This window comes from Triticum urartu, chromosome 7A (genome assembly GCF_056163025.1).
Source record: "Triticum urartu cultivar PI428250 chromosome 7A, HENAU_Tu73, whole genome shotgun sequence".
In the NCBI taxonomy this organism is placed as follows: domain Eukaryota; kingdom Viridiplantae; phylum Streptophyta; class Magnoliopsida; order Poales; family Poaceae; genus Triticum; species Triticum urartu.
The window spans coordinates 463,904,478-463,975,951 of record NC_141879.1 but is presented as its reverse complement, the minus strand read 5'-3'; the positions used below and the strand labels follow the sequence as shown (position 1 = coordinate 463,975,951).

General features: G+C 46.1%; 3 protein-coding genes across 23 annotated transcripts; all 3 read left to right on the top strand.

Moving 5' to 3' along the window:
- The first annotated feature begins 39,415 nt into the window (after window positions 1–39,415).
- Window positions 39,416–49,439, top strand: LOC147959963 (uncharacterized). Its single transcript, XM_087533064.1, has 3 exons — window positions 39,416–39,561; window positions 39,722–40,276; window positions 49,100–49,439. Exons 1-3 carry the CDS (start codon window positions 39,416–39,418, stop codon window positions 49,437–49,439), a joined length of 1,041 nt encoding a protein of 346 aa, XP_087389190.1.
- A 4,972-nt stretch (window positions 49,440–54,411) lies between these two features.
- LOC147959962 (uncharacterized) lies at window positions 54,412–55,634 on the top strand. Its single transcript, XM_087533063.1, has 3 exons — window positions 54,412–54,948; window positions 55,052–55,255; window positions 55,335–55,634. Exons 1-3 carry the CDS (start codon window positions 54,412–54,414, stop codon window positions 55,632–55,634), a joined length of 1,041 nt encoding a protein of 346 aa, XP_087389189.1.
- A 601-nt stretch (window positions 55,635–56,235) lies between these two features.
- On the top strand, window positions 56,236–68,861 carry LOC125522916 (uncharacterized). 21 transcript variants are annotated; one of them, XM_087536806.1, is made up of 13 exons: window positions 56,236–56,746; window positions 57,314–57,574; window positions 57,657–58,532; window positions 58,740–60,958; window positions 61,056–61,135; window positions 61,697–61,898; window positions 62,335–62,404; window positions 62,952–65,092; window positions 66,008–66,660; window positions 66,792–66,931; window positions 67,009–67,161; window positions 67,637–68,173; window positions 68,300–68,861. In XM_087536806.1, the coding sequence occupies exons 1-4, from the start codon at window positions 56,290–56,292 to the stop codon at window positions 59,231–59,233; spliced, it is 2,088 nt and encodes a 695-aa protein (XP_087392932.1). In that variant the 5' UTR covers window positions 56,236–56,289; the 3' UTR covers window positions 59,234–60,958; window positions 61,056–61,135; window positions 61,697–61,898; window positions 62,335–62,404; window positions 62,952–65,092; window positions 66,008–66,660; window positions 66,792–66,931; window positions 67,009–67,161; window positions 67,637–68,173; window positions 68,300–68,861. The 21 variants fall into 21 exon arrangements, with proteins under 21 accessions (XP_087392932.1, XP_087392931.1, XP_087392929.1 ...); XM_087536805.1 differs by having other exon boundaries at window positions 62,105–62,404; XM_087536803.1 differs by having other exon boundaries at window positions 62,008–62,404.
- Window positions 68,862–71,474: the final 2,613 nt, after the last annotated feature.

The following is a 71,474-nucleotide window of genomic DNA, read 5'->3' as shown; positions in this document are numbered from 1 at the left end:
CATGAACAGGAAAAGATCCTACGCAAGTGTCACTCCGAAGCTTATGGAGGACACCACGCTGGAGATAGAACTGCATATAATGTATTGCAATCCGGTTTTTATTGGCCTACTCTCTTTAAGGATGGTCGTAAGTTTGTCTTATCTTGTCATGAATGTCAAAGAATTGGTAATATTAGTAGACGTCAAGAAATGCCTATGAATTATACACTTGTTATTGAATCGTTTCATGTTAGGGGCTTTGATTATATGAGACCTTTTCCTGCCTCTAATGGGTATACACATATTTTAGTTGTTGTTGATTACGTTACTAAGTGGGTAGAAGCTATTCCAACTAGTAGTGCTGATCATAACACCTCTATTAAGATGCTTAAAGAAGTTATTTTTCTGAGGTTTGGAGTCCCTAGATATTTAATGACTAATGGTGGTTCACATTTTATTCATGGTGCTTTCCGTAAAATGCTTGCTAAGTATGATGTTAACCATAGAATTGCATCTCCTTATCACCCACAGTCTAGTGGTCAAGTAGAATTGAGTAATAGAGAACTCAAATTAATTTTGTAAAAGACTGTTAATAGATCTAGAAAGAATTGGTCCAAGAAACTTGATGATGCATTATGGGCCTATAGAACTGCATATAAAAATCCTATGGGCATGTCTCCGTTTAAAATGGTTTATGGAAAAGCATGTCACTTACCTCTCGAACTATAACATAAGGCTTATTGGGCTATTAAAGAGCTCAATTATGATTTCAAACTTGCCGGTGAGAAAAGGTTATTTGACATTAGCTCACTTGATGAATGGAGAACCCAAGCCTATGAGAATGCCAAATTGTTTAAAGAAAAAGTTAAAAGATGGCATGACAAAAGGATACAAAAGCGTGAGTTTAATGTAGGTGATTTTGTATTGCTATACAACTCTCGTTTAAGATTTTTTGCAGGAAAACTTCTCTCTAAATGGGAAGGTCCTTACGTTATCGAGGAGGTCTATCGTTCTGGTGCCATAAAAATCAACAACTACGAAGGCACAAATCCGAAGGTGGTGAACGGTCAAAGAATCAAACATTATATCTCAGGTAATCCTATAAATGTTGAAACCAATGTTATTGAAACCGTAACCCCGGAGGAATACATAAGGGACACTTTCCGGAACGTTTTAGACTCCGAAAAGGAATAGGTATGTGGTATGGTAAGTAAACCGACTCCAAAACAGTTCTAATGGCAATTTTTCTCCGTTTTGGAATATTTAGGAAAATAGAAAAATTAGAAGCAGTCCGGGAAGGACACGAGGGCTCCACGAGGGTGGAGGGCACGCCCTACCCCTTGGGCGCGCCCCCTACCTCATGGGCACCTCGTGTGCTCTCCGGACTCCGTTTTCTTGCACGTGACGTATTTTGGTCGGTAAAAATTCAATATATAATCTCCCGAAGGTTTTGACTCATGTATCATGCAATTGTCCTCTATTCTTGTTTTGAGCTGTTTTTTGTCAGGGTTGTCAAGGCCAGGCATCATGCCGTCCCCTTCCTCCAACAATGGTGACAACGATGCTTGGTTAATGAAGATAGAGCTGAAGAGGGAAGAACCCGTGGAGATTAACAAGGATGAAAGGATCAAGAAGGCCACGGAGGACCAAGTTCGGGCAACAGAAGACATCCTTAAACTTGATCACAATCTTCTTACCCCAACTGAGATCGAAGCTTTCAAGATGATTGAGTTAGCTCGTATACAAAACAAGTATCTCACACGTGAAAATATTTTGTTGAAGGAGCATATAGTTGCACTCAAGGGCATTATATGCAAGTTGGAGGATCTCTTACACTCGATGTGCGACTACCCATCACCACCACCATCTGCTTCACCAGCAAAGGAGGCATAATCACATGGGTATGGGCACTCCCCTTGGCAACTGCCAAGCTTGGGGGAGGTGCCGCGGTATCGTATCACCATCACATCTCTATCTTTATCGTTTTTCTTAGTTCAATACTTTTAGTAATATCTTGATCTAGTAGAATAAAGTTTTAGTATGATCTAGTTGTGAGTTTTTCTTTATGATCCCTCTATGTAATCGAGTCTGTGAGCTATATAATAAAGATTAGTGTTGAGTCAAGGGCTTGATGATTTTTCTATGATCTTGAGGGAATAAAATAAAAGAGAAGAAATAAAAAGAGACAAAGAGATCATATGGATCTTATGGAGATTAATGAGCTCACATATAAAGAGTATGATGAATAAAAATTGTTGAGAGTTGACAAACATAGCTTTGGTCATCGTTGCAATTAATAGGAAGTAATAAAGAAAGAGAGGTCTTCACATATAAATACACTATCTTGGACATCTTTTATGATTGTGAGCACTCATTAAAATATGACATGCTAAAGAGTTGATGTTGGACAAGGAAGACAACGTAATGGGTTATGTTTTCTTACATCTGAGATAAATTATATTGTCTTGGATCTTCCAACATGATGAGCTTGCCTTTCCCCCTCATGCTAGCCAAATTCATTGCACCAGTAGAGATACTACTTGTGCTTCCAAATACCCTTAAACTAGTCTTGCCATAAGAGTCCACCATATCTACCTATGGATTGAGTAAGATCCATCAAGTAAGTTGTCATCGGTGCAAGCAATAAAAATTGCTCTCTAAATATGTATGATTGATTGGTGTGGAGGAAATAAGCTTTATACGATCATGTGATATGGAAGTAATAAAAGCGACAGACTACATATTAAAGGTCCATATCACAAGTGGCAATATAAAGTGACGTTCTTTCGCATTAAGATTTTGTGCATCCAACCATAAAAGCGCATGACAACCTCTGCTTCCCTCTGCGGTGGGTTTACTTTTATGTTTTCTTACATCTGAGATAAATTATATTGTCATGGATCATCCAACATGATTGAGCTTGCCTTTCCCCTCATGCTAGCCAAATTCTTTGCACCAAGTAGAAATACTACTTGTGCTTCCAAATATCCCTAAACCCAGTTTTGCCATGAGAGTCCACTATATCTACCTATGGATTGAGTAAGATCCTTCAAGTAAGTTGTCATTGGTGCAAGCATAAAAATTGCTCTCTAAATATGTATGACTTATTAGTGTGGGAGAAAATAAGCTTTATACGATCTTGTGATATGGAAGAAATAAAAGCGACGGACTGCATAATAAAGGCCCATATCACAAGTGGCAATATAAAGTGATGTTCTTTCGCATTTAGATTTTGTGCATCCAACCATAAAAGCGCCTGACAACCTCTGCTTCCCTCTGCGAAGGGCCTATCTTTTACTTTTATCTCCCACCTTAATTACATAAGAGTCATGGTGATCTTCACCTTTCCTTTTTACATGTTATCTTTTGGAAAGCACAATATGTTGGAAGGATCCTGGTATATATGGCTAATTGGATGTGAGTTTTCATGAACTATATTGTTGACATTACCCTTGAGGTAAAACGTTGGGAGGCAAAACTATAAGCCCCTATCTTTCTCTGTGTCCGATTAAAACTCCATACCCATAAGTATTGTGTGAGTGTTAGCAATTGTGAAAGACTATATGATGGTTGAGTATGTGGACTTGCTGAAAAGCTCTTATATTAACTCTTCCTTATGTTATGATAAATTGCAATTGCCTCAGTGACTGAGATTAGAGTTTGTTGGTTCTCAATGAAGTTTATGATTCATACTTGAAATTGTGATTGAATTGTTACTTTAGCGTAAGAGATCATATGACAATAAATATATAAGCTGCTGTTCTAAGAATGATCATGATGCCCTCATGTCCGTATTTTATTTTTATCGACACCTCTATCTCTAAACATGTGGACATATTTTTCGATTTCGGCTTTTTCTTGAGGACAAGAGAGGTCTAAGCTTGGGGGAGTTGATACGTCCATTTTGCATCATACTTTTATATTGATATTTATTGCATTATGGGTTGTTATTACACATTATGTCACAACACTTATGCCTATTCTCTCTTATTTTAAAAGGTTTACATAAAGAGGGAGAATGCCGGCAGCTGGGATTCTGGGCTGGAAAAGGAGCAAATATTGAGACCTATTCTGCACAGCTCCAAAAGTCATGAAACTTCACGGAAGCTATTTTCAGAATATATAAAAAATACTGAGCGTAAGAAGTTCCAGAGGGAGCCCACACCCTGGCCATGAGGGTGGGGGTGCGCCCTACCCCCTAGGCGCGCCCCCCTGCCTCGTGGGCCCCTTGGTGGTCCTCCGATGCCCATCTTCTTCTATATGGAGTCTTTCGTTGAGGAAAAAAATCATAAGCAAGCTTTCGGGACGAGACTCCGCCGCCACGAGGCGGAACCTTGGCGGAACCAATCTAGGGCTCTGGCGGAGCTGTTCTCCGGGGAAACTTTCCTCCGGGAGGGGGAAATCATCACCATCGTCATCACCAATGCTCCTCTCATCGGGAGGGGGTCAATCTCCATCAACATCTTCACAAGCACCATGTCCTCTCAAACCCTAGTTCATCTCTTGTATCCAATTCTGTCGGATGTGGGGTTCCAGCAAACCCTTAAGGTTTGAACACTGGGGTGCGCGAAAAGTCTTTTCCTCCCACTGATCTACGCCCTAGCTCGCTAAGATCTCACGGACGAACTCGCAACACAGAAAGATAGAAGATTTATCCTGGTTCGGGCCACCGTTGTGGTGTAATACCCTACTCCAGTGTGGTGGTGGTGGATTGCCTCTTGGACTGATGATGAATAATACAAGGGGAAGAATAGCCTCCTCAGGTTGAGGTGTTCTTGTGCTTGGCTAACTTGTGTGGGTGAGTTCTGGATGAACTGCTCGATGCCCCTACTGTGGTGGCTAGCTCTACTTATATAGGCCCTGGTCCTCTCCCCAAATATTGAGCGGGAAGGGATCCAACAACGGCGGGCAAATTTGAAGGGGGGCAACTAGTACAAGCCATCCTGACAAAGGTGGTCTCCGCCTGCGAAAGGCTCTGGTGGTGACGCCGTCTTGGGCTCCACGATGACCTCCGTCTTTTCGTCCTTCTGGTCTTGGTCTTGTTGCACCGATATGTCAACCTTTGCCTGATGCCTCGGTACTCCTCGCCTGCGCTGGCCTCCTTAGCACCAAAGAGGAAACAAGGACGCTGCGCGCGCTGGCGCCCGCCTGGTGTCGACCGTCACGGCTCACGTCACGAGAGCCTCGTGAGGTTCGCCTCGCCTTGATATCTCCGCTCCTCGTGAGCCTGCCCGACTAGGCCACTCCAGAGGAGGTCTCGTGTCGTCCGCCTCGCGAGGCTTGGCCCCTCGCGAGGGTCTTGGATGCCTTGTTGATGAAGATGGGCCGTACGGCCTACTGGCTTAGCCACGCCGCGGGCCGCAGGCAGGCAACTGTGGGGACCCCCGTTCCCAGAACACCGACAGTAGCCCCCGGGCCCAAGGTGTTCTCGGGCTTGGCTTCACGGCAAACCAAGGGTCAAGTACGGAGCAGCGCGGGGCCTAAAAGCCTGCAGCCTCGGTTGACGCATGGTAGTTGATTGGACGTGGGCGTCTCCACTTCCCCATGCTACCTCGGCAACTGCACGACTTGACAAGTCCCTGCGATATGCAAGGAAAACCATCATTACCTGTGATCGTGGGAGGTGCCGGTTGGCCTTCTCTTGCTATAAATGGGGAGGGGGGCAGAGCCCCCATCGCCCATCTGTTCCTCGCTTGCTTGCTTCTTCTTCGCCCCATTGCTTGCAGTGCCACCAATGGCGCCATGAAGGAAGTTCTCCGCTGCCGAGGAGGGAAAGGCCCCTCGCGAGGGACCCGGCTCCCCGGCGCCCAAGCGCGGACACGGCCGTCCATGCAAGCACACCGCGTCCCCTGCCGCGGCCCACCGTCGGAGCGGCGCCGCGGCACGCAGAGGGGGTCGTCCCAGCCATGGCGATCCAGTTGATGAGGGGAGGCGTGCTTTGGTAGTGCGCCCCCCCATCCGCGCTTCCACACGGTGGAAGTGTCACTGGAGTTTGTCGTCCGGTCAGAGAATCCGGTCGGCAACTGGCTCCAACTTCCGCGCTTCTTCGCCGACGAGCTACCGGCCTCTGGTCCAGGTGGACTCTGGCTGCAGGCGGATGGTTGATGTAGCAAGGCCTCTTGGGTTGTAGTCGCGACTTCCGCCGTAGGCAACATAGCCCTGGCCCGCGGCTGGCAGACGTTCGCCCGCGCGCGCGGCTTGGGCAGGCGGTGCACCCTCCACTTCAAGTACGATGGTGGATCGACCATCTATGTGAGGGTGTTTGGGGAAGATGGACGCCGCGTCGGGTGCGTCCCCGAGGCGAACGATGGTGAGGAGGTGCTCGGTCTTGGGGATGGTCGCGACGAGGATGAGGGCGAGCCATGTCTTGTCCAGCTACGGCGGCTCTTCCTCCGGCGACAGCTCCAGTAGTGGTGGCGACGACTAGCCGCCCGCACCGCCGCACCCGCTTTGAAGGTGGCAGTGGGTCATCCCGTTGCCGCGCCTTCGTGAAGCGTGAAGAAGGATCTGGCTAGGCTCGGGGTGCCGCTAGGGGTATGCCTCCGCGGATTGCTGCAACGCTACTTTTGTTTTACTCTTTCTCCTGCATCAAGAATGAAACTAGTATTGGCCCGAGGGGGCGTGTATCAAACTATAGTTCCTCGGTTGTTGCACTATGCGTGTTGTTCCCGTGTTGTGTCGTTATTTCATGCAAAGATAACTTAACCTGGTATATTCGGGACACCCTCTTCCTCACAAGGCACTCATTTCCTCGTGTCCATCTTGCCTTGGTGGCCTGCATTCGCTCGGGAACTGCAAAAACTCATCAAGAAGTGCGTTAAAAGATCCGTCGTTCACCCTGGCCCTGACCTAGCGCTTTGTATCACGGTACCCGAGGGGCACGGACTAGGAGAAGCACGCCAGCTTTTGGGCTCGAACGAGGGTGGCTCGCGAGAAGACAGAGAAGGGAGAAAAATGCTCGCGAGGGCACCTGCCTAGCCCCCTCGCGAGGCATGCGAGAGAGAGAGAACACGAGCAAATCCGAGCCGGAAAATGCAGTGAGAGGTGAGGGGGTCAGATCTGGAAGGAATGCCAAAAGCAAACTTCGATTAAGGAAAAGCGAGCCAATTGTGGAAAGAAAACGAAAAGCCGCGTCCGGCACCTAATCTAGTCTTCAAGTCTTCTTACCAGCGCAGAGCTAAGTGCTGCCACTAGGCATGGGCGGGAGCCCCAGGGCCTGAGGCCGCCACTCCTGAGACTCCGGGGCGTGTACAGCCCCAATTCATTATTACGTGAGAGTGTCACGGGCGGCGATTCTTCACAAGCACTGGGACTTCTTCACTGGCTCTGGGCCTTTCTTCACAGGCTCTGGGCCTTGCTTCAAGGGTAGAACTTCCTGGGGTGCTGGATGTTCCAGGCGTTTTGGATTGGTACCCCGTCTTGTGTCTCCAGGCGCACGGTGCTAGGCCTGGAGATGTGAACGACCTTAAACGGGCCCTCCCACATTGTTGAAAGCTTATGCAGCCCTTCCGTGGAGAGGACCCACCTCAGGACTAGGTCGCCCATCTCGAGTGTCCTGGAGCGGATGTTGCGGCAGTGGTATCGCCGCAGTGCTTGCTGGTACCTCGCCGCCCGTAGCGCAGCTTCGCGGCGACGTTCCTCCCCCAGTACGAGGTCCATCCCCCGTGTGGCGTCCTGCTGCGTTTCGTCGAACGCCAGGACCCGTGCGGAGTGATACTTGACCTCGTGAGGAAGGACCGCTTCAGCTCCATAGACGAGGAAGAATGGAGTCTCTCTCGTTGGCTTGGTGGTGGTGGTTCGAATGGACCACAGTACGGACTGGAGCTCGTCGTGCCAGCCCCTGCCACAGGCCTCCAGCTTCTTCTTGAAGGTCCTGGTCTTGAGGCCCCTCAGGACCTCCGCGTTAGCACGTTCGGCCTGACCATTACTCCTGGGGTGGGCCACCGAAGCGTAGCAGATCTGCGTTCCAAGATTAGCACAATAGGTTTTGAAGAGGTTGCTAGTAAACTGCGAATCGTTATCTGTGATGATGCGGTTGGGGACCCCAAAGCGGCTTACGAGGCCCTTGATGAACTTGACAGCAGAGCCGGATGGGATGGTATGGACGGCTTCCACTTCCGCCCACTTGGTGAACTTGTCAACGGCGACGTAGAGGTAGTGGTAGCCCCCTGGACCCCGAGGGAACGGGCCTAGGATATCCAGCCCCCATACCGCGAATGGCCATGTGAGTGGGATAGTTTGAAGGCCCTGAGCTGGCTGATGGATTTTCTTGGCGTGGAATTGGCAAGCTTCGCAGGATTTCACCAGCTCGGCCGCGTCGTTGAGTGTTGTAGGCTAGTAGAATCCACTGCGAAACACCTTGCCGACGAGGGTCCGTGACGACGAGTGGTGTCCCCAGTCCCCGCCATGTACGTCAATCAGCAACTCCCTTCCTTGATCGCTGGATATGCAGCATAGCGTGACATCGTTCGGTCATTTCCTGTATAACTCGTCGTCTTGGATACAGTATGCCGTGGCTTGCTGGGCCACGCGCTCCGCCTCCTCTTTCTTCTCCGACAGCGTCCCGTGTGTTAAGTACTCCTTGAATTCCTTGGTCCAGCATTCCTCCTGGGGCTCGAGCACCAAGAGCAGCCGAGCTCCTGAGGTCGGGCCACAGGCTGGGGCTCCCGTGGCCGGAGGCTGGGGGAGCTCCTCCCGAGGTTGAGTCATGCTTGAAAGAGGTGGCGCAGCTGATGGCTTGAAGAGTCGTTCCTCAAAGACGCCTGGCTCCTACGGTTGCCGCTTGGATGCTCTCCTGGCGATGTCATCGGCTTCCTTGTTGGTGCCTCGGGGCACGTGTTGTAGCTCCAGGCCCGAGAACTGCTTCTCCATCTTACGCACCTCCGCAAGGTAGGCCTCCATATGCTCGTCCTTCGGCTCGTACACCTTGTTGGAGAAGTTGACGAGGAGTTGTGAGTCGCCTCTGACGGTGAGGCGCTTCACCCCTAGAGCCGCCGCAGCCTTCAGGCCAGCTATGAGCCTTCGTATTCTGTGATATTGTTGGAGACCTTCTTGCCGTGCTGAAAGCAGAGTTGCACAGCGTAGTAGAGCTTGTCCTGGGTGGGCGAGATGAGCACTGCTCCAGCCCCCGCGCCCTAGTGCATGAAGGCGCCATCGAAATACATGACCTAGCAGTCCGGAGCCTCACTTCCTGGGGAGGTGGACCGGTCTTCTCCTTCCTCAAGTGTTGGGGCATCCGTCCATTTTGCCACAAAGTCAGTGAGTGCGGCCCCCTTGATGACCCTGGTAGTGCTGAACTCCAACTGGAATGCTTGCAACTCGATGCTCCACTCAGCGACCCTTTCGGCTGAGTTAGGGCTCCTAAGTACCCTCTTCAATGGGTAGGCTGAGACGACCTTGATGGGGTGGCCCTGGAAGTAGTGTCGCAGCTTGCGCGAGGCCACTAGGAGTGCGAACAGGAGTTTCTGGGGCATGGGGTAGCGTGCTCTTGCGTCCCATAGTACGATGCTGACAAAGTACACCGGGAGTTCGACGAGGGCTGATGCACTGTCAAGGCTCAGGTCCTACAGAAATCGGGGCATATCCTGAGGTGGAAGGATCCCTGAGACCCGATTGTCCTCAGGGGCTTCTGCGATGCCACCCTGCTGAGCTTGGCCTTCCACCGCTGATGCCTTTGTTGCACCTTCCTGACCCCGTGCCACTTCAGCCCTGGCTTGGCGCGGCGCGCCCTTGGCTTGGCGCTCCTCCCAAACCACCACCAACGCCGCGCTGGCGGAGTACGGGGTGGCAGCAAGGTAGAGTGCCAGAGGCTCGAGGGGTCGTGGTGCTACCATCACTGGGGGCTAGTAAAGTATTTCTTGAGGTCTTGGAAGGCCCAGTCGGCCTCCGGGTTCCACTCGAATGGGCCCTTCTTCTTCATGAGCTTGAAGAAAGGTAAGGCGCGGTCTCCCAGTTTGGAGATGAAACGCCCTAACGCGGTCACCCGCCCCGCTAGCTTCTGCATCTCTTTGAGGGTCTGTGGTGGGCTCATGTCTTCGATGGCCTTGATCTTCTATGGGTTAGCCTATATCCCTCTGTGGGATACGAGGAATCCCAACAGCTTGCCGGAGGGGACGCTGAACACGCACATCTCCGGGTTGAGCCTCAAGTTCACCTGGCGCAGGCTCTCGAAGGTCTCCTCCAAGTCTTGAATCAATGTCCTCGCCCCGGGAGACTTGACCACTATGTCATCGACGTAGGCCTCTGTGTTTTTCCCGAGTTGCCGCCCCAGAGCGATGTGCATCAACCGCTGAAAGGTCGCGCCCACGTTGCGCAGCCCGAAGGGCATGCAGGTGTAGTAGTACACCCCACATGGCGTCAGTAAGGCCGTCTTCTCCACATCTTCTACCGCCATTTTGATTTGATGATACCCTGAGAACGCATCCAGGAAGCACATCAGGTCACACTCGGCGGTGGAGTCGACAATCTGGTCGATGCGCGGGAGTGGGAACGGATATTGGGGGCGGGCTTTGTTAAGATTGGTGAAGTCGACGCACATCCGTTCCTTCCCGCCTTTTTTTGGGCACTACGACATGGTTCGCCAGCCATTCGGGGTATCGGACCTCTCGGATGGCACCTGCCGCTTCCAGCTTGCGTGTCTCTTGGACGATGAAGGCCTGCTTCTCAGTGGACTGCTGTCTTACTTGCAGCTTCACGGGGCGGATGTTGGGGCATACCCTTAGATGATGCTGGATCACCTCCATCGGGACCCCTACCAGCTGATTGGGCTCCCATGCGAATATCTCCTTGTTCGCGCGCAAGAACCCCACCAGGGCTTCTTCTTGTTCCGGGTCAAGGCCGGATCCTATGGTAAAGGTGGCTCCTGAATACCCGTCCTTGCTGACCGGCACCTGCTTGGTTTCCACCTTGTCTTGGGTGAACAGCTGCTTCTTCTTGGTGGGCGTGGCCTTCCTGGCCGCGGGGGTACCGGCGTCGGCGGGTTGTGCTGCTGCCGCGGTCTTGAAGGCGAGCCTGAGCGCCGTCACGGCGTCCTTAGTGTCCCCTTGATGGTGAGGACACCCTTGCTCCCTGACATCTTCATGAGGTTATAAGTCGGGTGAGTCGCTGTGACACCCCAAGACCGGATGCTTCAGATGCCTTCCTTGTTTTCCGAGATTCGTCATGTGTTTTGTTTTTGCTTGTTGCATTCACGTTTGCATCATGTGCATTGCATCATGTCATCATGCAACCCGTTTTAAAAACTCAACCGAATAAACCGTATGGATCTTCGATCCATTTAAACCGAGGGAATTCACATGGTGAGTTCTCTTTATAACATATCATCCCAGTATTTAGGGACCTACTATAAATATTCCATTAGTTTGGAATTAACCGCAAACACACTTGCAATTTAAACTCTCAAGTCTCTTCTGCTTCAAGTTTCACCTCCAAACTTTGCCAACAATTCTTTTCCCTTTTATCGAGACTCTTCTTGTTTTCCCAACATTTTTGGACTCTTAAAAAACCTTGAGTTTATTCAAACCATTTGAATTAAATTCAAATGTATTTGAATTTAGATCTTTCAATCATGCCACTTTCATTTTCCTAGATCAAGCTGAGTTTTGTGAGTCTAAGAAAATACCCTTTGCCTAAGTCCCTTCTCTTCCCTTTTTATTTTCCATTCTTTCTTTCCTTTTTTTCTTTCTTTGGTACGAGAGAATGAGGGAGAGAGGAGAACCCCAGTGCAGCCCAGTCAGTCAGTTGGGCCTCCAGCAGCCTCGTCCCACCAGTGGCCCAAGGCCCAGTCACGCCCCCCGAAAACCTAGCAAGCCCCTCCTCCTCGTTCCCTTCCACCGCCGCTTGCCCGATCCCCATCTCACTGCTCTGATACCAACTTGTGACGCCTCGATGCGGCTATATCTCCCACGTGTCGAAGCACGACTTAGAGGCATAACCGCATTGAAAGCAATGTCGCAAGTGAGGTAATCTTCACACAACCCATGTAATACATAAGGGAAAAGGATACATAATTGGCTTATAATCGCCACTTCACACAATACATGAATAAAGTATTACATCATCCAGATACAATCAAGGTCCGACTACGGAACCAAAATAAAAGAAAACTACCCCAAAAGCTACACAGATCCCCGATCGATCCCAACTGGGCTCCACTATTGATCAACTAGAACGAAACAACACAAAGAACAAGATCTTCATCGAGCTCCTCCTTGAGCTTGGTTGCGTCACCTGCACGGTTTCATCGGCACCTGCAAACTGGTTTTGGAAGTAACTGTGAGTCACGGGGACTCAGCAATCTCACACCCTCGCGATCAAGACTATTTAAGCTTATATGTAGGGTAAAAGGTATGAGGTGGAACTGCAGCAAGCGACTAGCATATTTGGTGGCTAACATACGCAAATGAGACCGAGAAGAGAAGGCAAAAGCAGGGTCGAGAAACTATGATCAAGAAGTGATCCTAGAACAACCTACGTCAAGCATAACTCCAACACCGTGTTCACTTCCCGGACTCCGCCGAGAAGAGACCATCACGGTTACACACGCGGTTGGTGCATTTTAATTAAGTTCAACTTCAGGTTTTCTACAACCGGACATTAACAAATTCCCATCTACCCATAACCGCAAGCACGGCTTTCGAAAGTTCAATCCCTGCAGGGGTGTCCCAACTTAGACCATCACAAGCTGTCACGGTCAACGAAGGATATTCCTTCTCCCAAGACAATCCGATCAGACTCGGCATCCCGGTTACAAGACATCCTCGACAATGGTAAAACAAGTCCAGCAACACCGCCCGAATGTGCCGACAAATCGCGATAGGAGCTGCACATATCTCGTTCTCAGGGCACACTCAGATGAGACATCCTACGAGTAAAACCAACCCTCAAGTTGCCCCGAGGTGGCCCCGCAGTCTACTCGGTCGGACCAACACTCAGAGGAGCACTGGCCCAGGGGGGTTTAAATAAAGATGACCCTTGAGTCTGCAGAACCCAAGGGAAAGAAAAGGCTAGGTGGCGAATGGTAAAACCAATGTTGGGCATTGCTGGAGGAGTTTTATTCAAGGCGAACTGTCAAAGGGTTCCCATTATAACCCAACCGTGTAAGGAACGCAAAATCCGGGAACATAACACCGATATGACGAAAACTAGGGCGGCAAGAGTGGAACAAAACACCAGGCATAAGGCCGAGCCTTCCACCCTTTACCAAGTATATAGATGCGTTAATTAAATAAGAGATAATGTGATATCCCAACAAAATATCCATGTTCCAATAAGGACCAAACTCCAATCTTCACCTGCAACTAACAACGCTATAAGAGGGGCTGAGCAAAGCGGTAACATAGCCAAACAACGGTTTGCTAGGACAAGGTGGGTTAGAGGCTTGGCTCAACAATATGGGAGGCATGATAAGCAAGTGGTAGGTATCGCGGCGTAGGCATAGCAAAAGAGCGAGCATCTATCAAGCAAAGATAGAAGTGATTTCGAGGGTATGGTCATCTTGCCTGAGATCCCGCAAGGAAGAAGAACGAGTCCAACGGACGTAGTCGAACGGATCCTCACAACTCTGAAACGAAACCGAAGCTAACGCGAGAAGCAACCCGGAAAGAAGCAAACAACATAGTAAACAACCATCACATAACATGGCATGATGCGCAAACAATTATGATGCATGTCCGGTTTAAATATGCATGGCATGGCAAAGGGCACAAACAAAACTACAAGTTAAGTGGAGCTCAATATGCAACGAGTTGCATATTGACGGAACACCACATCAATTATTTAGTTCACTCTCGGTTAGGTACTCCACAATATTAAATGTTGGTTAACATGGCAAGAGGTGAAGCATAACAAAACTATACCATCTAACAATTTAAATGGGGCCGGATATAACAAATAACGAATCCGGTAAATCCCCCTATGCCTTAGTAATTTAATGCAACAACAAACTAAACATTTTAATTGTTGTTAACATGATGTGGATGACATGTGCAAGTTTTATGCAGTATTTATGAAAACGTTGACATGATAAGATAAGAGGCATTTGTCATCGTGGCGGAAACGAAAGGGGTGCCACGGCAACGACAGCGGAAATGGTGCCACGGCAACATTCCGGTTCCGGTAACTCGATTGAGATGCCGGTGCAAAAGGAAGTGTGACGGGAGCGTGTCATGCAAGATGATGGGGTGATCCCGGTTGCTGGGTTCCCACGGGTGGACGGCATGGCAACAAGGAGGAACATGCAAGCGACAATTTCAGACACAGTGCAAACATGGGGTTCATCTCATTCAACACGCATGCATTCGGTCCACGGGCGGTCGTCTCGGGGTTATACCTTACAAGGGAGCATACTCAGAGTGCTTCGAGTTCGTAGAGGAAGTAGTCATTCACGGCCGTCGTGGTAGTCGTGGTACATGTCCGGGAAGCGGTAGAGGTACGAGTCTTCGACAACGGTCGTCGTACATGTTCTGAGGTCGTCGGTAGAGGTTCTCGCGATCCCGGCGACGGTAGTGGAAGTAGATGTTCACGGCGACAGCGGTAGAAGTAGTTGTCCTATCGTTCATCGGCGATCATTAGGACGGTAGTGGTACAAGGTCGTCGTGGAAAGTAGTCGTACTCGCGAACTTGTCGGATCCACGGCGACGGTAGTGGAACTTCACGAATCCGTGGTCTCCGGGCGTAATGGTACTTGAAGAAACCCGAAACGTCCTTGATGATCAAGTCGGAAGACTCCGTGGATGTACATCTCATTTGTGCCATTTAGGATCATCAAGGACGTTTTGGGTTTCTTCAAGTACCATTACGCTCGGAGACCACGGATTCGTGAAGTTCCACTACCGTCGCCGTGGATCCGACAAGTTCGCGAGTACGACTACTTCCCACGACGACCTTGTACCACTATCATCCCGATGATCGCCGATGAACGATAGGACGACTACTTCTACTGCCGTCGCCGTGAACATCTACTTCCACTACCGTCGCCAGGATCGCGAGAACCTCTACCGACGACCTCGGAACGTGTACGACGACCGTTGTCGAAGACTCGTACCTCTACTGCTTCCCGGACATGTACCACGACTACCACGACGGCCGTGAACGACTACTTCCTCTACGAACTCGAACCACTCTGAGTATGCTCCCTTGTAAGGTATAACCGTGAGACGACCGCCCGTGGACCGAATGCATGCGTGTTGAATGAGATGAACCCCGCGTTTGCACCGTGTCTGAAATTGTCGCTTGCATGTTCCTCCTCGTTGCCATGCCGTCCACCCGTGGGAACCCGGCAACCGGGATCACCCCATCATCTTGCATGACACGCTCCCGTCACACTTCCTTTTGCACCGGCATCTCAATCGAGTTACCGGAACCGGAATGTTACCGTGGCACCCTTTCCGTTGTCGTTGCCGTGGCACCCCTTTCGTTTCCGCCATGATGACAAATGCCTCTTATCTTATCATGTCAACGTTTTCATAAATACTTCATAAAACTTGCACATGTCATCTGCATCATGTTAACAACAATTAAAATGTTTAGTTTGTTGTTGCATTAAATTACTAAGGCATAGGGGGATTTACCGGATTCGTTATTTGTTATATCTGGCCCCATTTAAATTGTTAGATGGTATAGTTTTGTTATGCTTCACCTCTTGCCATGTTAACCAACATTTAATATTGTGGAGTACCTAACCGAGAGTGAACTAAATAATTGATGTGGTGTTCCGTCAATATGCAACTCGTTGCATATTGAGCTCCACTTAACTTGTAGTTTTGTTTGTGCCCTTTGCCATGCCATGCATATTTAAACCGGACATGCATCATAATTGTTTGCGCATCATGCCATGTTATGTGATGGTTGTTTACTATGTTGTTTGATTCTTTCCGGGTTGCTTCTCGCATTAGCTTCAGTTTCATTCCGGAGTTGTGAGGATCCGTTCAAGTACGTCCGTTGGACTCGTTCTTCTTCCTTGCGGGATCTCAGGCAAGATGACCATACCCTCGAAATCACTTCTATCTTTGCTTGATAGATGCTCGCTCTTTTGCTATGCCTATGCCGCGATACCTACCACTTGCTTATCATGCCTCCCATATTGTTGAGCCAAGCCTCTAACCCACCTTGTCCTAGCAAACCGTTGTTTGGCTATGTTACTGCTTTGCTCAGCCCCTCTTATAGCGTTGTTAGTTGCGGGTGAAGATTGGAGTTTGGTCCTTGTTGGAACATGGATATTTTGTTGGGATATCATATTATCTCTTATTTAATTAATGCATCTATATACTTGGTAAAGGGTGGAAGGCTCGACCTTATGCCTGGTGTTTTGTTCCACTCTTGCCGCCCTAGTTTTCGTCATGTCGGTGTTATGTTCCCGGATTTTGCGTTCCTTACACGGTTGGGTTATAATGGGAACCCCTTGACAGTTTGCCTTGAATAAAACTCCTCCAGCAATGCCCAACATTGGTTTTACCATTTGCCACCTAGCCTTTTCTTTCCCTTGGGTACTGCAGACTCAAGGGTCATCTTTATTTAAACTCCCCCTGGGCCAGTGCTCCTCTGAGTGTTGGTCCGACTGAGTAGACTGCGGGGCCACCTCGGGGCAACTTGAGGGTTGGTTTTACTCGTAGGATGTCTCATCTGAGTGTGCCCTGAGAACGAGATATGTGCAGCTCCTATCGCGATTTGTCGGCACATTCGGGCGGTGTTGCTGGACTTGTTTTACCATTGTCGAGGATGGCTTGTAACTGGGATGCTGAGTCTGATTGGATTGTCTTGAGATAAGGAATATCCTTCGTTGACCGTGAGAGCTTGTGATGGTCTAAGTTGGGACACCCCTGCAGGGATTGAACTTTCGAAAGCCGTGCCCGTGGTTATGGGCAGATGGGAATTTGTTAATGTCCGGTTGTAGAAAACCTGAAGTTGAACTTAATTAAAATGCACCAACCGCGTGTGTAACCGTGATGGTCTCTTCTCGGCGGAGTCCGGGAAGTGAACACGGTGTTGGAGTTATGCTTGACGTAGGTTGTTCTAGGATCACTTCTTGATCATAGTTTCTCGACCCTGCTTTTGCCTTCTCTTCTCACTCTCATTTGCGTATGTTAGCCACCAAATATGCTAGTCGCTTGTTGCAGTTCCACCTCATACCTTTTACCCTACCTATAAGCTTAAATAGTCTTGATCGCGAGGGTGTGAGATTGCTGAGTCCCCGTGACTCACAGTTACTTCCAAAACCAGTTTGCATGTGCCGATGAAACCGTGCAGGTGACGCAACCAAGCTCAAGGAGGAGCTCGATGAAGATCTTGTTCTTTGTGTTGTTTCGTTCTAGTTGATCAGTAGTGGAGCCCAGTTGGGATCGATCGGGGATCTGTGTAGCTTTTGGGGTAGTTTTCTTTTATTTTGGTTCTGTAGTCGGACCTTGATTGTATCTGGATGATGTAATGCTTTATTCATGTATTGTGTGAAGTGGCGATTGTAAGCCAACTATGTATCTTTTTCCCTTATGTATTACATGGGTTGTGTGAACATTACCTCACTTGCGACATTGCTTTCAATGCGGTTATGCCTCTAAGTCGTGCTTCCACACGTGGGAGATATAGCCGCATCGAGGGCGTCACAGTCGCCGCCATGAACTGGGCGAGAGCCGAATACCCGAGGATGGTGTTGTACTGGAGACTGATGCGAGTGATGTCCAAGTCCACCAGCTCGGTGCGGTAGTTGTCGCGTGTGCCGAAGGTGACAGGGAGGCGGATCTACCCCAGAGAGTGGGCAGCTCCACCTCCCACTCCTGAGAAGGGCTTGCTAAGGCCGAGCCGCTCGAGTGGCACGTGGAGGAGGCTGAAGGCTTCTACGGAGAGCAAGTTGAGGCTAGCACCGCCGTCGATGAGGGTCTTGGTGACAGCCACGTTGCAGATGGTGGGCGTGCAGAGCATCGGGAGCATTCCGGAGCCGGCGGTGGAGTCGGGGTGATCTTCTGAGCCGAAGGTGAGTCCGGCCTCTAGCGCACCCCAACCCGGCGGAGCCCCCGGGTGCCTGGGGGTGGCCCCGATCTGACGGAGGAACGGCTTCGCGTGGCAGTCTGATGGTGGTGCATGAGAGCCGCCCGGCAGGGCCGCGACTACATGGTGCGTTGGCACCGCGTAGCGAGCAGTGAAGAGGTCGCGGAGTTCCCCCCAGGGGCCACCGTTGATCCAGGGAGGACGAGCAGTCAGGCACGCGGCTCGCCGGCGAGGGCCATTGGGAACCAGCTGGCCATGGAGATGATGGAGCGACGGAGTGATACGTCTCCAACGTATCTACTTTTCCAAACACTTTTGCCCTTGTTTTGGACTCGAACTTGCATGATTTGAATGGAACTAACCCAGACTGACGCCGTTTTCAGCAGAATTACCATGGTGTTATTTATGTGCAGGAGCAAACGTTCTCGGGATGACCTGAAAATTCATGGAGCCACTTTTCAGAAAATAAGAAAAATACCTGCAAAGGATGAAGGCCAGGGGGGCCGCCACCTGCCCACGAGGGTGGGGGCGCGCCCCCTACCTCGTGGGCCCCCTGTTGCCTCTCCGACTCCAACTCCAACTCCATATATTGAGTTTCAGGGAGAAAAAAAATCAGGGCGAAGAAATCATCGCGTTTTACGATACGAAGCCGCCGCCAAGCCCTAAAACCTCTCGGGAGGGCTGATTTGGAGTCTGTTCGGGGCTCCGGAGAGGGGAATCCGTCGCCATCATCATCATCAACCATCCTCCATCACCAATTTCATGATGCTCACCACCGTGTGTGAGTAATTCCATCGTAGGCTTGCTGGACGGTGATGGGTTGGATGGGATCTATCATGTAATCGAGTTAGTTTTGTTAGGGTTTGATCCCTAGTGTCCACTATGTTCTGAGATTGATGTTGCTATGACTTTGCTATGCTTAATGCTTGTCACTAGGGCCCGAGTGCCATGATTTCAGATCTGAACCTATTATGTTTTCATCAATATATGAGTGTTCTTGATCCTATCTTGCAAGTCTATAGTCACCTATTATGTGTTATGATCCGTTAACCCCGAAGTGACAATAATCGGGATACTTACCGGTGATGACCGTAGTTTGAGGAGTTCATGTATTCACTATGTGTTAATGCTTTGTTCCGGTTCTCTATTAAAAGTAGGCCTTAATATCCCTTAGTTTCCGTAAGGACCCCGCTGCCATGGGAGGGTAGGACAAAAGATGTCATGCAAGTTCTTTTCCATAAGAACGTATGACTATATTCGGAATAAATGCCTACATTACATTGACGAACTGGAGCTAGTTCTGTGTCACCCTAGGTTATGACTGTTGCATGATGAACCGCATCCCGCATAATTCTCCATCACCCATCCATTGCCTACGAGCTTTCCATATATTGTTCTTCGCTTATTTACTTTCCCGTTGCTATTGCTATCGTCACTACAAAATACCAAAACATTGCTTTTACTACCGTTACCTTTTGTTACCGTTACCACTATTATCATATTACTTTGCTACTAAATACTTTGCTGTAGATACTAAGTTTCCAGGTGTGGTTGAATTGACAACTCAGCTGCTAATACTTGAGAGTATTCTTTGGCTCCCCTTGTGTCGAATCAATAAATTTGGGTTGAATACTCTACCCTCGAAAACTGTTGTGATCCCCTATACTTGTGGGTTATCAAGACTATTTTCTGGTGCCGTTGCCGGGGAGCGTAGCTCTATTCTTTGAGTCACTTGGGATATATATCTGCTTATCATTATGAAGAACTTGAAAGATCCAAGAACCAAGATCTATCCCTCAACTACAAGGGGAGGTAAGGAACTGCCATCTAGCTCTGCACTTGATTCACCTTCTGTTTTGAGTAAGCTTGCGACACCTGCTTCTGCTATTCGTTCTGATATGTCGCATGTTATTGATGATGCCACTTCTGCTATGCATGATACTTATGATGAAACTACCTCTATGCCTGATACTACTATGCCACTTAGTGATTTTCTTGATGAACAACTTGCTAGGGCTAGAGAAATTGAAAATATTGAATCTGATGATACTGATGAAAGTGATGATGAAGAATCACTTGTTATTCCTAAGGGTTATGTTTTTGATCAAGAAGCTTCTTTAGCTATTTTAGCTTGCAAAAATAGAAATGAACTCAAAAGGTTATTAGCTAAATGGAGTAAGCAATCTCTAAATGCTAGAATGAAACCTTACCCTGCTTTTGCTACTTCACCTATCTTTGTTACTGATAAGGATTATGAATTCTCTGTTGATCCTGATATAATTACTTTGGTTGAATCTGATCCTTTTCATGGTTATGAATCTGAAACTGTTGTGGCACATCTTACAAAATTAAATGATATAGCTACCCTGTTTACTAAAGATGAGAGAACTCGTTACTTTTATATCCTTAAAATATTTCCGTTCTCATTAAAGGTGATGCTAAGATATGGTTTAATTAGCTTGATCCTCGTTGTGTTCGTAGTCCCCAGGATATGATTTATTACTTCTCTGCTAAATATTTCCCTACTCATAAGAAACAAGCTGCTTTAAGGGATATATATAATTTTGTGCAAATTGAAGAAGAGAGTCTCCCACAAGCTTGGGGGAGGCTTCTCAAATTACTTAATGCTTTGCCTGATCATCCTCTTAAGAAAAATGAAATACTTGATATCTTTTATAATGGACTAACCGATGCCTCTAGAGATTACCTGGATAGTTGTGTTGGTTCTGCTTTCAGGGAAAGAACACCGGATGAAGCTGAAATTCTATTGAATAATATGTTGACAAATGAAAATAATTGGACACCTCCGGAGCCAATTCCTAAACCAACTCCGAAGAAGAGGGGTATTCTATTTCTCAGTCCTAAAGATATGCAAGAGGCAAAGAAATCTATGAAAGAAAAAGGTATTAAAGCTGAAGATGTTAAGAATTTACCTCCTATTGAAGAAATACACAGTCTTAATTTACCGTCTGTTGAAGAAACATATGATCTTAATCCTTCACCTATTGAAGAAACTCATGGTCTTGATAACCCGACACAGGTAGTAAAGGTAAATTCTCTCTATAGATATGATAAAGCTGAAATCCCATTTACTAAATTTGCTAGCCCATGCTTAGATGAGTTTGATAAATTTATGGCTAAGCAAGAAGATTTTAATGCTTATTTTGGTAGACAATTGGAATACAATTCAAATATGCTTGAACACTTAGGTGATTATATGGCTAATGTCAAAGGTGAATTTAAACTTATTAGTAAACATGCTTCTATGGTTACCACTCAAGTAGAACAAGTACTTAAAGCTCAAAATGATTTTCTCAATGAATTGAATAGTAAAGATAATGATAATGCTGTAAGAGTTATGACTAGAGGTGGTAGAATGACTCAGGAACCCTTGTATCCTGAAGGCCATCCTAAAATAATTGAGCAAGATTCTCACAGAAATAATATAGATGTACCTAGTTCTTCTAAAAGGGAGATAAAGAAAAATGATAGGACTTTGCATGCTTCTAGTGAACCTCTTACTGAAACACCTGAGAATCCAAATGATATTTCTATTTCTGATGCTGAAACTCAATCTGGTCATGAACCTGAAACTAGTGACAATGTTAATAATAATGTTCATGATGATGCTCAACCTAGTAATGATGATGATATAGAAATTGAACATGTTGTTGATCTTGATAACCCACAATCAAAGAATCAGCGTTATGATAAGACTTTGTTGCTAGGAAACATGGTAAAAAAAGAGAACCATGGGTTCAGAAACCCATGCATTTTCCTCCCAAACCATCCAAGAAAAAGGATGATGAGGATTTTGAGCGCTTTGCTGAAATGATTAGACCTATCTTTTTGCGTATGCGATTAACTGATATGCTTAAAACCAATCCTTATGCTAAGTACATGAAAGATATAATTACAAATAAAAGAAAGATATCGGAAGCTGAAATTTCCACCATGCTTGCTAATTATACTTTTAAGGGTGGAATACCAAAGAAACTTGGAGATCCCGGTGTACCAACTATACCATGCTCCATTAAAAGAAACTATGTTAAAACTGCTTTATGTGATCTTGGAGCCGGTGTTAGTGTTATGCCTCTCTCTTTATATCATAGACTTGATTTGAATAAGTTGACACCTAGTGAAATATCATTGCAAATGGCTGACAAATCAACTGCTATACCTGTCGGTATTTGTGAGGATGTGCCTGTTGTAGTTGCAAACATTACTATTTTAACGGACTTTGTTATCCTTGATATCCCCGAGGACGATAGTATGTCTATTATTCTTGGAAGACCCTTTTTGAATACTGCAGGGGCTGTTATTGATTGCACTAAAGGCAATGTCACTTTTCATGTTAATGGTAATGAGCATACGGTACACTTTCCGAGGAAACAACCTCAAGTTCATAGTATCAACTCTATTGGAAAAATTCCATCGATTATATTTGGAGGTTTTGAATTTCCTCTTCCTACTGTCAAGAAGAAATATGATATTCTTATTATTGGGGATGTGCATATCCCCATTGAGGTAACATAGTGTTATTCGAAAATTTCTCCGGTTCCATGTTATTCGGAATGAGTTCGTTAACAAGACTTGATCAACCTTGTTAGTGGATTCCTTTTGATGATCATGAGATGGATGAAACTAGAAGTCACAACCTTCTGTATCCCACTTTTACTTTTTGTTATTTATATTAAAAAAAATATAAATATTTTTCTGTCTGTTATCTGATTATCCGTGCAATATAAAAATACCTCGAAAATAAAAGTTCTCCAAATGCCCTGAAATTTAAATATGATTTTTTCTAGAATATTTGAGAATATTTGGCACTGAGAACACAGCAGGGGGGCCAACCACCTGCCCACGAGGGTGGAGGGCGCGCCCTACCCCCCTGGGCGCGCCCCCCTGCCTCGTGGGCCCACGGTGGCCCTCCTCCACTTATCCTTTCACCCATACACTCCTTCTTCCTCCCCCAAACACGAATATCCAGCTCAAACCCGAGTCCAAGCTCGTTTTGCTGCCATTTTCGATCTCCTTGCTCAAAGCACCTCTCACAAAACTGCTTGGGGAGATTGTTCCTTGGTATGTGACTCCTCCATTGGTCCAATTAGTTTTTGTTCTAGTGCTTTATTCATTGCAAATTTTTGTTGCTTAGGTGACCTTGTTCTTGAGCTTGCATGTCAAATTTATATGGTTCCAAGTAGTTTTGATGCATGATATAGGCTCTAGGCACTTGTAGGAGTAGTTGCTATCAATATTATTGAGTTTGGTTTACTTTCATTTTGAAGTTACTAAAAATTTCAGAATTTTTTAGAAAATGATGAGGAGACTTTTGAGGGGCTCATCGAGCCAAAGCTCGAAGGAAAAGGCACCGAAGCCTAAGTATAATCTGTCGCGCACCACGGAGGTTCGGGCGTGTGAATGGCCTTCCGAGGATTTATTTAGAGCACCCGGGATTTATGAAGATTTTCATGAATTGGCTAAGAATGCAGGCCTCACCGCTTTCCTCCACGACCAATGCGATCAGTATCTCTTACTCACAAATATCTTTATGCAAAACTTTCATTTCCATTCTAGGAGCTCACCACCTACGGTGGAGTTTTATTTATATGATGAGCATAAGGAGATGTCACTTTATGATTTTTGTCGGGTTTGTTTAGTCCCTTTTGAGGGCAAGACAGAAGAACCACATCGCGATGATGTGGAGGGGTTTATTGATACTATCACTGTAGGGGAAACAAGGAAGGTTTCCGATGCACGAATCACTAGCATACATTTTCCCGTTTTACGTTATTTTGCATTATTTGCTAGTCCTTGCTTAATTGGTCACGGAAACTGTGGAAACCTTAGTATCCCTAATATTATTATTTTGCTCCACGGTTTATATGGTGATAAATCTGTTAGTATGGGCGGCATTATTGCCAAACGGTTAAGTCTGAACCGTACAAAGGGCCCCATCTTTGGAGGCATCTATGCTCCACGCCTAGCTTCACATTTTAACATACCTATTAGGCATTATGAGAAGGAATAAAAAGTGTTGCCTCGTGTTTATCTAGATTATAAAAGTATGGTGGCACATGATTTTATTGTTAAGAATAGGGAAGGAGAGCTTAAATATCAATTGTTCTTTAATAAACATCATCCTGAGACTATCACCCTGCCTGCTCCTTCTTTGTTTGATTTATCTGTAGGCTAGTACCTTGTTCCATTGAAGGCTATTCACGCCTACCGGAACCATGCACCAGCCATGGAGCCAGAGCCGGAACCACAGGTTGATCCTTCACGACAGTCTAATTACCAGTGGGATCAGGAGATGATTGTCAGCCAGTGGCAATTGGAGTCTTCCTCTTCTTCTTCTCAGTACGGCCCCAACTATTATTATGGATATCCGCCAGGCCAGCCGTGGCCATAGACCAACTTAGGCCAAAAGCCTAAGCTTGGGGGAGTACGTATTTCCCACCGACATTACATTTATGTTCACACACTCATTGCTAGATGTCGGTTCTCATACTTTTTCATTGTATCATCCATGCTAGTTTATTTTCCTTTTTTATGCTTTCTTTTTGTGTGTTTAATAAACCTTAAGAAAAAACAGAAAAAAATTAGTTGTAGCTTTTAATCAGTTTAATTTCCATGCTTGTAGTAGTAATTAAAAAGAAGAAAACCCAAAAAGATTTCATGTTCTTCTTTTGCCTGTTGGGAGCTTTCCTGTGTAAATAGTTTTATTTCTTTTCTTTGGGGGTCGATAGGAGAAGACCATAATTAAATTGTTGAAGTGGCTCTTATATGCATTATTGTTTATCTAACGAAAGAGACCATATTATCTTGTCTTCTCCTGTTTATTGAATGCCTGCAGATTCCAGCTTAGTCCAATGCACGTGCACTATTATTATTATTCACATCGTTCGGTCGTGCAAGTGAAATGCAATTATGATGATATATGATGGACTGGCTGAGATAAGAAAAGCTGGTATGAACTCGACCTCTTTTGTTTTTGTAAATATGATTAGTTCATTGTTCCTGATTCAGCCTATTATGAATAAACATGTTTGCAATGACAATTAGAGATCATAGTTTCTTGTGCCATGCTTGATTAGCTATGATTTATAATGGTTTACCTTGCGTGCCAACATGCTATTAAAATGGTTATGATGTGGTATGATAGGGTGGTATCCTTCTCGGAATGATTTAAGTGACTTGACTTGGCGCATGTTCACGCATGTAGTTGAAACAAAATCAACATAGCCTTCATGATATTTATGTTCATGGTGGATTATATCCTACTCATGCTTGCATTCGGTGTTGATTAATTTTAATGCATGTTCATGACTGTTGTCGCTCTCTAGCTGGTCGCTTCCCAGTCTTTTGCTAGCCTTCACATGTACTAAGCGGGAATACTGCTTGTGCATCCAAACTCCTTAAACCCCAAAGTTATTCAACATGAGTCCACTATACCTACCTATTTACGGTATCTACCTGCCATTCCAAGTAAATTTGTATGTGCCAAACTCTAAACCTTCAAATAAATATCCTGTTTTGTATGCTCGAATAGCTCATGCATCAACTAGGGTTGTCTGTATCTTCCATGTTAGGCGGGTTATTCTCAAGAGGAGTGGACTCCGCTCCTCACTCACGAGATAAATGGCTGGTCACCGAGATGCCCGGTCCCATGCTTTATGCAAACTAAATCAAAATAATTGCAAATAAAACTCCCCCTGGGACTCTTGTTAGTTGGAGGCACTCGTTGTTTCGAGCAAGCCATGGATTGATGCTTGTTGGTGGAAGGGGGAGTATAAACTTTACCATTCTATTTGGGAACCGCCTATAATGTGTGTAGCATGGAAGATATCGCCATCTCTTGGTTGTTATGTTGACAATGAAAGTATACCGCTCAAAATATTATTCACCTCTGTTTCAAAACCGAGCTCTGGCACCTCTACAAATCCCTGCTTCCCTCTGCGAAGGGCCTATCTATTTACTTTTATGCTGAGTCATCATCCTCTTATTAAAAAAGCACCAGTTGGAGAGCACCGCTGTCATTTGCATTCATTATTGTTAGTTTATATTGAGTATGACTTGACTGGATCTCTTTTACCATGAATTACAATGTCTAGTCAGTCCTTGGTCTTTAAAGGTACTCTGCATTTATGTTTTGCGGTCTCAGAAAGGGCTAGCGAGATACCACCTTGTTATATCATATTATGATTGTTTTGAGAAAGTGTTGTCATCCGAGATTTATTATTATGGCTCGCTAGTTGATTATGCTATTGATATGAGTAAACTTGAGACCTGTGCGTTATTGCAAATGTGGTTAGTTATAATCTTTGCTGAAAACTTGAATGCTGGCTTTACATATTTACAACAACAAGAGCAAACAGAGTTTGTAAAAGTTTTTCTTTATCACTTTTAGTTTATCAACTGAATTGCTTGAGGACAAGCAAAGGTTTAAGCTTGGGGAGTTGATACGTCTCCAACGTATCTACTTTTCCAAACACTTTTGCCCTTGTTTTGGACTCTAACTTGCATGATTTGAATGGAACTAACCCAGACTGACGCTGTTTTCAGTAGAATTACCAGGTGTTATTTATGTGCAGGAGCAAACGTTCTCAGAATGACCTGAAACTTCACGGAGCCACTTTTCAGAAAATAAGAAAAATACCTACAAAAGATGAATGCCAGGGGCCACCACCTGCCCACGAGGGTGGGGGCGCGCCACCCTACCTCGTGGGCCCCCTGTTGCCTCTCCGACTCCAACTCCAACTCCATATATTGAGTTTCGGGGAGGAAAAAATCAGGGAGAAGAAATCATCGTGTTTTAAGATACGGAACCGTCGCCAAGCCCTAAAACCTCTCGGGAGGGCTGATCTGGAGTCCGTTCGGGGCTCCGGAGAGGGGAATCCGTCGCCATCGTCATCATCAACCATCCTCCATCACCAATTTCATGATGCTCACCGCCGTGCGTGAGTAATTCCATCGTAGGCTTGCTGGACTGTGATGGGTTGGATGGGATCTATCATGTAATCGAGTTAGTTTTGTTAGGGTTTGATCCCTATTGTCCACTATGTTCTGAGATTGATGTTGCTATGACTTTGCTATGCTTAATTCTTGTCACTAGGGCCCGAGTGCCATGATTTCAGATCTGAACCTATTATGTTTTCATCAATATATGAGTGTTCTTGATCCTATCTTGCAAGTCTATAGTCACCTATTATGTGTTATGATCCGTTAACCCCGAAGTGACAATAATCGGGATACTTACCGGTGATGACCGTAGTTTGAGGAGTTCATGTATTCACTATGTGTTAATGCTTTGTTCGGTTCTCTGTTAAAAGGAGGCCTTAATATCCCTTAGTTTCCGTAAGGACCCCGCTGCCACGGGAGGGTAGGACAAAAGATGTCATGCAAGTTCTTTTCCATAAGCACGTATGACTATATTCGGAATACACGCCTACATTACATTGACGAACTGGAGCTAGTTCTGTGTCACCCTAGGTTATGACTGTCATGATGAACCGCATCCCGCATAATTCTCCATCACCGATCCATTGCCTACGAGCTTTCCATATATTGTTCTTCGCTTATTTACTTTCCCGTTGCTATTGCTATCATCACTACAAAATACCAAAAACATTGCTTTTACTACCGTTACCTTTTGTTACCGTTACCACTATTATCATATTACTTTGCTACTAAATACTTTGCTGCAGATACTAAGTTTCCAGGTGTGGTTGAATTGACAACTCAGCTGCTAATACTTGAGAGTATTCTTTGGCTCCCCTTGTGTCGAATCAATAAATTTGGGTTGAATACTCTACCCTCGGAAACTGTTTGCGATCCCCTATACTTGTGGGTTATCACGGAGCGACGAACTGATGGAAGGGAAGCTACGACGCACCCCTACCTGGCGCGCCAAATGTCGGATGTGGGGTTCCGGCAAACCCTTAAGGTTCGAAAACTGGGGTGCACGTGAAGTCTTTTCCTCCCACCGATCTACACCCTATCTCGCTAAGATCTCGCGGATGAACTCGACGAACTCGCAACACAGAAAGACACAAGATTTATACTGGTTCGGGCCACCGTTGTGGTGTAATACCCTACTCCAGTGTGGTGGTGGTGGATTGCCTCTTGGGCCGATGATGAACAATACAAGGGGAAGAACAGCCTCCTCAGGTTGAGGTGTTCTTGTGCTTGGCTAACTTGTGTGGGTGAGTTCTGGATGAACTACTCGGTGCCCCTACTGTGGTGGCTAGCTCTACTTATATAGGCCTTGGTCCTCTCCCCAAATATTGAGCGGGAAGGGAGCCAACAACGGCGGGCAAATTTAAAGGGGGCAGCTAGTACAAGCCATCCTGACAAAGGTGGTCTCCGCCTGCGAAAGGCTCTGGTGGTGACGCCGTCTTGGGCTCCACGATGACCTCCGTCTTGTCGTCCTTCTGGTCTTGGTCTTGTTGCACCGATATGGCAACATTTGCTTGATGCCTCGGTACTCCTCACCTACACTGGCCTCCTTAGCACCAAAGAGGAAACAAGGACGCTACGCGCGCTGGCGCTCGCCTGGTGTCGATCGTGACAGCTCACGTCACGAGAGCCTCGTGAGGTTCGCCTCGCCTTGATATCTCCGCTACTCGTGAGCCTGCCTGACTAGGCCACTCCAGAGGAGGTCTCATGTCGTCCGCCTCGCGAGGCTTGGCCCCTCGCGAGGGTCTTGGATGCCTTGTTGATGAAGATGGGCCATACGGCCTGCTGGCTTAGCCATGCCGCGGGCCGCAGGCAGGCAAGTCTGGGGACCCCCATTCCCAGAATGCCGACAAATTCGTGTCTCTAAGTCTGGGATTGGTACCTGTAGGTTGCTAGTAGTGTTGATTACTCCTTGCAGTTGATGCTAGTTGGTTTATTTGGTGGAAGATCATATGTTCAGATCCTATATGCATATTAATACCCCTCTGATTATGAACATGAATATGCTTTGTGAGTAGTTACGTTTGTTCCTGAGGACATGGGAGAAGTCTTGCTATTAGTAGTCATGTGAATTTGGTATTCGTTCGATATTTTGATGAGATGTATGTTGTCTCTCCTCTAGTGGTGTTATGTGAACGTCAACTACATGACACTTCACCATTATTTGGGCCTAGAGGAAGGCATTGGGAAGTAATAAGTAGATGATGGGTTGCTAGAGTGACAGAAGCTTAAACCCTAGTTTATGTGTTGCTTCGTAAGGGGCTGATTTGGATCCATATGTTTCATGTTATGGTTAGGTTTACCTTAATACTTCTGTTGTAGTTGTGGATGCTTGCAATGGGGGTTAATCATAAGTGGGATGCTTGTCCAAGTAAGGACAGCACCCATGCACCGGTCCACCCACATATCAAATTATCAAAGTACCGAACGCGAATCATATGAACGTGATGAAAACTAGCTTGACGATAATTCACATGTGTCCTCGGGAGCGCTTTCTTCTATATAAGAGTTTGTCCAGGCTTGTCCTTTGCTACAAAAAGTATTGGGCCACCTTGCTGCACTTTATTTACTTTTGTTACTTGTTGCTCGTTACAAATTATCTTATCACAAAACCATCTGTTATCTATAATTTCAATGCTTGCAGAGAATACCTTGCTGAAAACCGCTTATCATTTCCTTCTGCTCCTCGTTGGGTTCGACACTCTTACTTATCGAAAGGACTATGATAAATCCCCTATACTTGTGGGTCATCAGTATCATACAAACCTCATTTATTGTTATGCATGACACATACTAGCACATCATTTAATATGATACGATATTATAACGTGATACTCAACTCTTTCTTTCCTCATTTAATTGTGTGTTACCTCAGCTAAAATGTGTAGTTTGGCATGCACGATACTACCTATCACACTCACATTGTGACCAGCCTTAGTCATATTGGTACGAACATTGTTAATGTATATAACGTTGAATTATAGATGGGATTTGGCCCATATAAGACAATAATTCATGTAAATCTCTAAGGCCCGTGTAGGTGTATGGCTGGTTGAATTATAAATGGGCATTCCACTTTGCACCATGAATGTTTCAGATTTCTGGAGCAGCAACTACGAAAAGATTGGGTTGTTCACCATCAAGTCTGCCTATAGAATGCTAGTAGAAACTAGGCAAAGAAGAGAGGCTTGGCTTGAGGGTTTGGCAGGCTCTTCCAGAGGGAACAGAGCAGAAGAGGTGTGGAAAAATCTTTGGAAAACCCAGGTACCAGGAAAGATCATAATGTTTCTTTGGAGGCCCATAGACACATGTCATCTTCGACATCATGTGTCCTTTGCGGTGCGCTAGACTCATGGAGGAAATCCCTGCTGGAATGTACGACTTTGAGGTGTTCATGGGCCCCTATCGATGAGGAACTTGGGCAAAATTTTGTCTCTACGATGGAACCTAATGCGAAACAATGGCTCTTCTGACTTCTCGAGTCATTATCACATGAGCAGTTTGTGAAGATGGTGGTCACACTCTGGGCCATTTGATCGCCATGACAAAAGGCTATCCATGCAGGAATCTTTCAAACACTAGCGGTGTTGCATGCTTTCTTAAACGGACTCATAGCCGAGCTCCAGATGCTACAAGAGAAGAAGCCGAGAGTAGTAGCAGCGACTATAGCCTCGATGAGCTCGGGAGTCGCAAAACCAAAGGTGGCCACACTAGATTATGCTAAAATCCACATTGATGCAGCGATAAGGCCATGCAGGGGGATCGGCATCGGCAGTGTGTGATACGTCTCCAACGTATCTATAATTTTTGATTGTTCCATGATATTATATTATCAACCTTGGATGTTTTATATGCATTTATATACTATTTTATATGATTTTTGGGACTAACCTATTAACCTAGAGCCCAGTGCCAGTTTCTGTTTTTCCTTGTTTTTGAGTATCGCAGAAAAGGAAAACCAAACGGAGTCCAATTGACCTGAAATTTCACGGAGATCATTTTTGGACCAAAAGAAGCCCACGGAGTACCGGAGATGGGCCAGAAGAGTCCCGAGACCACCACGAGGGTGGGGGCGCCCCCCCCCCTACCTCGTGGCCACCTCGGGGACCCCCCTGACTTGTTCCCGACACCAAAACCTCTTATATATACATAAACTTCCAAAAAGAAACCTAGATCGGGAGTTCCGCCGCCGCAAGCCTCTGTAGCCACCGAAAACCAATCTAGACCTGTTCTGGCACCCTGCCGGAGGGGGGAATCCCTCTCCGGTGGCCATCTTCATCTTCCCGGTGCTCTCCATGACGAGGAGGGAGTAGTTCACCCTTGGAGCTGAGAGTGTGTACCAGTAGCTATGTGTTTGATCTCTCTCTCTCTCTCGTGTTCTTGATTCGGAATGATCTTGATGTATCGCGAGCTTTGCTATTATAGTTGGATCGCATGATGTTTGTCCCTGTCTACTCTCTTGTAATGGATTGAGTTTTCCCTTTAAAGTTATCTTATCGGATTGAGTCTTTAAGGATTTGAAAACACTTGATGTATGTCTTGCATGTGCTTATCTGTGGTGACAATGGGATATCACGCGATCCACTTGATGTATGTTTTGGTGATCAACTTGTGAGTTCCGTGACCTCGTGAACTTATGCATAGGGGTTGGCGCACATTTTCATCTTGACTCTCCGGTAGAAACTTTGGGGCACTCTTTGAAGTTCTTTGTGTTGGTGGAATAGATGAATCTGAGATTGTGTGTTGCATACCGTATAATCATACCCACAGATACTTGAGGTGACATTGGAGTATCTAGGTGGCATTAGGGTTTTGGTTGATCTGTGTCTTCAGGTGTTATTCTAGTACGGACTCTTGAATAGATTGATCGCAAAGAATAACTTTGAGGTGGTTTCGTACCCTACAATAATCTCTTCGTTTGTTCTCCGCTATTAGTGACTTTGGAGTGACTCTCTGTTGCATGTTGAGGGATAGTTATATGATCCAATTATGTTATTATTGTTGAGAGAACTTGCACTAGTGAAAGTATGAACCCTAGGCCTTGTTTCCTAGCATTGCAATACCGTTTACGCTCACTTTTACCACTTGTTACCTTGCTGTTTTTTTAATTTCAGATTACAAAAACTTATATCTACCATCCATATTGCACTTGTATCACCATCTCTTCGCCGAACTAGTGCACCTATACAATTTACCATTGTATTGGGTGTGTTGGGGACACAAGAGACTCTTTGCTATTTGGTTGCAGGGTTGTTTGAGAGAGACCATCTTCATCCTACGCCTCCCACGGATTGATAAACCTTAGGTCATCCACTTGAGGGAAATTTGCTACTGTCCTACAAACCTCTACACTTGGAGGCCCAACAATGTCTACAAGAAGAAGGTTGTGTAGTAGACATCAAGCTCTTTTCTAGCACCGTTGCCGGGGAGGTTAGCGCTTGAAGGTATATCTTTAGATCTTGCAATCGTATCTTTTAGTTTATTGTTTTATCACTAATTTAGTCTATAAAGGAAAATTAGAAACAAATGGGATTGAGGGTACCTCATATGCTTCATCTTTTTAATATCTTTCATGAAAATAAGGATTTCGATAATTGTCCCAAAATGCTAGAAGAAGAATGCATTAAAATGTTTGGCACCAAATCTTTGAATGATGAGCATGATTACAATGTTGTTAGTACGAACTCTTTGAATATCCATAGTACTAATTATGATTTCACTAGTCATGATGAAAATGTCTCTTATAAGCATGTCAATTTTGTGGAGTGCATAGGGTTTGCAAGTACACACCAAATAGGGAAGATAGATTTTGCAAGAGGCATAAGTATTTAGAAACTAAATGGTTGCAAGAAAGGCTAGATGTTTGTGCTGAAAATATAAATTTTCTTAGCCATCCTTGTGAACTTTGCAATGAATGTGGTCATTTAAATATCCAATGCAAATTATTTCATGATCGAATCGTGCCCAAAAATTGTGATGACTTGATTTCCCTTGCACATCATAATGAACTTAGTTTGCTTCTGGGTTATGAAGAAATGAAACGTATAACTAAGTATATTCCAGAATTTGCCCTTGATAAAGTTCTTGATTTTGATCTAGAGGAAATTTATATGTATTGTGCGGTGAATTGCATTGAAAATCCTTATATTGCCAATTACATAAAGTCAAGAAAACAATTAGAAGATGAAGAGAATACTAATGAAAGGGAAGATATTTCCCAATATCCTCCTATTATTTCTTATGATGAATCAGGTAACGAGGAGGAGCCTTCTATTCAACCAATCTCATTAATAAGGAGCTCCAAAAAGAGGGTTAAACCCACACATGATGTGAAGAAGAGAAAGAAAAGACGGAGAAGCAAAGCTAAAAAGGTATCCCTCCCAAATGATGTTGCTCCTATTACTCATTGTGATGATGATAATTGTTATACTATTGGTGCTATCCATACTTTTAATGATGAGAGTGATTATGCTTATGATATGAAAAGGCCCAAGCTTGGGGGTGCTATGTTTACTGAAGATGATATTTTTAGTCTCCCAAGTTTTGATGAACAAATTTATTATGATGATAGCATGCCTCCTATTTATGATGATTATTGTGATGACACTTATGCTATAGAAAGTAGTGATGATTATATTTATAAAACTTGTCATGATTATTATTACCCTTCTTCTGACCTTTACACTTTTAATGTGGAAACAATTTATAGTATTCGAGTTTCTTATGATACTCCCACTATTCCGAATAAGAAGAATTGTGCTTATGTGGAGAGTAATAAAAGTTCTATGTTTGTAGATCATGAAAAGAATGCTTTATGTGATGGTTATATTGTTGAATTCATTCATGCTGCTACTGAAAATTATTATGACGGAGGAATATATGCTTGTAGGAATTGCAAGAATACCAAGTTTCCTCTCTATGTGCTTAAAACCTTGAAGTTATGCTTGTTTTACCTTCCTATGCAAGTTGATTCTTGTTCCCATAAGTTGTTTGCTCACAAAATCCCTATGCATAGGAAGTGGGTGAGGCTTAAATGTGCTAGTTATATTCTTCATGATGCTCTCTTTATGTTTCAATTCTTATCTTTTATGTGAGCATCATTGAAATCATCATGCCTAGCTAGGGGCGTTAAACGTAAGCGCTTGTTGGGAGGCAACCCAATTTTATTTTTGTTATTTGCTTTTTTCTCCTGTTTAGTAATAAATAATTCATCTAGCCTCTGTTTAGATGTGGTTTTATGTTTTAATTAGTGTTTGTGCCAAGTAGAACCTTTGTGAAGACTTGGGTGAAGTCTTTGCGATGTTGCTGTAAAGAACAGAAACTTTTGCGCTCACGAGATTAGCTGCCATTTTTTACTGAGGGGTGCGTTTAGGTTTATTATTTTTGCAGATGATTAATATATAAATTGCTCACGTCCACCAATTTATTTCAGAATTTTTGGGGTTACATAAGTATACGTTTGATACAGATGTCTACAGACTGTTCTGTTTTTGACAGATTCTGTTTTTCGTATGTTGTTTGCTTATTTTGGTGAATCTATGAGTAGTATCGGAGGGTATGAACCATAGAGAAGTTGGAATACAGTAGATATTACACCAATATAAATAAAGACTTCACAACAGTACCAAAAGTGGTGATTTATTTTCTTATACTAACGGAGCTTACAAGTTTTCTGTTGAGTTTTGTGTTGTGAAGTTTTCAAGTTTTGGGTAAAGATTCGATGGACTATGGAATAAGGACTGTCAAGAGCCTAAGCTTGGGGATGCCCAAGGCACCCCAATGTAATATTAAGGACAACCAAGAACCTAAGCTTGGGGATGCCCCGGATGGCATCCCCTCTTTCGTCTTCGTTCATCGGTAACTTTACTTGACGCTATATTTTTATTCACCACATGATATGTGTTTTGCTTGGAGCGTCATTTTATTTTATTTTGTTTTGCTTGCTGTTTGAATAAAATACCAAGATCTTAAATTCTTAAATGTTAGAGAGTCTTCACATAGTTACATAATTATTCAACTACTCATTGATCTTCACTTATATCTTTTGGAGTAGTTTGTCATTTGCTCTAGTGCTTCACTTATATCTTTTTAGAGCACGGCGGTGGTTTTATTCTGAAGAAATAGATGAACTATCATGCTTCACTTATATTATTTTTAGAGTCTTTTAGAATAGCATGTTAATTTGCTTTGGTTATGAAACTAGTCCTAATATGATAGGCATCCAAGATGGGTATAATAAAAACTTTCATATAAAGTGCATTGAATACTATGAGAAGTTTGATACTTGATGATTGTTTTGAGATAAGAAGATGGTGATATTAGAGTCATGATAGTAGAGTAGTTGTGAATTTGAGAGATAATTGTGTTAAAGTTTATGATTCCCCTAGCATGCACGTATGGTGAACCGTTATGTGATGAAGTCGGAGCATGATTTATTTTTTGATTGTCTTCCTTATGAGTGGCGGTCGGGGACGAGCTATGGCCTTTTCCTACCAATCTATCCCACTATGAGCATGCGCATAGTACTTTGTTTCAATAACTTTGCAATAAGTATGTGGGTTCTTTATGACTAATCTTGAGTCCATGGATTATACGCACTCTCACCCTTTCACCATTGCTAGCCTCTCTAATACCGTGCACCTTTCGCCGGTATCATACACCCACCATATACTTTCCTCAAAACAACCACCATACCTACCTATTATGGCATTTCCATAGCCATTCCGAGATATATTGCCATGCAACTTTCCACCATTCCATTTATTATGACACGCTCCATCATTGTCATATTGCTTTGCATGATCATGCGGTTGACATCGTATTTGTGGCAAAGCCACCATTCATAATTATTTCATACATGTCACTATTGATTCATTGCACATCCCGGTACACCGCTGGAGGCATTCACATAGAGTCATGTTTTGTTCTAAGTATCGAGTTGTAATTCTTAAGTTGTATGTAAATAAAAGTGTGATGGTTATCATTATTAGAGCATTGTCCCATGTGAGGAAAGGATGATGGAAACTATGATTCCCCCACAAGTCGGGATGAGACTCCGGATGAAAAATAAGAAAAATATAAAAAAATAGGCCATAAAAAAAGAAGGCCCAAAAAAACAAAAAATGAGAGAAAAAGAGAGAAGGGGCAATGCTACTATCCTTTTACCACACTTGTGCTTCATAGTAGCACCATGATCTTCATGATAGAGAGTCTCCTATGTTGTCACTTTCATATACTAGTGAGAATCTTTCATTATAGAACTTGGCTTGTATATTCCAATGATGGGCTTCCTCAGAATGCCCTAGGTCCTCGTGAGCAAGCGATTTGGATGCACACCCACTTAGTTTCTTTTTGAGCTTTCATACACTTATAGCTCTAGTGCATCCGTTGCAAGGCAATCCCTACTCACTCACATTGATATCTATTGATGGGCATCTCCATAGCCCGTTGATACGCCTAGTTGATGTGAGATGTCTTCTCCTTTTTGTCTTCTCCATAACCACCATTCTATTCCACCTATAGTGCTATGTCCATGGCTCACGCTCATGTATTGCGTGAAGATTGAAAAAGTTTGAGAACATCAAAAGTATGAAACAATTGCTTGGCTTGTCATCGGGGTTGTGCATGATTTAAATATTTTGTGTGATGAAGATAGAGAATAGCCAGACTATATGATTTTGTAGGGATAGCTTTCTTTGGCCATGTTATTTTGAGAAGACATAATTGCTTTGTTAGTATGCTTGAAGTATTATTATTTTTATGTCAATATTAAACTTTTGTCTTGAATCTTTCGGATCTGAATATTCTTGCCACAATAAAGAGAATTACATGGATAAATATGTTAGGTAGCATTCCACATCAAAAATTTTGTTTTTATCATTTACCTACTCGAGGACGAGCAGGAATTTAGCTTAGGGATGCTTGATACGTCTCCAACGTATCTATAATTTTTTATTGTTCCATGCTATTATATTATCAACCTTGGATTTTTTATATGCATTTATATGCTATTTTATATGATTTTTGGGACTAACCTATTAACCTAGAGCCCAGTGCCAGTTTATGTTTTTTCCTTCTTTTTGAGTATCGCAGAAAAGGAAAACCAAACGGAGTCCAATTGACCTGAAATTTCACGGAGATCATTTTTGGACCAGAAGAAGCCCACGGAGTACCGGAGATGGGCCAGAAGAGTCCCGAGGCCACCACGAGGGTGGGGGCGCGCCCTACCCCCTGGGCGCGCCCCCCTACCTCGTGGCTGCCTCGGGGACCCCCTGGCTTGTTCCCAACGCCAAAACCTTTTATATATACCCAAACTTCCAGAAAGAAACCTAGATCAGGAGTTCCGCCGCCACAAGCCTCTGTAGCCACCGAAAACCAATCTAGACCCATTCCGGCACCCTGCCGGAGGGGAGAATCCCTCTCCGGTGGCCATCTTCATCATCCCGACGCTCTCCATGACGAGGAGGGAGTAGTTCACCCTCGGGGCTGAGGGTATGTACCAGTAGCTATGTGTTTGATCTCTCTCTCTCTCTCGTGTTCTTGATTCGGAACGATCTTGATGTATCGCGAGCTTTTCTATTATAGTTGGATCTCATGATATTTCTCTCCCTCTACTCTCTTGTAATGGATTGAGTTTTCCCTTTGAAGTTATCTTATCAGATTGAGTCTTTAAGGATTTGAGAACACTTGATGTATGTCTTGCATGTGCTTACCTATGGTGACAATGGGATATCACGTGATCCACTTGATGTATGTTTTGGTGATCAATTTGCGAGTTCCGTGACCTCGTGAACTTATGCATAAGGGTTGGCACACGTTTTCGTCTTGACTCTCCGGTAGAAACTTTGGGGCACTCTTTGAAGTTCTTTGTGTTGGTTGAATAGATGAATCTGAGATTGTGTGTTGCATACCGTATAATCATACCCACAGATACTTGAGGTGACATTGGAGTATCTAGGTGGCATTAGGGTTTTGGTTGATCTGTGTCTTCAGGTGTTATTCTAGTACGGACTCTTGAATAGATTGATCGCAAAGAATAACTTTGAGATGGTTTCGTACCCTACAATAATCTCTTCGTTTGTTCTCCGCTATTAGTGACTTTGGAGTGACTCTTTGTTGCATGTTGAGGGATAGTTATATGATCCAATTATGTTATTATTGTCGAGAGAACTTGCACTACTTAAAGTATGAACCCTAGGCCTTGTTTCCTAGCATTGCAATACCATTTACGCTCACTTTTACCACTTGTTACCTTGCTTTTTTTTAATTTCAGATTACAAAAACTTATATCTACCATCCATATTGCACTTGTATCACCATCTCTTCGCCGAATTAGTGCACCTATACAATTTACCATTGTATTGGGTGTGTTGGGGACACAAGAGACTCTTTGCTATTTAGTTGCAGTGTTGTTTGAGAGAGACCATCTTCATCCTACGCCTCCCATAGATTGATAAACCTTAGGTCATCCACTTGAGGGAAATTTGCTACTGTCCTACAAACCTCTGCACTTGGAGGCCCAACAACGTCTACAAGAAGAAGGTTGTGTAGTAGACATCAGTGTGCAGAGACCATAATGGTAATTATCTTGGTAGTTCATCTTTAATCATTGTTGTAGCTTGTGATCCAGTGGCGTTGGAGGGAATGGCATGCCGAGAGGCTCTATCGCTAGCAGCAAATCTTCACCTACATAACTTTGTTATTGCATGTGATTCAAAGCAAGTTGTGGGTGACATCAAACAAGTCAACCAAGGCAGAACAGGAGCACTCATCAGTGAGATCAAAACCAAAGTAACTTCTTTTAATTGTATCTTTACTTTTGAGGGTCGTGTGATCAATGTTGATGTATAGAGCTTAGCTAAAATTTCTCTTACTTTAGCCCTGGGTCGTTATGTTTGATTTGGCCAACCACATGACACGTATGGTATCCCACTAGTTGTGGTTTTCGATCAATAAAATTGGCTTTACCTCCCAAGAAAGGTGTATGGCGGGTGGTGAGAAGTTCAGTACCACCTCACAAGTTGAGATCCTTTATAAGGGTTCCTCTACTATACGACATCGGGAGCTTGAGAAGAGGAGTGGTACACACGCGCTCCTCCTCCTCCGCCGCCCGCTCACACATCTGTTTCGTGAATGAGCCGAGTTTAGATCTATACTCTCGCTTTATTTTTGTCACTCAGGAGTGGTTAAAAGGGGAATTGACATTTTTCGAGATGTTGGACCATGGACTATCGCAGACTTAGTCATGGGCCTAAATCCAAGCTCACAACTCCCTACCCGACGACATATATATCGGAGGCGTTGGCCAGTACAACCAACACACTCACTGCGTCCTTATGCAACCTTATCCGTCATTTACTGTTCCAAGCTATGTGCTACTTCAAACGTTCCTGCCCCGTCGATCACGTGCACGGTCGGACGAGAGAGTAGGCCTCCAAAACCCCGTCATTCGAGATCCTGCACTTGGAGAAGAGCGATAAGGTTTTTGGGAAGGGTCTCCATGCGACTGCTCCCGATCCATCTCCTTCTCTACTTCGACTACTTCCCGTGCACCAACGCCATGTCCGTCACCACCGCCAAGAAGGCCACAGACAAAACTGAGGTTGCTACTACTACTGCCGCGACCCTTGCATGGCCTACCGAAGGGTATGACTTGTTCATCCCCTAGTTGCTCGTTTATGTGCTAGTCATATATACTCTGTTGATAGATGTTTCGGTTCTATGCTATATACATGCTCACATATTTAGGTATCCATATATGAGTTGCATACTCTGAATGTCAGTTTACTGTTTACTTGTGGGTTAGATTAATCAAAAACATGCTAATATATCTAGCATATAAACCTGTCACCCAGGCCATGGAGGACTTGGAGCGCAGGTTGCAGCTTGCGATGGTGGTCTACGCCGCGGCAGCTCGTCGGGACCTGAGTCCGGGTTTCATCATCGAGGCGCTGGGTTGCCGAGTCGGGATCGAGGCGGACAGAGTCTCAATACACCGCTACAGGCCGAAGGATTTTCTCATCGTATTTGATAGGCCGGAGGACAGGAACAGATTGAGTGAGCTGCCGGAGGTTCTGCACAATGGAGTTAGGTTGTTCTTCCGGCCATGGAACCGCCAAGCGCAGGCAGTGCACGTGGCTTTCCAGTTCAAGGTGCAGCTCGTCCTTGAGGGCATCCCGCCGCATGCTTGGGAGCACGGGGTGGTCGAGAGCTTTCTTAGCTCCTCCTGTCTGGTGGACACCCTGGGACCGGAGACAAGCTCTCGTGCTGATCTATCAGCGTTCAGGCTGACGGCATGGACGGCCCAGCCGGAGGAGATCCCGTCGTTGAGGTGGCTGGCTGTGCCGGAGCCCGAGATGCGTTTGAAGGAAATATGCCCTAGAGGCAATAATAAAGTTATTATTTATTTCCTTATATCATGATAAATGTTTATTATTCATGCTAGAATTGTATTAACCGGAAACATAATACTTGTGTGAATACATAGACAAACTAAACGTCACTAGTATGCCTCTACTTGACTAGCTCGTTAATCGAAGATGGTTATGTTTCCTAACCATAGACATGTGTTGGTCATTTGATTAACGAGATCACATCATTAGGAGAATGATGTGATTGACATGACCCATTCCATTAGCTTAGCACCCGATCGTTTAGTATGTTGCTATTGCTTTCTTCATGACTTATACATGTTCCTGTGACTATGAGATTATGCAACTCCCATTTGCGAGAGGAACACTTTGTGTGCTACCAAACGTCACAACGTAACTGGGTGATTATAAAGGTGCTCTACAGGTGTCTCCAAAGGTACATGTTGGGTTGGCGTATTTCGAGATTAGGATTTGTCACTCCGATTGTCGAAGAGGTATCTCTAGGCCCTCTCGGTAATGCACATCACTTAAGCCTTGCAAGCAATGCAACTAATGAGTTAGTTGTGAGATGATGTATTACGGAACGAGTAAAGAGACTTGCTGGTAACGAGATTGAACTAGGTATTGAGATACCGATGATCGAATCTCGGGCAAGTAACATATCGATGACAAAGGGAACAACGTATGTTGTTATGCGATCTGACCGATAAAGATCTTCATAGAATATGTAGGAGCCAATATGAGCATCCAGGTTCCGCTATTGGTTATTGACCGGAGACGTGTCTCGGTCATGTCTACATTGTTCTCGAACCCGTAGGGTCCGCACGCTTAACGTTACGATGACAGTTTCATTATGAGTTTATATATTTTGATGTATCGAAGGTTGTTCGGAGTCCCGGATGTGATCACGGACATGACGAGGAGCCTCGAAATGGTCGACACATAAAGATCGATATATTGGACGGCTATATTCGGACACCGGAAGTGTTTCGGGTGATTTCAGAGAAAACTGGAGTGCCGGAAGGGTTACCGGAACCCCCCGGGGAAGTATTGGGCCTTAGTGGGCCTGAGGGGAGAGAGAGGGCAGCAGCCCAGGAGGTGGCGCGCCCCCTCCCATGAGGAGTCCGAATTGGACTAGGGGAGGGGGGCGCGGCCCCTCTTTCCCTCTCCCTCTCCCTCTCCCTCTCTTTCCTTCCCCCTTCTCTCTTCCTAGTTGGACTAGGAAAGGGGAGTCCTACTCCTACTAGGAGGAGGACTCCCCCCTCCTTGGCGCACCCCAAGGGCCGGCCGGCCTCCCCCCTTGCTCCTTTATATACGGGGGCAGGGGGGCACCTCTAGACACACAAGTTGATCTTCGTGATCGTTCTCTTAGCCGTGTGCGGTGCCCCCCTCCACCATAATCCTCAATAATATTGTAGCGGTGCTTAGGCGAAGCCCTGCGACGGTAGAACATCAAGATCGTCACCACGCCGTCGTGCTGACGGAACTCTTCCCCGACACTTTGCTGGATCGGAGTCCGGGGATCGTCATCGAGCTGAACGTGTGCTAGAACTCGGAGGTGCCGTAGTTTCGGTGCTTGATCGGTCGGGCCGTGAAGACGTACGACTACATCAACCACGTTGTCATAACGCTTCCGCTTTCGGTCTACGAGGGTACGTGGACAACACTCTCCCCTCTCGTTGCTATGCATCACCATGATCTTGCGTGTGCGTAGGAATTTTTTTGAAATTACTACGTTCCCCAACAGTGGCATCCGAGCCTAGGTTTTATGTGTTGATGTTATATGCACGAGTAGAACACAAGTGAGTTGTGGGCGATATAAGTCATACTACTTACCAGCATGTCATACTTTGGTTCAGCGGTATTGTTGGATGAAGTGGCCCGGACCGACATTACGCGTACGCTTACGCGAGACTGGTTCTACCGACGTGCTTTGCACACAGGTGGCTGGCGGGTGTCAGTTTCTCCAACTTTAGTTGAACCGAGTGTGGCTACGCCCGGTCCTTACGAAGGTTAAAACGGCACCAACTTGACAAACTATCGTTGTGGTTTTGATGCATAGGTAAGATTGGTTCTTGCTTAAGCCCGTAGCAGCCACGTAAAACTTGCAACCAACAAAGTAGAGGACGTCTAACTTGTTTTTGTAGGGCATGTTGTGATGTGATATGATCAAGACATGATGCTAAATTTTATTGTATGAGATGATCATGTTTTGTAACCGAGTTGTCGGCAACTGGCAGGAGCCATATGGTTGTCGCTTTATTGTATGCAATGCAATCTCCTTGTAGTGCTTTACTTTATCACTAAGAGGTAGTGATAGTCGTAGAAGCATAAGTTTGGCGAGACGACAACGATGCTACGATGGAGATCAAGGTGTCCGCCGGTGACGATGGTGATCATGATGATGCTTCGGAGATGGAGATCACAAGCACAAGATGATGATGGCCATATCATATCACTTATATTGATTGCATGTGATGTTTATCTTTTATGCATCTTATCTTGCTTTGATTGACGGTAGCATTATAAGATGTTCTCTCACTAAATTTCAAGATAAAAGTGTTCTCCCTGAGTATGCACCGTTGCCAAAGTTTGTCGTGCCCAGACACCACGTGATGATCGGGTGTGATAAGCTCTATGTCCATCTACAATGGGTGCAAGCCAGTTTTTGCACACGCAGAATACTCAGGTTAAACTTGACGAGCCTAGCATATGCAGATATGGCCTCAGAACACGGAGATCGAAAGGTCGAGCGTGAATCATATAGTAGATATGATCAACATAGTGATGTTCACCAATGAAACTACTCCATCTCACGTGATGATCGGACATGGTTTAGTTGACTTGGATCACGTAATCACTTAGAGGATTAGAGGGATGTCTATCTAAGTGGGAGTTCTTTAAGTAATATGATTAATTGAACCTAAATTTATCATGAACTTAGTACCTGATAGTATCTTGCTCATGTATGTTTGATTGTAGATAGATGGCTCGTGCTGTTGTTCCGTTGAATTTTAATACGTTCCTTGAGAAAGCAAAGTTGAAAGATGATGGTAGCAATTACACGGACTGGGTCCGTAACTTGAGGATTATCCTCATTGCTGCACAGAAGAATTACGTCCTGGAAGCACCGCTGGGTGCCAGGCCTGCTGCTGATGCAACTGACGACGTTAAGAACGTCTGGCAGAGCAAAGCTGATGACTACTCGATAGTTCAATGTGCCATGCTTTACGGCTTAGAACCGGGACTTCAACGACGTTTTGAACGTCATGGAGCATATGAGATGTTCCAGGAGTTGAAGTTAATATTTCAAGCAAATGCCCAGATTGAGAGATATGGAGTCTCCAATAAGTTCTATAGCTGCAAGATGGAGGAGAACAGTTCTGTCAGTGAGCATATACTCAAAATGTCTGGGTATACTAATCACTTGATTCAACTGGGAGTTAATCTTCCGGATGATTGCGTCATTGACAGAATTCTCCAATCACCTCCACCTAGCTACAAGAGCTTCGTGATGAACTATAATATGCAAGGGATGGATAAAACAATTCCCGAGCTCTTCGCAATGCTAAAAGCTGCGGAGGTAGAAATCAAGAAGGATCATCAAGTGTTGATGGTCAACAAGACCACTAGTTTCACGAAAAAGGGCAAGGGGAAGAAGAAGGGGAACTTCAAGAAGAACAGCAAGCAAGTTGCTGCTCAGGAGAAGAAACCCAAGTCTGGACCTAAGCCTGAAACTGAGTGCTTCTACTGCAAGCAGACTGGTCACTGGAAGCGGAACTGCCCCAAGTATTTGGCGGATAAGAAGGATGGCAAGGTGAACAAAGGTATATGTGATATACATGTTATTGATGTGTACCTTACTAGAGCTCGCAGTAGCACCTGGGTATTTGATACTGCTTCTGTTGCTAATATTTGCAACTCGAAACAAGGACTACGGATTAAGCGAACACTGGCGAAGGACGAGGTGACGATGCGTGTGGGAAATGGTTCCAAAGTCGATGTGATCGCGGTCGGCACGCTACCTCTACATCTACCATCGGGATTAGTATTAGACCTAAATAATTGTTATTTGGTGCCAGCGTTAAGCATGAACATTATATCTGGATCTTGTTTGATGCGAGACGGTTATTCATTTAAATCAGAGAATAATGGTTGTTCTATTTATATGAGTAATATCTTTTATGGTCATGCACCCTTGAAGAGTGGTCTATTTTTGATGAATCTTGATAGTAGTGATACACATATTCATAATGTTGAAGCCAAAAGATGCAGAGTTGATAATGATAGCACGACTTATTTGTGGCACTGCCGTTTAGGTCATATCGTGTAAAGCGCATGAAGAAACTCCATACTAATGGACTTTTGGAACCACTTGATTATGAATCACTTGGTACTTGCGAACCGTGCCTCATGGGCAATATGACTAAAACACCGTTCTCCGGTACTATGGAGAGAGCAACAGATTTGTTGGAAATCATACATACAGATGTATGTGGTCCAATGAATGTTGAAGCTCGTGGCGGATATCGTTATTTTCTCACCTTCACAGATGATTTAAGCAGATATGGGTATATATCCTTAATGAAACATAAGTCTGAAACATTTGAAAAGTTCAAAGAATTTCAGAGTGAAGTTGAAAATCATCGTAACAAGAAAATAAAGTTTCTACGATCAGATCATGGAGGAGAATATTTGAGTTACGAGTTTGGTCTACATTTGAAACAATGTGGAATAGTTTCGCAACTCACGCCACCCGGAACACCACAGCGTAATGGTGTGTCCGAACGTCGTAATCGTACTTTACTTGATATGGTGCGATCTATGATGTCTCTTACAGATTTACCGCTATCGTTTTGGGGTTATGCTTTAGAGACGGCCGCATTCACGTTAAATAGGTCACCATCAAAATCCGTTGAGACGACGCCTTATGAACTATGGTTTGGCAAGAAACCAAAGTTGTCGTTTCTAAAAGTTTGGGGCTGCGATGCTTATGTGAAAAAACTTCAACCTGATAAGCTCGAACCCAAATCGGAGAAATGTGTCTTCATAGGATACCCAAAGGAGACAGTTGGGTACACCTTCTATCACATATCCGAAGGCAAGACATTTGTTGCTAAGAATGGATCCTTTCTAGAGAAGGAGTTTCTCTCGAAAGAAGTGAGTGGGAGGAAAGTAGAACTTGATGAGGTAACTATACCTGCTCCCTTATTGGAAAGTAGTATAGGGAGGAAAGTAGAACTTGATGAGGTAACTATACCTGCTCCCTTATTGGAAAGTAGTATATCACAGAAACCGGTTTCTGTGACACCTGCACAAATTAGTGAGGAAGCTAATGATGATGATCATGAAACTTCAGAACAAGTTACTACTGAACCTCGTAGATCAACCAGAGTAAGATCCGCACCAGAGTGGTACGGTAATCCTGTTCTGGAAGTCATGCTACTAGATCATGATGAACCTACGAACTATGAAGAAGCGATGGTGAGCCCAGATTCCACAAAATGGCTTGAAGCCATGAAATCTGAGATGGGATCCATGTATGAGAACAAAGTGTGGAGTTTGGTTGGCTTGCCCAATGATCGGCAAGCAATTGAGAATAAATGGATCTTCAGGAAGAAGACTGACACTGACGGTAATGTTACTGTCTACAAAGCTCGACTTGTCGCAAAAGGTTTTCGACAAGTTCAAGGGATTGACTACGATGAGGCCTTCTCACCCGTAGCGATGCTTAAGTCTGTCCGAATCATGTTAGCAATTGCCGCATTTTATGATTATGAAATTTGGCAGATGGATGTCAAAACTGCATTCCTGGATGGATTTCTGGAAGAAGAGTTGTATATGATGCAGCCGGAAGGTTTTGTCGATCCAAAGGGAGCTAACAAAGTGTGCAAACTCCAGTGATCCATTTATGGACTGGTGCAAGCCTCTCGGAGTTGGAATAAACGCTTTGATAGTGTGATCAAAGCATTTGGTTTTGTACAGACTTTTGGAGAAGCCTGTATTTACAAGAAAGTGAGTGGGAGCTCTATAGCATTTCTGATATTATATGTGGATGACATATTGCTAATCGGAAATGATATAGAATTTCTGGATAGCATAAAGGGATACTTGAATAAGAGTTTTTCAATGAAAGACCTCGGTGAAGCTGCTTACATATTGGGCATTAAGATCTATAGAGATAGATCAAGACGCTTAATTGGACTTTCACAAAGCACATACCTTGACAAAGTTTTGAAGAAGTTCAAAATGGATCAAGCAAAGAAAGGATTCTTGCCTATGTTACAAGGTGTGAAGTTGAGTAAGACTCAATGCCCGACCACTGCAGAAGATAGAGAGAAAATGAAAGATGTTCCCTATGCTTCAGCCATAGGCTCTATCATGTATGCAATGTTGTGTACCAGACCTGATGTGTGTCTTGCTATAAGTCTAGCAGGGAGGTACCAAAGTAATCCAGGAGTGAATCACTGGACAGCGGTCAAGAACATCCTGAAATACCTGAAAAGGACTAAGGATATGTTTCTCGTATATGGAGGTGACAAAGAGCTCATCGTAAATGGTTACGTTGATGCAAGCTTTGACACTGATCCGGACGAGTCTAAATCGCAAACCGGATACGTATTTACATTAAACGGTGGAGCTGTCAGTTGGTGCAGTTCTAAACAAAGCGTCGTGGCAGGATCTACATGTGAAGCGGAGTACATAGCTGCTTCGGAAGCAGCAAACGAAGGAGTCTGGATGACGGAGTTCATATCCGATCTAGGTGTCATACCTAGTGCATCGGGGCCAATGAAAATCTTTTGTGACAATACTGGTGCAATTGCCTTGGCAAAGGAATCCAGATTTCACAAGAGAACCAAGCACATCAAGAGACGCTTCAATTCCATCCGGGATCTAGTCCAGGTGGGAGACATAGAGATTTGCAAGATACATACGGATCTGAATGTAGCAGACCCGTTGACTAAGCCTCTTCCACGAGCAAAACATGATCAGCACCAAGGCTCCATGGGTGTTAGAATCATTACTGTGTAATCTAGATTATTGACTCTAGTGCAAGTGGGAGATTGAAGGAAATATGCCCTAGAGGCAATAATAAAGTTATTATTTATTTCCTTATATCATGATAAATGTTTATTATTCATGCTAGAATTGTATTAACCAGACATAATACTTGTGTGAATACATAGACAAACTAAACGTCACTAGTATGCCTCTACTTGACTAGCTCGTTAATCGAAGATGGTTATGTTTCCTAACCATAGACATGTGTTGTCATTTGATTAACGGGATCACATCATTAGGAGAATGATGTGATTGACATGACCCATTCCATTAGCTTAGCACCCGATCGTTTAGTATGTTGCTATTGCTTTCTTCATGACTTATACATGTTCCTATGACTATGAGATTATGCAACTCCCGTTTGCCGGAGGAACACTTTGTGTGCTACCAAACGTCACAACGTAACTGGGTGATTATAAAGGTGCTCTATAGGTGTCTCCAAAGGTACATGTTGGGTTGGCGTATTTCGAGATTAGGATTTGTCACTCCGATTGTCGGAGAGGTATCTCTGGGCCCTCTCGGTAATGCACATCACTTAAGCCTTGCAAGCAATGCAACTAATGAGTTAGTTGCGAGATGATGTATTACGGAACGAGTAAAGAGACTTGCCGGTAGCGAGATTGAACTAGGTATTGAGATACCGACGATCGAATCTCGGGCAAGTAACATACCGATGACAAAGGGAACAACGTATGTTGTTATGCGGTCTGACCGATAAAGATCTTCGTAGAATATGTAGGAGCCAATATGAGCATCCAGGTTCCGCTATTGGTTATTGACCGGAGACGTGTCTCAGTCATGTCTACATTGTTCTCGAACCCATAGGGTCCGCACGCTTAACGTTACGATGACAGTTTCATTATGAGTTTATATATCTTGATGTACCGAAGGTTGTTCGGAGTCCCGGATATGATCACGGACATGACGAGGAGTCTCGAAATGGTCGAGACATAAAGATCGATATATTGGACGGCTATATTCGGACACCGGAAGTGTTTCGGGTGATTTCGGAGAAAACCGGAGTGCCGGAAGGGTTACCGAACCCCCCGGGGAAGTATTGGGCCTTAGTGGGCCTGAGGGGAGAGAGAGGGCAGCAGCCCAGGAGGTGGCGCGCCCCCTCCCATGAGGAGTCCGAATTGGACTAGGGGAGGGGGGCGCGGCCCCTCTTTCCCTCTCCCTCTCCCTCTCTTTCCTTCCCCCTTCTCTCTTCCTAGTTGGACTAGGAAAGGGGAGTCCTACTCCTACTAGGAGGAGGACCCCCCCCCCTCCTTGGCGCGCCCCAAGGGCCGGCCGGCCTCCCCCCTTGCTCCTTTATATACGGGGGCAGGGGGCACCTCTAGACACACAAGTTGATCTTCGTGATCGTTCTCTTAGCCGTGTGCGGTGCCCCCCTCCACCATAATCCTCAATAATATTTTAGCGGTGCTTAGGCGAAGCCCTGGGACGGTAGAACATCAAGATCGTCACCACGCTGTCGTGCTGACGGAACTCTTCCCCGACACTTTGCTGGATCGGAGTCCGGGGATCGTCATCGAGCTGAACGTGTGCTAGAACTCGGAGGTGCCGTAGTTTTGGTGCTTGATCGGTCGGGTTGTGAAGACGTACGACTACATCAACCGCGTTGTCATAACGCTTCCGCTTTCGGTCTACGAGGGTACGTGGACAACACTCTCCCCTCTCGTTGCTATGCATCACCATGATCTTGCGTGTGCGTAGGATTTTTTTTGAAATTACTACATTCCCCAACAGCTTTCGCCGCTGATGGAGCCGACGATGCTTCCATATAAGATTCTCATCCACCTCGACGAGGTCACGGACTATTCTGCGGTGGAGGAGCCATGGTTCCTGGGTGCGTCGTCTTCGAGCAGCGGCCAGAGTGGGATACCGGATTCAGACGATGGCAGTGGTGGCGGCGGCGGTGGCCGGATTACCACCACGTGTCTTGACTGGAGTTTTAGGGTCAGGGATAACAGGGCCCTCCCCGGCACCGGGGGGGTGGTGGCGTCGCCGGCTGCGGCTTCGGCGGCGGCGCTTCAGCAGTCGCCAGCCTCACCTCGGCTGGTGAGGATTGGTGGATCCCAAGCATGCTAACGATGCCTGACATCACCCCGGCCAGCACTGTCTGCAATGTGTGGAACAATATTGAGTGTAGGCCTTCCGCTTTTGACCGCTTGACTAGACCGGAGGTGGAGACCGTTGGCCAGCATCATTTGGTTCAGCCAAAGACGGAGACGGGGAAGTTTTCAAGTGGGGGATAAGCTTCTCCGGTGCGCGAGCTGGCCACCAGACCACCGTTGGCGTCAATCGTGGTAGGACTGGCCGACAGCAGCGGCAACCAGGATCAGGTGGAGGATCCGAGGCAAGTGGTGGCTGGTGCGCAGGAGTTAAGGCCGGCTGGGATTGGCCAGGAGTTGGCGCACCACGAGCCTGCCCCATGCAGCACGGGGCCCCAGACCACTCTGGTGGCCAGGGCCGGGGCGAAACTAAAACTCAGGGGCCCTTAAAATTTTCTTTTGGTATCCGTTGATGAAAATTCACTTATGATAGTCTTATCCTGGACCCCTTCTCCTGTTGGTTGAGCGAAGGCGAATATAGATGCCACGTTGGGCAAGTAAGACAACAAAGGTATAGTGGAGGAGGTCCCAATGAGCCATGTTTGTGATTTTATGTGAGCATCAAAGTCATCATCGATGGCATTTGGAACCGTAAACAAATACCCTCCATGGTGGTTCATTGTGCCATCATGGGAAGACTTAGGAGATTACGATAGCTAGCAAGGCCTAGAAAATAGCCCCTTTCTTTGCAAGAGAAAATCTTTCAATAAAGAGACGCACATGCTAGCGCACTCATTGCTGAGAGATAGGGTTGGCCGTCGTGTGTGTCCAACAGCTTCGTCTAATGGCCTTTGCATCCCAATGTCTATTATTTAAATAAGGATGATATATGATTCTCAAAAAGATAAAATTATGACAGTCTCATCTCGAAAATTAACTAAAATGATATAGAAACAAAAACATGGATATGCATGTCAATTTAATAAGTAATATATCTTATAATTTTAGCACCCGTGACTGAGTGATCACCAAACTCTTATTGCCATTTCCCTAGCATGAATTTGTGGGTTAAATGGAATCACAACAGAGCAGAGCATGCATGAGAGAGAGAGAGTACACTCAAACAAAACCTAATTATATCCATGCATACACACCTGAAGATCAATCTTCATATTTTTAGATCATGAGGCCCTTGACTCCCATAATCCCCATGACCCCATAATAGTATTCAGAGTTGCCTCTGCCATGAAAAAATACCAGATAAATAAAAACTCGACGAATTATCAACATCTGGATTGAAACAACCATGCATGGATCAATCTTTTCATTGTCTGGACTCCAACCTGCACGACATCATCAAAGAAATTGGTTATGGAGTTCATGATCTACAACACCCATCTACAGATCTTCAGATTTGTAGATTATGAGGCCCCCAAAATACAATCTTAAGATTTGTAGATAATGAGGCCTCCGGAGGCGGGACGTGGGGTTGATGGTGTAGGACGCCCTGCACGAGCCCGGAGTCGCCGGCATGCGACTTGCGTCCGGGGCGAAAACAAATCTGCCAAAACCGCCGCGAACCGGTCTTCGCGAATCAGTCAATAGGTGAACTCGATGGGGAAGAAAACATGACGATCCTATACGTACTCGTGGGCTACTGACTACGTTCTTGGTTTCCCTGGGGCCTGGGCCATGGGCTAGCTGCATATGTCGAAGGGGGCCCCTGGACATCGGGGGCCCGGGGCGGCCGCCCCTGCTGCCCCCCTCAGGACCGGCCCTACTGGTGGCCATGGATGACAAACAAAGGGGATTGGTGAGCGAGGGACCCACTGCATAGGATGGGAGAGGCGGCCCCACGGGTCTGTTGGATGCTAGCGATCCAGTTGGGTCTGGCAATGAGTGCATGCAACTGGGCTCGGATTGCGAGGCTCATGGCGGTGAGCGGGATGCTTTGGTGGGGTCGATTCTGGCGCTGGGTGCAGCTCGGGATTTGGTGTCACCCGATCCCACCACTCAGGAGGCCATGCACGGGGCCCCACCAGAGGAGACTGATGGGACTCATGCGTTTGAGACTGCTGGTGGGGCAGAGGGGATTGATGGGAACCATGCACATGCATATGAGATCGTTGGTGGAGCCAAGGGGTTGCATGCCCCGGCCGCTCGTGGACTGGAACTTGGAGTTGTGCGAGTCTTAGCCATGCAAGGGAGCTGTTCCCACCCGCGCCTGCTGCTAGAGAGATCACCACTGAGGAGCAACGCATGATGACGACTGCGGTTACCGAGCGTGCTCGGGGAGGGATGATGGCGCAAGAATCCAGAGCCTTCGACAGGCTCAAGGCCTTCTACAACAATCCCATGAAGAAGTTGGCACCCCCGCTCCTCCGTGAGGTGCAAGCCTCCTCCCTCCGCCCCGAGGTTGAGCATTTCGCCCCCAAGAGGATGACCAGGGGTGCAAAGAGAAGTGCCAATGTCAGCGCTGCCAAGCCAAAATCGGCAGAGAATGTCCTGTTACGCGCACTCGGCCTTGTTCCTGATGACTTGGCGGCTGACGAGGCAGCAGTGCAAGAGCTCCAGAGTCTTTTTGACTCGCCCCTGTGCGAGTAGCACATCAGGGTAATCATGGCGCTGTTCGGGAAGGCTGTGACACCCACGGAGGAATTGGCGGGTGCGCGGGACACGGCCATCGCCGTGCTCTGATGCGCACACTGGTGTGGGTGGACGCCTAGCTTTCCAAAGATGTACAACCCAGAGGTTTGTGCTGGAACGTGTGCGGACTCAACAACCCCGCGAAGAAGAAGACAGTGAGGGAGTTTGTTACTTCGGTGAAAGTCAATTTGGTTTATTTGCAGGAGACTAAACTTGATGTAATCGATCAGTTCGTTGTAATGCAATGTGTCGGGCCGTCCTTTGAGGGTTTTGCTTATTTGCCGGCGGAGGAGACCTGTGGTGGCATCTTGCTCACTTGGGACACCACGGTGATCACAATTGACCACATCCAGTTGGACTCCAACTTTGTTACGGGCATGGTGACTAATAAGGACGAAGAGAAGTGGTGGATCTCTGCAGTGTATGCGCCCCAGGGTGATGAACTCAAAACGCAATTCCTCCTGGATCTATATGCCTGTAGAGCTTTATGCCCTGGCCCGTGGATGGTGCTAGGAGATTTCAACATGATCCTGCGGGCGTCGGAGAAGAGCAACGAGCACATTAACCGAACGGCGATGAACAAATTCCGAAGCTTTGTGGATGATCATGAGCTAAAAGGAGCTCCATATGCATGGTCGGATGTTCACTTGGTCGAACGAAAGAAATGCTCCCACCTTCACAAAGATAGACCGGGTGTTGGAGTGGTTTATTGGGAGTTGTTGCACCCGGATCACCTGCTCCAAGCCCTCTCCACGGGTGTTTCCGACCATGCCCCCTTGCATCTGTCGACAAACACTCATCTTCATCATAAGAAGCGATTTCGATTCGAGATCTTCTGGACTAAATTGGAGGGCTTTGACGATGCGATCCGGGAGGCATGGACTTGTAACGAGGAGATTGTGGATCCGTTCAAACGCTTGGATGCTCTATATAGAGTACGAGTCTCTACCTTCAGGCTTGGGGGCAACGAAAAGCTGGCAACATCAAAACCATCATGGTTGTGGCCAACTGGTTTATTCTAAGGTTCAACCAAGCCTCGGAAGTTCGCCAGCTCTCGGACATGGAATGGTGGTTGTGGAAGATGCTCAAGGTTGTGCTGTTGGGCCTTGCCTCGCTCCAGCGGACAATTGATCATCAGAGATCGCGCATCAGGTGGTTGAAAGAGGGGGACGCCAACACTAAGCTATTTCAGGCCGTGGCCAACGACAGGAGGTCAAAGAATTATATCGCTCAGCTTAAGCATGAGGAGGAGATCCTCATGGACCAAGGCATAATTGAGGACATGTTTGCCGGGGTCTATGACAGGCTGTTGGGTACGACCATTACGCGTGAGCACTCCTTAAATCTCGATCTGCTCGGCTTGCCACAGCTAAACCTCACGGACATGGAGGAGATCTTCACAGAGGAGGAGGTTTGGAGCGTGATCAAGGAGCTCCCACCGGATAGAGCCCCTGGCCCCGACGGCTTCATCGGGCTGTTCTATCACAAAGCTTGGCCGGTGATTAATCACAACATTATGGCAGCCTTGCTTAAGCTGTATGTGGGGGACGGCAGGGTTTTTTGCAAGATCAATAAGGCGCACATTGTGCTGATTCCTAAGACTGCGGAGGCCTTGGAGGTTAAGGATTTTAGGCCCATCAGCCTCCCTCACAACTTCTCTAAGCTCTTTGCCAAGATTCTGGCCACGCGGGCGCGCAGGAGATTGCACGAAGTAATCAGCGCAAACTAGTGAGCTTTCATCAAAGGAAGAAGCATCTATAATAACTACCTCCTAGTTAGGCAAGTCGCCGCAAAATCTATGTGGCTAAGATCAAGGGTCTCTTCCTCGAGCTTGATATCGCAAGAGCTTTCGACTTGCTCTCGTGGCCCTTCCTTCTGGAAGTTTTGAGGGCCAGGGGTTTCGGATGGAGGTGGATCGGATGGGTCTCCACGCTGCTATCTTCAGCAAGCACAAAGATCATTGTGAATGGGAGCCCGGGACGTACAATCTATCATGCTAAAGGCTTGAGCCAAGGGGACCCGATGCCCCCCTACTTTTCGTGATCGCCATGGACGTGCTTACAGCGTTGATCTGCAAAGCCACAGACGCGGGCGTGCTTAGTTTGTTCCGCGACATCCTGCCTTTACAAAGGCTGTCCATCTACGCGGACGATGTTGCCATGTTCGTCAAGCCGGAGACGTAGGATCTGCACTGCGTGAGAGAGATCCTCGAGGTCTTTGGTGAAGCATCGGGGCTCAAGATCAACTTCGCCAAATCAGCGGCTATCCTAATTCATGGAGCGGAGGAGGATGGGCAGAGAGTTAGAGTGATTCTTCGCTGCCAATTGGGTACATTTCCGTGCAAGTATCTCGGCATTCCTTTAATGATCCACCAGTTGCGCCGCATAGATTGGCACCCGCTCCTTGATCAGTTCGGGAAGGTGGTTCCAACGTGGAAGAAAGGGCTCATACACAGACCAGGCAAGCTCATCGTTCTCAAATCAGTGGCCTCTGCAAGGCCGATACACCAAATCATGGTTCTTGATGCCTTGGCTTGGGTTTTCGAGCAAAACAACAAATGGATGTGGGCTTTCTTTTGGGCCGGGGAAGATAAAGTCAATGGTGGGCAGTGCCTAGTGGCATGGGACACAATTTGCCGGCCGACGAGCTTTGGTGGGCTGGGCATCAAGGATCTGAGTCTGCAGGCCATTGATTTGAGAGTGCGCTGGGAATGGCTTCGCAGAACGGATCATCTCCGACCATGGCAGGGCATCCCGTTAGCTGTGGACGCCGAGGTTAAATCGATCTTCAATAGCTTCATCAAGATTACACTTGGAAATGGGGAGAGGGCCATGTTTTGGACAGACAGATGGATTCATGGATTCACGGTTGGCGAGATCGCTCCGATGATCTTGGAGATGGTTAACACCAGGGCGCGCAACGCCAGGACTGTCCGGCAGGCTCTAATGGATAACGTGGTCGCGAGATGTGCAAGGTGACATCTCTTTCCTAGCGCATATGCAGGTGGCTCATCTGTGCCTTGCCATCGCGACGGTGTCGCGGGACAATAACCTTCCTGATCAGTTCAGTTGGCCTGCTGACAAGTCTGGAGTCTACATCGAACTACCAGAAACTATGTATGGGCTTAGTGCGTTCGCCGACTGCCATGGCCATCTGGCGAAGCTGGGCACCGCTGCGTTGCAAGATCTTCGCTTGGCTCATGGTCCAGTACCGCTTATGGACTTCCGGCAGGCGCGCTCGGCACGGGCTCCAGGACGAGCCATTCGCTTGCTTCACCTGCTTGCAGGACCAAGACAACGTAGATCACATTCTCGCGAGATGTGTCTACGTGCGGGAGGTTTGGCATCGTTGCTTTGACACGATGCAAATGGACATTGCACCGCCAACCCAGAGTACCACATTTACCGAGTGGTGGTCCCAACAAAGGACGAGGTTCTCAGGCAAAATTCGTCGTGGTTTTGACTCCTTCGTGATCGGCACGGCATGGGCGTTGTGGAAGAGAAACACGAGGGTGTTCAATAGAGTGCACGATCAAAGGACGCCCGAGCAACTGGTGATGCTTGTGCTTTCGGAGATCAGGGAGTGATCGCTCGCTGGTTTAGGTGTAGGAGGCTTAGATCCTTTTGTGAGAGAGCGATTTTGTATTCGTTTCGGTGTTGGTGTTTGTCAAATAGGATGTGTTCGCATCTTGCTAGATTGATTGTAATTATCTTCTGCCTTTTATAAAAATATAGTACGTCATTTTGGCGTACTCTTGAAAAAAAAACGCAATTTGAAGTACGGTAGTACTCCGTCCGTACCTAAATGTAAGTCTTTGTAGAGATTTCACTATAAATTACATATGAAGCAAAATAAGTGAATCTACACTTTAAAATATGTCCATATACATCATTATGTAGTTTATAGTGAAATCTCTAAAAAAAATTTAGAAACGAAGGGAGTACTACTGTATTTGTCAATCTTCAGGGGATCGTACTGACTCACTTGACACAGATACGGTATCTGATCCATCCCACACGTGGACGTGTAATCGAACGCGAATCGCAAATCCCCGTAAACCCCCCTCCGCTTTCCACCTTTTTACAGTCCATCCAAACGCCTTTTGACTGACTGACCCCACCACCCCCACATCGTCCTTTTTACCGCAAACCCCACTATAAGCCCCCAAATTCCAACCCCTCCGCACACCCGAAGCTGCTACTCTGCTGTTCTCTGCCTCTGCATCCCCGCCTCCTTTTCCCATGGCCTCCAAGAACGCCCTGCTCGGCCGCCTCATCCTGCTCCTCCTCGCGTCCGTCGCCTCGACCTCCTCCTCGTCCAACTCCGGCAATGCCGAGACGGACGCGCTGATGGAGATCAAGGCGGCGCTGGACCCGTCGGGGCGCGCGCCGGCGCTGGCGTCGTGGTCCCGCGGCGGGGACCCGTGCGGCCGCGGGGACTACTTCGAGGGCGTCTCCTGCGACTCTCGGGGGAGGGTTTCCGTCGTCTCCCTGCAGGGGAGGCGGCTCTCCGGGAGCGTCTCGCCCGCGGTGGCGATGCTCCTGGGACTCACCGGGCTGTACCTACACTACAACGAGCTGGGCGGGGCGATCCCTCGCGAGCTGGGCGACCTCCCCGACCTCGCGGAGCTCTACCTCGGCGTCAACAACCTGTCCGGGGGCATCCCCATCGAGCTCGGCCGCCTCCATCGCCTCCAAGGTACTGTACTTACTACTGAGCGAGTTCTTCAGTTTTGAAAGTGGCACCGAAAAAATAATCCCACATTGTTATATTTGTAATCTGGCAAATCAGTTTTAGTACTTCTGGGTACGTAGTACGTGTATTTCTTATCCTGAATTTGATGACATTCGGTACACATCTGGTACTCAGAATTTGAATTTGTCAAGTACAGTACATTTTGTTTTGTTTTGTACTGGTGGCTCGCCCTCCCATTTCCCTGTCTGCTGCTAAATACCTGCATGGACCAAAACTTTGAATTCTTCTGATTACATCTTGTCCTATGCGGACTCGCTTGCACGGCTACTTGATGTGTGCATTCAACCTCTGAAATGCGATCCACATTTATTCCCTGTACATGGACTGTTCCTACAGCTCACAGTGGCCATTATAATTAATCATCTGTCCACTTCCAGGATTTGATTAATTAGCCGTACCAAAAAGTTGGAATACTAATCAATTTGCAACAGTATAATGGCTAAAATGGCTAATCGATTGTTCTTCTCTAATGGTAAATGGCTGAGAAGTTTGTGTTCTTCATTCCTGCAGTGCTGCAGCTGGGCTACAACCAGCTCTCAGGGAGCATCCCAACTCAGCTGGGTGAGCTCAAGAAGCTCACTGTTCTTGCCGTTCAGTCCAACCAACTCACCGGGGCGATACCGGCGTCTCTAGGGGACTTGCCGGAGCTGACACGTCTGGACTTGAGCTCCAATCACCTGTTTGGCTCCATCCCTTCCAAGCTTGCCGGTATCCCACAGATTGCAACATTGGACCTCCGAAACAATACACTTTCAGGAAGTGTTCCTTCTGGTAGGTAGTGTTCAACAATGGTGTCCATGGTTACAATTTCACTGCCTCTGCACCATCTGAATTGTCCACTGATATTCTGTAGGTCTGAAGAAATTGGGTCACGGGTTTAAGTTTGACAACAATTTAGAGCTCTGCGGGTCTCATTTTGATACTCTGAAAGCCTGTCCTAACGATGAGAACGTCGATGATCAAATGCCGCATAAACCCGAATCAACCTCCATCAAACCACAGCAAACTCCACAAAATACCAGTCAAAACAGAAATTGCGACAACGGCGCATGCTCGAGGTCATCGACACTCTCTTCTGGAGCTGTTCTTGCCGGAACAATCATTATTATAGCTGGTGTGGCGGCTTGTGGTCTATCTGTCTTCTCGTGGCACCGCCGGCAGAAGCAGAAGGTTGGTTGCTCTGTGGAGAGCTTGGAAGGCAGGCCTAGTTTGGAGCAATCAAAGGAAACATATCAGAAGAGTGCCTCCTCACTTATCAATGTTGAGTATTCCAGTGGCTGGGACACTTCGTCGGAGGGATCACAGCACGGAGTAAGGCTATCGCCGGAGGGGTCCCCGAGTGTGAGGTTCAATCTAGAAGAGGTGGAGTGCGCGACGCAGTACTTCTCGGACATCAATGTGCTTGGCAAGAGCACCTTTGCGGCGACACATAGAGGGATAATGCGGGATGGCTCGGTCGTCGCCGTCAAGAGCATCAACAAGAGCAGCTGTAAGTCGGAGGAGGCCGACTTCTTGAAAGGGCTCCGCATGCTTACATCGCTGCGGCATGAGAACCTTGTTGGCTTAAGGGGTTTCTGCCGCTCCCGTGCTAGAGGGGAGTGCTTCCTCGTCTATGAGTTCATGGCGAACGGTAGCCTTTCCCGGTATTTGGATATCAAGGACGGAGACGCCGAGACGAGGATCCTCGACTGGCCAACTCGGGTCTCCATCATCAGCGGCATTGCCAAAGGTATAATATACCACCATTTCTATCTGTTGAAACATGAAATAGACAGCCTAAGTTTCTGGGGCCAACATTTTTGTTGTTGTTGCCAGTAATACTTAAGCTGCATTTCGTGAAAGTGAACAAACTAAAATTGCTGGGCCATTTCAATGTTTATATAACCTAGTGATTAGTTCTACTCTCTGCACGTACTGAAATTCTGAATTATTTCAGGAATCGAGTACCTGCACAGCAGCAAACCGAGCAAGCCCCCTCTTGTCCACCAGAACATCTCGGCAGACAAGGTGCTCCTGGACCACCTGTTGGTGCCCCGCCTCTCTGGCTCCGGCGTGCACAAGCTGCTGGCCGACGACGTGGTCTTCTCCACGCTCAAGGGCAGCGCTGCCATGGGTTACCTGGCGCCGGAGTACACGACCACCGGCCGGTTCACGGACAAGAGCGACGTGTACGCTTTCGGGGTGGTCGTGTTCCAGGTGCTCACAGGCAAGAAGGCGGTCTCGCAGCACCTCCTCCGCTGCCCCGTGGGCGACGCGGAGCCCGGCGGTGCCGCCAAGCTCGACGACCTCGTGGACCCCCGCCTCGGGGCCAGGTTCTCGAGGCCCGAGGCTGCGAAGCTGGCCGGGATCGCGCTGCTGTGCACCAGCGAGGCGCCTGGCCAGCGCCCCGCCATGGCCACTGTGCTACAGCAGCTCGGCGCCCCCCAGTAATGAGTGATCGTTGCCGTTGCGTTAACTTCTTTCTTGTTAGCTAAGCTGCCATTTTCATTCTCAGCTCCAGTTCCATGGATCGGTTGGTATGTTCCTTGCTCAGGAACCTGACAGTTCGTCGCAAGCTAAGTTTCTGCTCTGTGCAGTTAGCCAGTTACTACTAGTAGTTAATCAATGGTTGCATCAATTTGGCAGCAACCACTTCAGTTCAGTCTGGTCCGGTGGCACTGATCACTGATTGTATCGTTATCTTTTCCCCTCTCTACTGTAAATGTGTGGTGTGGTGTGCTGCTACATTTTGGATACCCTGTTATCAGGTTGTAAATGCGCGGCACGAAATAAAGTCTAGCCTGTTTTGAGATTTCAAATGTGATGATGGCCCAGGCTACCTATGTACTGTACTGGAGTAGCTGATAGTACTAGGCACGCGGCACGCATGCTGCGCATTTAGGAGCCTCGGTCCTCCTCTGACCTCTGGGCTCTGCTCCGGTGCCATGTTGTTGTTACTGATCTTTGTTGCGTTGCAGGTTCCGGCCGGATCTGAGAGTAAAAGTGACAGCACCACTACCACCTCCTTCCATCTACATTTCCTTCTGGGAGGCGCTTCAGATCAGATCAGGCATTAAAACGTGGCTTCAGATACTGGTCCTGTTACTTTTGCTTCAGGGTACAGGGTAGAAGCTTTGGCAGAGTAGGATCGACTGTAACTCGTTTTTCCTTTTGACTGTCGGCTGTAATTTTTGGTGCAGGGAGAACATATCCTTTTGTCAGAACACCTCAGGTTTGGCACCCAAGACGGACGCCGTGTAGGCCTCAAGGTAATCAGACCCGGCTGTGGGAAAATATCCAGAAAAACGAATCCGCTCGAACTCCCTGGCTCCTCAGCGATTTGGGCCTCCTGGCCGTCCGATCGGTTCGCTTGATGGAGTTCCGGCCGTCGGATCGAGCCGCCGGCAGATCTCGTCCGTCGGATCGAATCCCCCTCCCCTGTAGCATGGTTGATCTCGTCTGGTTCGCGCCGTCGATTACTCCTTCTGTTTGACCGGTTGTCGCTGACCTGTGGGGTCCCGGCGGGTGGGTCGCGCCCGTCAGCGAGCGGGGTGTGCGGGTGCAGCCTGTGCGTTCAGTCGTGCGCGCGCCTGCGGTAAATATCCCGTGCCACCGCACGTAAATCTTGCCCCCCGTCGAGGGCTTTTTCGTCATTTCCTGTCCAGGCGGCGTACGTGGTGGACGGTGGTTGGCTCCGTGCGGCTATGTGGTGGGGGAGGGCGGCTGGCTCGCTTCTCGTTCGCCCCCTTCGTTCCCTTCTCTCTGTCTCTCCTCCCCCATCCCCCTCAATCCGAATCTTCCCCCGGAACCCAATCCATGGCGCCGCAGCGCTCGCTGCCCTCGGCCTCCTCACGCCGCCGCCGCTCGTCCTCCACGACTTCCCCCGCGTGCGTTCTCCTCTTCCTCTCCTCTGCGCCACGCCGGCTTCCGATCCCGCGCCTCCAACCCCTGATCCATCGACGCTGCCGGAATGCCCTTCGGCGGAGAGAAGGCCCAGGGCGACACCGGCCCCCAATCCCATGCGTCGAGCCCCTGCTTCGTGCATGGTGCTGGAGCACCCTTCAGCGCCGAGGAGGCGCAGCGCGACAAGGCCGCCGCCGGCGTCGGTGCTCCCTGGCGCGACACGACCTCCGCCGGCGTCGGTTCTCCAAGCACATCCACTCCGACGACGCCCAGGTGATCCATTCTCTTGCCTAGAGATGCTGGTCTATCTTCTCTTTCGGTTCTAGGTTTTCATGTTTACATTGATTTTGTGTCGGATTTATCATTGCAGGTCCTCTCTAGTTGTTGTTTGTTCCGTTTGTCGAAGCTTCGGCCAGCCTGCTGTTCGTTGCCGTGTCGAGATGTTGCAAGGTTCGTGGTTGGCGAGCTCTTCCTTTTCCTTCCTGTCTAGCAGAGCTATTAGTTGTTATGTGCAGCTCCTGTAGCTTTTTGGATGTGTTGACTGCCCGAATCTTTTTCTTGGATGCATTGGTTGCTCGATCCTGGTTCTGATCGGATTCCTTTGGATAGATTAGGTGCTCGGTTCTGTTTGGATCCCTGGTATTTGTTGTTGCTTTGCAGGAGACTAGGCCTCGTGCCTATATCCGGGGTAGATTTTTGTTGCCTTTCTTAATTTGTCTGGTGCTGGGATGCATTAGGTGCTCGGATATTGTTGTTGTTGTGTAGGAGGTTGTCGTGGTCTGCCTAGATTCCTATGTTTTTGTTACCTTTTTTTTTGCCTGCTGCCTGATTTGTCCTTATCAGGGGTGACAAGGGAAGCGAAAGGTTTGGCACTGGCTCGCTAAGTTACTTACCTTGAACATGATAATAAATATAACATGGTTGTAGTTGTTAGTAATTAATTTCACCCATGTAACAATCCATTTTCCGAAAGCTAAATGTTTTATCTTCCATATTGTTGGTGTGTGACAGGTTAAAATGGCATGGACGAGTACTCATTTATTCATGGAGCTAGCGCAGAGCATCCTTTTTTGATAGAGGGATTTGGGCATCAATCCTTGGCCTTGCTCCTGATTATGTATGGGAAGTGGGAGTGCTAATTAGGCATTGGATGTATACTTTGCCTATGAAGATTAGTGGAACTGCTCAAATTTACCTCAAATATAGTTACAAGGTTACATTCTTCTTCACTTATATATGCTCTTTTTTATGCACTCTTGTTTCATTTATGGATTTGGTGTATCCTCAAGTATGTAAATCCACAAGGTATATAATTGGTACAGGATTAAGCACAAATTATTGAGAGCTGATGCTGAACAATGCACTTGAACTTTGAGCGATCTGTCAGCCATTGTTCAAATAACATCTTTATGTGCTTAGGATTAGGAGGATATATATGAACCCAACTTCGACACAGGTTTTGCATTGGCTGCATAGGCCGCTGCCCCGTTTATTAAGTTTGCTATCCATCTTACTCACATTGTTGGTTGTGGCTGCCATCATCATTATATTACAGGTTCTTCATTTCCTTCTGTTGTGCCACCCTGCATTCTTAACTATATGCTCTTTATGGAAATCATAGGTTAATGAAAAAGGCTATCTCATTGCAGGAGACATGTTCATTTTTTTTGAAGGATAAACTCTTCATGCCCCAACTACAACAAGAGGAGATAGCTCAAGGTAAATAAAAACTCAAAAGATTCAGCTTCTAGGTGTGTTCCACCTGGGTGATACTAATTCAGGTAGAATTCCTCTAGGTGTATTTTGTATGTTTTGGTGTTTTGGAATAGTAGTATCTAGCACCGTGATAATACTGCATACTGATTATACCTCCTTTGATACTTGTCTTTAGCTTTGTACATCAGATGATTCAACATTTTATTTTGTATTCTAGGCAATTTAATAATTATAAGAGTAAAGCCTACAATTGCAGGCTTACAAACAGTTCATGAGGCTTCCTTTGATATTTATTTTTTGCACATATCTCTGAATCTATAGCAGTTCAGATGTTTTCGCCATGCTAGGCCAAGCAGACCAATGGCATTCTTAACAGTATAATAGAATGCTGAATGGGAATGTCATAGTTTAGTCTTATGCCTTAATTTATTTCTTCGTTTTTCATATCTGTATTGTGAACAATGTTGACCGGCACCATCACCTGCTACAGGAGCTTAATTTATTGGGAACTGCATGTCCGTATTGTTAAAATCTCTAATCCATTTTTCAGATGCACTTTTGGTATTGTTCTGCAATCTGTTTACACATCCGGGACTGCTGTTGTTGTTGCTTGTGGTTGTCTCATGATCTTGGCTGTTGGTGGCTGGTACCAGCTCAGGTGCTACTCTATTCTTGTCGCTTCCTTCATGCCTTTCTATACGCACGCACGCTCGATCTTTTTTCTTTTGTATGATGTTATCCTAGGATATTGTTGTTGGAACTGCTGTTATTGTTGCTACGGGTTGCTCATGAGCTTAGTTACATTTTTAGGTTGCCCTGCTGGATGCCATTTTTAGGTTGTTGTGTACCTACGGATAGTTCGTTGTTCTGCAATACCATATTTAGTCTCACTTTGTTTACATGATTGCTGCTACATTCCGGAAACAATGGTCTGTTGGTTGCAGAATTATAGTGGCTAGCTGGGACAACTAATTCATTTCTTGGTCTTGATCAAAGATAACTGGATTATTGCCCTGCTTTATCCAGAAATATGAGACGAAGGGAGCCACCGGCGCTCTCAGCGGTTAGCGCATTTTGACCATTGGATCAATTTGCTTGATGGGTTTCTGGGCGTCCGATCGAGCGGTGGAAGGACGTCGGCTGTCGGATCGAATCCCCCTCCCTTGTAGCATGGTTGATCCCGTTTGGCTTGCCCCGTTGATTACTCCTTCCGTTGACCGGTTGTCGCTGACCTGGGGGGTCCCGGCGGGTGGGCCGCGCCCGTCAGCGAGCGGGTGTGCGGGTGCAGCCTGTGCGTTCAGTCGTGCGCGCGCCTGCGGTAAATATCTCGTGCCACCGCACGTAAATCTTGCCCCCCGCCGAGGGCTTTTTCGTCATTTCCTGTCCAGGCCGCGTGCGTGGTGGACGGTGGTTGGCTCCGTGCGGCTATGTGGTGGGGGAGGGCGGCTGGCTCGCTTCTCGTTCGCCCCCTTTGTTCCCTTCTCTCTGTCTCTCCTCCCCGTCCCCCCCAATCTGAATCATCCTTGGCCGCTTTGGTGCCATTGGCATTCATGCTCGTCGGTGGGATGGTGCAAGGCGCAACTCAGACATGGTTCCTCACCGGTTGGACGGCGTTCAGGCGAAACCCCGGTGCCCACTGAGTACTGCCTTGGCTACAACCTCCCTCGGTGAGCTCCATCTTCCCCTGCTCTGCTTAGGCTATTGTATGGGACATGGCCAGGCTATGATGATCAGTTATGGATGATATAGGCATGCTCTCGAGTAATCGAGGCACTTGTGGGTGTTAATTTGGATCCTCCGTCGTTTCTTTGAACTGTTTTGATCATGTTCTCATTTTAGTGACTCTGTCCTTGGATGGTCATTTCTGATGAGTGATAACCAAGGCAGTTTCACCCTCGTAAGAACATATTGATCTGGTGATCCATCCAGAAATAAGACCCGCGACAAGTTCCCTGGCTCCTCGGATCTCAGGCACTTTTGGCCGTCGGATCGATTTCCTGATGCGATTCTGGCCGTCGGATCTCGATCCGGATTGATCTCGGCCGTTGGATCGAGCCCGAGCTCCTATAGCAATGAATAGTTACTCCCGCGGTGAGATATCTCGTGCCACCGCGTTTGAATCACGTGCCCCGTCGGTCGGAAGCCATTCTTGCTAGGGCGATGATGATTAGCCATGGCTGAAATAAGTGTGCCTTTGAGCAATCGAGGCACCTGTGGGTATCAAGTTGGATCCTTCCTTGTCTATAGAATCCTTTTTGATCCTGTGATACTTATTGTTCTGTCCTTGGATGGTCATTCTTGTTGAGTGATAACCAGGGCAGCTCCACTGTATAAACAGATTGATCTGGCGATAGGAGATGATGGGGGTAGATTATATGATCGAGGAAAGGCGAATCTGAGCCCACTATGCATGGAACCCCGAACCCTTTTTATTTGTATTTAAAGGTGTTGCTTATTTATGCTCCAGTGTTTATAGTCGTCTTATGTAAATATTTCTTCTCTCTCATACCTTTGTTGCATATACGTTGTTCTTGATCTTTTATTGTTTGTTGTTGGTCCTTGATCTAATCTGGTTAAGAGTAAGTTGCACTTTGTTATTCTGGGATAAGCGATGGTTCGCAATGCTATTGGTTCTTCATGAGTTCAGAGGAGGATTTCTGATATGAGTCATGCCAGTAAGCTTTCTTGCAGGTACCCACACTTCTCTCTTCCTCCTGATTAGCCTGTTCTCTTTTCTATACGTGTCTACAAGTTGTGTGTCTACAAGCTGTGAATTACATATGTAAGTGAAATGTAGGTGTTTGTATTAGCGCAATGCTTTAATCAGTAGGGTCTTTCCCATCTATGATCAAGGTCGATTGCGTCAGCTCTGTTGTGGCTTTCATGTATATGACAATGGAATGATGTTAAATTATGGTATCGAGGCTTATTTTTTAAGCATGCCTAGGGTTTTGTTCCTGTTTGTGTTGATCTGAACATGTGCTCTGTTCATGTAGAAGAACTCATATGAATCTGTCTTAGGGAAATAATTGAGTACATGTGATCAGTATGTTAGCCAAAACTGAACATTTTATCTCTATTGAACTGAAAGGATTGTATATTTGATCGTTGTTTAACTGAAAAGATTGAACCCTTACTTTTGATCTCTGTTTAAGTTTAAAAAATCAACTGTTCCACAAACCTTCTATAGTTCAGAAACTGAATCTTTAGATGTACTCTGTTTTAGTGCAGAAAATGAATTTTAGCACACAAACTGAATTAGTACAGAAACTGAAAAGACTGAACCTTTACTTTTGATCTCAGTTTAAGTTTAAAAATTCAGATGTTCCACAAACCTTCGATAGTTCAGATACCGGACCTTTACATATACTCTGTTTTAGTGCAGAAAATGAATTAGAACAGGAACTGAAAAGACTGAACATTTACCGTTGATCTACGTGTAAGTTTAGAAGTTCAGCTATTCCACAAATATTCTTTAGTTTAGATACTGAATATTTAGATACACTCTGTTTTAGCGTAGAAAATGAACTTTAGCGCACAAACTGAATTAGCGCAGAAACCATTGCAAAAACTGATTTTTGATTTCTTTGCTTTCTTTAAGTGCAGGGATTTATTTATTTTCTTTCCGGAGCCGCGCCGCCGCCCTGTGACCAGAAGCATTGGGGATCTCGAGAGGGAATTTTGCAGTTGTGGCCATTTTAAAAATAGACCTCTGTGAAATCTATGTACTCCTGATACTATTATATCATGCTACATTTCCTGTGATATATCAAATATCTATCCTTTGTCCTAAACAAGAGGCCTTACGTTTATACTGAGCAATACTAATTTGGTCAGTATATAATATTGCAATGCTTATAACCCTTTGGTCAGTGACCCATCTGAATTGAGATGCATCATAATTATCTTAATATTATTTGTTCTGTTTCTTACTCACTGATCCATTCCACACAACAAGTATTCTTCCTGAGAACTATGCTCAGATAGTTGAATATATTATTTTGTACTTAATTGTTGAAAGATGGATTTGTATTACTAATGCTGAGATGGGCATTACAATTTTCTTTCAAGGGAACAGACCAAACCAAACTGCGACTTTATTTGTAAATATTTGAAATTTATATTATGTATCTTATGTGATCTCAGAGGACTTAATTTTTGTGTGGGGACCTCAAGCTACCTTTAGTGACTTACAAGCTATCAACCAACAAGAGTTTTCCCTGCTTTTGGAGCCTGCTAAGCTATCAACAAACAAAGAGGTTGCCCGTTCTCTTGCTAATGAAATATGTATTTACTAGAATTTTTGTTATTATCAGAAGAGGGTTATATTTTTATGGGAGGCTGCATTTGTAATGGTTCGGTATTTCTAAAGGGGTACATTTCTTTGTAGGTACTATGCTGAGACTGAAGAGGAGGCTAGCCAGCGGCCCATCTCTCTTGCCGTCACCGCTGAGCCGCCATGTCTCCTTCAGAGGCTTATTGTATTGCTACATGTTTATGCTTCTTATCCACTCACCCATTGTAGTGTAGGTTTGTGTTCTTGGATCTCTTTCCCTCCATTTCTTATTTTTGGTGAGCGGGTGAGCTAATTGGGCTATTTCCTCTAGGTCTGTTGCGGCAATTGAATGCTTCAAAGGATTTTAATGGAGTTCATTGTGGCTGAGTCGTGAATCTCCAGCTTGCTTCCATGTCTTTTCTCACTAGAGACACCTCCTGCCGGCGATGGCGATGACCGCTACCCTGCTCCTCTCCCGGCAAAGGCATGTCTACCTCTCCTGTGAAGTTGGCCATGTTTGCCTCTTCCTTCAGTTTTTCCTCTGTTTTTTGTTACACGACTTTGTGGTGCTTAGTGTATATATCATTCCCCCCTGTCCATTGATTGAACAACTCTGCTACATGTGATTGCATTAGCAAACTCCATTTTTGTTTATGTAGAAAAACAAAGGAGGCTCCATTTTTATGTATGTGGAAAAAACAAAGGAAACTGCATTTTTGTGTAATTACAAACAAATGAAACTCCATTTTTGTGTAATTACAAACAAATGAAACTCCTTTTTTGTGTAATTACAAACAAGAGACTTTTAGACGGCGAAGACTGCTGCCCTGATCCTAAGAGCCTACTGACATTTCACCAAATCTTGTTATAATTTTTTTATCAGCAGCAGATACTTTTAAATTTGTCTTTACAATTCCAAGTACATGAGCATACTGATCCTTCTATTTTTGATGTAGCAGAACAAACGTTCGTAATTTATACACCTAGGCTCAGCTTCTCTATATTGATACGAAGGCCTGGAGCGTTTCTTTGTTCCACGCCTTACAAAAACGAGCAAGGCTTATATAATATTTCTGGTTCCCTTCTACTGTGTGCAAACAGAACTTGGCGGCGCAATAGCAGCTCAACTACTATTGTTATTAATCAGGATAAATGCTTCTGCCTGGCTGGCACACATGCTTAGGCACAACAGTCTGCTCCAGCACCGCAGGGCAAGGCGCGCTGCAGGTCATTTATATAGCATCTCCTCATTTGTATATTATTCACATATAGCATCTCATTTCTTGGTTGATTGCTTACATGTATTCAACTTCTGCCTCTTTCGCTCCTAAGCTGGCCTCCCTCTCCTCGGTGCTCAGCGGGAGAAGCATGAGGTGATGCACCTTTGACCCCGTAGTGCTCGGCTCCAATTCATCAGGGAGGCCACTGGCAAGCATCAAGCTGCCCTTGGTGCTTCCTCGTCATCAAGGAGGAGGTCGGGTAGCACCGTCCTCAAGGTACGTCCTCGCTGCTTTGACCCGCCTCTTTCGTGCACTTGTCCTTCCCTATTTCTCTTACTGTCGCGGTGCTCGTGCCACTGCCGATCCTAACCTAGCTCGCCGTCACTCCTCGGCGCTTCGCAGGACAGGCACAACCGCGACACCGCAGAGATGGACGAGATTGTGGTGCTGCTCCTTCTTGTGGTGTATGCATCAGCGTGGGCAATGCTATTTGAAGACCATTCAAGTGATTTAAAGGAGAAGATGTCCAGACTGTAAGGAGGTTGAAGATGACGATCAAAAGATTGACATATTAAGCGACTGCCAAGAAGCCAATAATGCTTGCCCCCTGCCATTAGTAATACCCTTGCTTCTTTATGAAATCTTTCCTAACTATCGTTGCAGATTGTGAGATCCCTATTTAAATACATTACTCAGCAGCTGGCCGGTACAGAGTTGCGTGGCAGGCATATGTGTTCTCAGCCACCTTATCAATTGTAGGCTTAGAATGATTTGCTTCGTCCAAGTGTTGTTTGTCAACAATTCCTTTGTTTGTCCATGTCAATTCTGATTTTAGAGGATACATATGTTTTGGTAGGAAGTGTATTGTTCTTATGTTTTTTCCTGGTATGTACTGACTGATGCAGTAACTGATGCTTCAGATTATGAAATCCCTATTAAATGAATCGCTCGGTAATTGTTTGTATGAATGCATATGCTGAATCTGGGTTCCTACTAAGTCAACATTACCTGCTTGACCAAAACATTGGACTGGCACCCTCGCGCCAAGGCGCGATTCCGATCTAGTATGCATGAATGCTAAGGAATTTTGTAATCAAGTCAATTGATTTTGCCGCTCCTCTGTTGTAGCTTGAGGACTGTGCTTAACTCACTTGCATGAATTTTGTTACTACCTATTTTCATGGATTTTTCATATACTAGTAACTCACTTGTATGAATTTTGTTACTACCTGTTTTCATGGATTTTTTTGCGAAAGGTTTTCATTGATTTTTCATACCAGTACTCTCTCTGATCCATAATATGGTTCAGAGGGAGTACTAATTTTCATTCAGCATGCCATTTGGCGACTAACATTAACCCCGTTTTCGAGTTTGCTTTGTGTTTTGGAGTATAATTGCAAAATGGCAGGAATACCGAAACACAACGAGCTTTTAGGGACTGGGCTCGATCAAGCCCAAGAAAGCCCACTTTAGTCTGGGTTTCACGTGTTAGATGATACAGTTTAAACCTATTGTAATCTCAACTGTCTCCTATTTCTATTCCCTTTCGTAACTACCTCGTTCTCTCTTCTCTGTACGGGCTGTATCCTATCGATCAGCCTTGCCTTATATGCCACGAACAGGGGCTTTTCCTGTCACACATAAATATACACCACGCGGCTCCTTATGAGGAGTAGAAACGCTTCCATCAAATCTTACATGGTATACAGAGCCATCCTCTTCTCAATCTAGCCATTGAAAAAACCTCTCCATCGCCATGGCTTCGTCGACTACGGTCGTCCTCAACCTTGGTCCTCCACCAGCCGAGAAGTTGACAAAGGGGAACTATCTCCTATGAAAAGCCCAAGTGATGCCCGGCCTGCGAGGAGCGCAGGTCACAGGGCTCCTAGATGGAACCGACATCGCGCCCCCAGCCACAGTGGAGGAGCAGCAGTCGGACAAGACCATGGCTACGGTGCCAAACCCACTGTATGCGCCATGGCTGCAGAAGGATCAACAAGTTCTCATCCATCTGCTGAATTCTTTCTCAAAAGAGATCCTTGCTCAGGTTATTAGGAAGGAAAATACTTATGATTTATGGACTGCAATTACCACAATCTTTGCATCGCAGTCACAGTCTTGCATCACAAATCTGCGGATCGCCATCACCACCACAAAGAAGGGCACGATGTCGAGCTCCGCCTTCATCGCCAAGATGAAGAATCTCGGGGATGAACTTGCAGCAGCAGGTCGCCCTGTTTCAGACCCTGAGATGGTGGACTATGTACTCGCAGGTCTCGATCACGACTACGATCCCGTGGTGGCTGCCATCGGCGCTGTCAAGACGACCATCACAATTGACGAGCTCTTTGCCCAAATTTTCGCCGTTGACCAAAGGGTGGAGATGTTGGGTGATAGAATAGAAGGCGCCGACTTCAACTCTTCAGCGAATTTGGCATACAGGGGTCGTGGGCGCGGCAACAGAGGTCGTGACCGAGGCAACAGGGGGCGTGGCAGAGGAAGGCGCCCTCCCACTCCTTCTAGTTCCGGCACCAACAGTGGGAGAAGCTATCGAGGACGTCCGCAATAGGAGCAACGTCAACAACCAACTCGGGATTACCCAGAGTGCCAAATCTGTTACAAGTTTCATGCAGGAGGTGCTCGTGCATGTTGGGATCGCTATGAGGACGATGATTATGAGGAAAAGGAAGCAAATGCTGTCACCAACAGCTATGGCATCGACACCAATTGATATGCGGATACCGGAGCAACAAATCATATCACGGGAGAGTTGGACAAGCTAACCATCAGGGACAAGTACCATGGACCGGATCAAATTCACACCGCAAGCGGTTCTGGTATGAAAATTACTCATGTTGGTCATTTAGTTGTCAAAACTCCCATGAAAAATTTGCATCTAAATAGGGTTCTTTATGTTCCTGAAACTTCAAAAAATCTTGTCTCTATTCATAGGTTTACTCTTGATAATCGTGTTCTCATTGAATTTTATCCTTACTTCTTTTTTGTTAAGGACTTGGACACGAGGAGAATCCTTCTTAGGGGCAAGTGTGTGGGAGGTCTCTACCCACTTATATCATCATCGTCGTCGTCATCGTCAAATAAGCAAGCTTTTGTCGCCATCAAGCCGTCTTCTGCAAAGTGGCATAGTCGATTAGGTCATCCTTCATCAGCTATTGTTAAACTAGTTCTTAGCAAAAATAAGCTTCCCCATGAGTCTAGCATTGAGTCAGTTTGTGATCCATGTCAGCAAGCTAAAAGTCATCAGCTACCATATCCTATTTCTACCAGTATCTCTACTGCACCCTTACAACTTGTATTCTCAGATGTTTGGGGGCCAGCTCCTGTTTCAGTTGGTAGACACTTATATTATGTAAGTTTTATTGATGACTATAGCAAATTTACTTGGATCTATCTTCTTAAGAAACGATCTGAAGTGTTTCAAGTTTTCAAGAATTTTCAAAATCTTGTTGAAAGACAATTAAACACTAAGATCATTGCCATGCAAACTGACTGGGGTGGTGAATACAAGAAACTCAATTCTTTCTTTCAGCAACTTGGCATCTCGCATCATGTCCTC

Coding starts and splice junctions, on each gene's coding strand:
- LOC147959963 (XM_087533064.1), top strand. CDS start 39,416: ATGCGACTGCTCCCGATCCATCTCCTTCTCTACTTCGACTACTTCCCG. Junction 39,562..39,721: donor CTTGCATGGCCTACCGAAGG/GTATGACTTGTT, acceptor CTTGTGGGTTAG/ATTAATCAAAAACATGCTAA. Junction 40,277..49,099: donor GTGCCGGAGCCCGAGATGCG/TTTGAAGGAAAT, acceptor TCCCCAACAGCT/TTCGCCGCTGATGGAGCCGA.
- LOC147959962 (XM_087533063.1), top strand. CDS start 54,412: ATGATCCACCAGTTGCGCCGCATAGATTGGCACCCGCTCCTTGATCAG. Junction 54,949..55,051: donor CTCCGATGATCTTGGAGATG/GTTAACACCAGG, acceptor GCGCATATGCAG/GTGGCTCATCTGTGCCTTGC. Junction 55,256..55,334: donor TTCGCTTGGCTCATGGTCCA/GTACCGCTTATG, acceptor ACCTGCTTGCAG/GACCAAGACAACGTAGATCA.
- LOC125522916 (XM_087536806.1), top strand. CDS start 56,290: ATGGCCTCCAAGAACGCCCTGCTCGGCCGCCTCATCCTGCTCCTCCTC. Junction 56,747..57,313: donor CCGCCTCCATCGCCTCCAAG/GTACTGTACTTA, acceptor TCATTCCTGCAG/TGCTGCAGCTGGGCTACAAC. Junction 57,575..57,656: donor TTCAGGAAGTGTTCCTTCTG/GTAGGTAGTGTT, acceptor GATATTCTGTAG/GTCTGAAGAAATTGGGTCAC.